Here is a 72,089-nt window from a genome sequence, read left to right as displayed (position 1 = left end):
AGATGGACGCAGGTTAAGATCTCTCCTGGTAAGCGAGCATGTCGTGGTGCTACACAGATTACTAAATATGGGTTAAAGGAAGATATGAGAACTAACCAATAAGAGGCTGAAACTAATGGGTCAGGCAGTGTTTAAAAGAATACAGTTTCCGTGTAATTATTTTGGGTAAAACTAGCTGGGTGGCAGGACACAGCCGGCAGCTCCATCTACAGTGTTGCCAATCTGTGTCCCCAGTATTGAGTGACTGAGATCTGTGGATCTCTGGAGCTTACTCCTCAGCTAGCCTGGTCTCCTGGATGAGTTTGGGAACGATTAAGACCTTGTCACAACCACAAACAAACGAACAAACAAGGTAGATCTCACCTGAAGAACTGAGGATGTGGTTGTCTTGTGATTTCCATATATGTGTATAAATGTGTGTGTGTGTGTGTGTATGTATAGCTAAAGCTGAATATCAGACAGAATGTGTTCTCAAAAGCTGCATCTTTGAACAGATCTGAAAAGTAAAATAATAAAGTTGTCTCAGAATTTCTATTGCTGTGATAAAATAACATGACCAAAAGCAACGTGGGAAGGAAAGGGTTAATTCACTTTACAGCTTGTGGTCCATCATCCAGGGATGTCAGTGCAGTAACTCAAGGCACGGTCCTGGAGGTAGGTGGTACAGAGGCCATGGAGGAGTGTTGCTTCACGACTTGTTTCTCATGGCTTGCTCAGCCTGCTTTTTTATAGCACCCAGGACCAGCTTCCCAGGGATGAGCTTTCCCACATTAGTTATCAATCAAGAAAACGCACCACAAGCTTGCTCCCAGGCCAATCTGATGGGAGCATTTTCTTAGTTGAGGTTTCCGCTTTCCAAAATGACTCCAACTTGTGTCTAGTTGCCACAAAACAAGCATGCACAAAATGCAAAGCCATTAGGGGAAGAAAAAGAATATGAATATAAGAATTAGAAATGAGGTAGAAGACAGGATTGTGGGCACAAAAGATGAAGCTCATGCTGAAAAGGGCCGCAAAGAACTCCCTGGTGATGAGTAGGAAAGGTGTGAGTTCCTTATATCAGTCTATTGTGCAATGCTTGACAGGTTATTAATAACTGTCATCTAATGTCACTACTACCATTATTATATTGTTATTGCAACTAGTAAACAACTGTCAAATACTTCTGACAGCTCAGCAAAAGATAAGTCCTAAACTTCCTCTCTAAAAAAAATCAAATGACAAGAAATTATCAAAATGTTAGCATTATCTCTATTCTCATCTAAAACATTGCTTGAATGTACTATATGTTCAAAGCTCATTCAGATTCAGTGAGATACTGGATATGACCTCTGCCTTCCCCAAATGGAAAATCTTTAGGCTCTGATAAGCACAAAAATCACCAGTATGAGCTCTAGATATTAGGTGCCAGAAGAAAGAGGAAATACTCCACAAGGAGGCCATGGTAAGAAACTTTTGGTAGGTTAAAGATTTGAGAAAGGGAGAAGGGAAGGTTGAACAACTGGACTTCTAAGAGAAAGGGGGAACTAACTAGTAAATGAGCCTGTTTGGCTGAACAAAGGAAGCTAGCAGGCAAAGAAGAGAAGAGAGCATGGGCCAGATGATGGCCAGCCCTGAGTCTCAGCCTGCAGAATGCAGCTCTCATTCTCTTGGCCTCAAAGAGTCAGTGGAGAGATTTGAGTATGTGGGTGATTTCGTAGACAGTGTTCTTCAGAAGGATTAAGACAACAGTGTGCTTGGTGGACTTGGGGGTGAGGAGGTGGAGACCTGGCCTGGAGAAGTCACACAAGTTCAAAGCAGCGAGACCACTGTCATTGTTTTATGCTTTGCTCCCTGCATCCCCAACACCCCAATCTAGAGACATCATTTTCTCCTCGCCGCAAATGAACAAAACACCAAGTGACTTGAGAGACAAATAGAATCTGAAACAAAGCCGCCTAAACCTTGACTGGTGTGGTCCCTAATCCGTCACACTCCAGCTCTGCACTGCCCTGAGTTGACCCTAGAGTGACTCTTGGTGTTGGGCGCTATCTCTCAGTTCCTTCAGAGAAGCAGCCCCAGAAAAGAACCCCTCTCGGAAGAGAGAACCTTTTCAGCCTAGGTCTACCTGGACTGATCCCCGCGGAATGGGGCCGCGGATCTCCCGAGGTTGAACCTGGCTTTGCTTCTTGGCGAAGCACGGCTTCCTCTCACCCTTCCACTCCCCTCCTCTTTGCTTGTGTCGGCTCCAGGAACACAGAGAGTTAACCTTTGCAACTGGATTTGCTCCTCGTAACACGGTGTCGCCCACGAATCGGGTGTATAAGGCGCGTCTGGGAAACGAATGAAAAGAAGTCCAGGAATTCAGTTAATTAACCACATCAGTTTCTTAACGTGATCAATTTTAATTAAACTGAATTTTAATAGAGATCTGTGTAGTCTGTGGAGACCAATTGCTAATTCTACAAAGCATGTGCTGCTTTTCAGTTCAGGTTTGCTCCCATCTAATTAATATGGATAGAGCATTAAGCCTTTTTGGACTCTGGTGGTTTTCATTTCATGACTATTAATGATTTTAATGAACTGGACTAATTCAGTAGTTTTCATCCTAGTGTTTCGGGGCTTTGTTCATCACAAATTTCAGGTTTATAATTGGTTTCCAGGTCTTAACAGTGGTCATTGATCAGCTTCAGCAGTTCCTTTAACAACTCAGTAGGCGCTGGGGACGGTTAACCCTTTGCTAACCGGAGCGGAGACGCACAGTGCCTTGATTGCTTCAGAGCAAACCGACCTGGGGTGGCCATGGGGCAGTTGGGCGATGTTCGCACAGGTCAGAACGGGAAAGGTCATGGTAGCAATATGGCAGCTGTAAGTTTAAAGCAGTTACTAGAATCAAGTAGATCGGTGACTGCTTTATTCTCGAATATTCCGGGTGCGAAACGCACACACCAGGCTTTCTATCTACTCGTTGGCCCCTGCCAATCCCTGGCAGGCATCTTTATCAACAACCAAACAGCCAGGACTAAAGAATAAGAAAATTAAGTGCTGATGAGAAACAGAAACTGGGAGATGGCTGCAGGGGACGCAGACTGGTAGAAGCTAACAGAGATACAGAAATAGTCAGGGGTGGCTGAGTGCTCCTGTCTTTTTCCCCCACAGGGCAGGGATCTGGGCTCACCAGTGGAACCTGGCCGGTGGTTTTCTGCCTCCCAGAAAACAAGTAATATTGCTGCCTTTCATTTAAAACAAAAGGCATAACTTTAAGCGTTGTGTGCCTCCTTAGAATGGTTAATAGACCTTTTGTGCATGATCTTCCTCCGCTTTGGAAATTGGCAGGCAAAGCCGACATGCAGAGGAGTCCGGAAAGCAGAGAGTGGCAGAGTCTCCGATTCCGGCATCTTATGTCTTCCAGTGCTTCTCCGCCTTTCTAATGTTGCGACCCTTTAATATGGTCCCTCATGTTGTGGCGACCTCCAGCCATAAATTTTTTTTGTTGCTACTTCATAACTGTAAATTTCCTGCTGTTATAAATGGTAATATATACCTCTTTGAAGACAGATGCTTGTTAAGGGGGTCGCAGCTCATAGGTTGAGAACTGCTCAAACACTCTGAGAAAGTGCCACGCAAACTCTCGAGTGCCAGCTTCCAGAAGTGATGAGTGACATTGTAGGAAGCTCTTCGAAGGCTCCTTTCCATAGGTCTACACCAGCTGTTTCCCCTTTCCCGTCCCTGGTCCACTGAGGGAAAGTCATATGCACTTCAGTGCTCCCGGGACTTGTTTCTGATGGAACTGTTTCCATTGGGAACCTAAAACCCAGCTGGAATCTTCACAGGTGCTTCAGTTAAGAGCAAATAAGAAAAATACCTTTCTCACACGGAGATCTTGTCTAGAGAGGGTCTTCTGAAGAGTGACTTTTTAATATTATCTCAGTGTCCTAAGTAGAAACTCAAAAGAATCAATTAAATGGAGGCCACCAATGTGACATTGAAAATAACCCAAGAGAAAAAGGCATAAAGATGAGAAATTGAATTTCTTTTCTACTTCCCCCATCCCCTTTGCTTTAGCTGTTTTCTTTGACAGGTTACGCCTCTGCCAGCTGAATTTTCTCCTGCAGGAGGACTATCTATTTAAGCAAGCTGCCATTGTGATCGAGCTTACTTTACACCTTTAATTCCTGCTTATCTCTCGATTTTTTCCTGCCTTGCTTCAATGCCACAGAGCTGCTGAAATGCTCTGTCATCCATAAAATGGTGATAATGTCTTCCTTATAGGGTCGTTGTGTAGATTAGCATACTTAGCAAGGTGTCTCAGTAAATTATGGTTATTATTGTCACTCAAATAACCAATGCTCCTGTGATTGACAAGTGACTTCAGTCTCTCTCCTTTGAGTTATTGACAGTGCTTCATCCAAAGACCGCACCTCCTCAGACTCTCCTAAGAAACCACTGAGGTATCCTTCTGATCTTTCCACAATAACATATGGAAGGTGTTTGGTTCATCATGCAGAGTTCTAGGCATGAGGGATACCATGCAGTTCAGAAAAGCTGAACCACGTTGGTATGCTTTGGGTTTTAATTTGTTTTTTTTTTTTTTTCAGATGAGAAAAGGAAAATACGAAAGGCTAATTTATTTAAACAAGCAGCTATCATAACAGAGTTAGCATCTTTAATTCTTGCTTGCTTCTCTGTCCTTTCTAGTCTTCTGCCAGGTACTTAAATTGTTCCAAACAGCAGTCGCAAGGTTTTACACATGTCAACCCACACAGGGTGGGCATAAATATCTCCATTTTAGTGATGGATATCAAGCCTCTGCATGTTAAGTTTCTCTGCCAAGGTCACGAAGTTTTTAAGTGATAGAACTTGCATTTAAACAGCAATCTGCCCCAGAGCTCAGCCTTTCAAAACCAACTTTGCTTACAAAGAACAGAGTAAAATTTACGGAGGAGGAAAGAAAAAGATCCGTTTAAGATGAGGCATCCATGAAAGTCCCCTCAGAGAAGGTGGAAAGTTAGCAGAGAGACCCGCTCTGACAATATGTGGGAATGTGTGACATTCTAGAAAACATGGGATATGAACTGAGCTGCACCCCCACCAGAGACATGGCATATTGGACCTTGCCCTCTTGTGTGACCAGAACAAGAACTTTTGTGTGGAAGACTGTTGTGGGTTAGATTAAGACTGAGAAAGGACGCAAGGGCAGTGTCTGCTTCCACAGAAGTTAAAGAGAGGGCAACCTCTCTCCACCACAGGCTTTAAGTAGAGGGCATGTAGGGGCACGGTGGAAGGTGACCGTCTGCCACCCGGAAGGACATCCTTACAAGGAAATGAGCTGACCAGCACTTGATCTTGACTTCTCAGCCCCTACTGCCGTGAGGGAAGAAATCTCTGCAGCGTAAGTAACTGCTCAGTCTGAGGTGTTTGTCTGGACAGCTTGAATAAACTCAAACATCAAACAAAGTCTTGGAGCCTAGGAGGATAGTGCTTCTTAGGGGCTTCATAAAGGAAGACAGAAATATTACCTGAGTGTAGGGAAGGAGAGCCTCTGCAAGAGATGCTGCAGGGGGGGGGGGGGTTGAAGGAGTGAGACAAAGAGTGTCTGACATAGGACTGGCAGGCAGAGTGGAAGAAGCTTCGCTAATAAAATGAGAGGTATCTTTGTACACTGTAAATATGGATTGCTCTCAATGGATAAGAAAAAGTTGAGTGACTGATAGCTAGGCAGCACAGATTAGGGGGAAAGAACCAGACTAAGAGAATGCTGGGAAGAAGAAGGGCGGAGTGTTGGGATTCAGGAGGAGAGGCCATGAGATGTAGAGTGAGCAGGATTGGAAGTGCATACATGAGGTAAATGAACCTTGGGACAGCACACAGATGAATAGAAATGGGTTAGTTTAGATTATAAACACTAGCTAAAACTGAGCCTAAGTTATCAGTTTAGCATTTATAATTAATATTAAGTCTCTGCAGGATTATTTGGGGAATGACTGACTGGACAGAACAGTCCACCTACAAGTATCTCTATGTAGGCAACCAAAGGAGTGAGAAAAAGAACCTAGACTCCAGAGCAATGTTTTTAAGGTAGCAGATATTCTAGAATGTTTGTTGCAATGGTCCAGTGAACAGAACATACAAAGGAGATTGTATAGGGAAGAGATAATTCCAGAAACAAAGTCATTGAATAGAGGAGAGGGGCTATCCTTGGATAGAAGAGACTATCCTTGTACAATTATGGGATACAGAGCTATAGATAAATGTGTGAGTGACAGGTTAAGCAGGTGCAGGCACAGAAGGGAAGTGAGGCCTTTGGGTATACCTGCAGGTAGGATGGACACTTTGGCAATGGAATAAGAGGTATTCATTTCTCTCTGTTATGCTAATAATATTCTATTAATAGGACCTAGATTTTGGCCATCCCTAGCTAGACACTGTTGTTTTTATCTTCCTCCTGGTCCAGACAAGGAATTCGAGTTGCAGAGAAAATTAGCAACTCAGTCAATGGCTCACTGAGATGGTGATGGGAAAGACTGGAATTTAAACTGAAATTGTCTCTGTTGGTTGTTGTTCCTTGTTTTCTGAAAATGAAAGGGGAGGGAAGAATGGAGATCATGATCTTAGCAAAAATAAAAGCAAGTTGAGTAATGAAATGTAGGATTTCCAAGGGGTCCTGTAGACTTTCTTATCATTTGGGACATAAATTTGCAGGGAAACTATTTTATGGTTTTGTTTTATTGATTTTGTTTTGCCTACAGCTCTACTTGAGTGCTTGATTTCTGACTGGGTCTGAGTTTCAAGAAGATGAGAAAAAGAGAAGACAGAAAAGGTATGAGGATGGCTGGCTGGCTGGCTGGCTAGATGGTGGGTGGAAGGATGGATGGATGGATGGATGGATGGATGAATGGATGGATGAATAGATGGACACATAAGTATATACATACATAACCACACAGGCAGATAGGGTAGACAGAGTTTTCATAGTCATCTATTGTTGGCCCAGACTAGATAAAAAGGAAAGAGAGGCCAGAGATTGATGAGGAGTAATGAAGCATCTAGAAAGAAGTGGGTTTGGTAAGATAGACTGGATAATTAAAATCAGTACTCAGATGAAGATTCCAATGAGAGGCACTTGACATTACAACTTTTGGAAAGTGGGAGAGTCATAGTTTCAAGTCCTACAGTCATCTTCTAGAATGGAGTAAATGAGGATGTCGATTAAGAGTTTACTGCCAGCGAGACGGCTCAGTAGTTAAAGGTACCTGCAGCCAAGCCTGGTGACTGAAGTTCAATCCCTGGCACCCATGTGGTGAAGGGAAAAGCCCAACTTTCACAGGTTGTTCTTTGATTGCCACCCTTGTGGCATGCATGCTCCCATCCAAACACAATAGATAAATTAAAATATTAAGAAAATTTACAAAAATTTGTAGGAGGCAATAAGGCAGGACATGAATATTGAAGTTCCCAGGAATAACGGTGGGAGTAACAGGAGAGAGAGACTGTAAGTGGGGTGCTAAAATCTTCTGAGATTGGGAGGTGAGCAGGGGACAGGCGGCTGTGGCAGGAGAGGGAACAGATGGTGTAGACTCATGCCATCTGCTTTCAAATTGCCAGGAGTTCTGAGGATGAAGGAAGGGATAAGTGTCTAGAAATAGCAGCAGAGCAAGTCCAAAGCCCATAGTCTCCCGCTTCCACTCTCCAGCTGAGACGCTGTTTACTGTTGTACCTCACTCACCATTCCCAAACAGCACACATATGCTGTCTCTTCTGATGCCTAAGTTGAGGTAGGGTACATTGACATCAGGCTTTGGAAAATGAGCATCATGTCTCTTACCCATATGCATATGTGCACATGCACACACACATATGTGAGCACATACTTTTACAGAAGCATAGGTGCGCGCACTCGCGCGTGCACACCCACACCCACACCCACAGTTTCCTGAACATTTTTATAAGTTCTGTCTTTTCCTTTCTAAAATCTTGCAAAAAAATAAAAATTAGTCTGTAATGTTTGAAAGTCACTCTTCATGGGACTTAGATTCTCTTAATCTTGAAACATTTTCTGTGTTCTTGGGAATAGGAAACATTTTTTATTTTTGTTCTTTAAGAGTGGATTTTTTCCATTTTCTTCTTGTTCAGTTATTGTTGAAATGTGTGGGAATCTAATTTTCTTATTTACTTTCCTTCTTAGATTGTATTTTTTTTACTCCTTTTACTATAAGACTTTCAGATTCTGGGATAATTTTCAAATTATTATTAGGTTTGGAGCTTTCTTGACACATGGAAAAAATAAATTTATATATTTTTTAAAGAAAACAGTACTGGGGATCAAGCTCGGGCTTTTGCACATGCTAGAGAGACGCTCGACCACTGTGCTACATCTCCAGCCCCATAAATTCAGAAGTTTGAAGTGCAGACAGTGCATCGTGTTCTCATACATCACTGTGCCCACCTCACCCATTCGCGTATGAGGCAGTCATCCTGCTTTCTTGAGTTTTCAGAATAAGGGGTCAGACTTTTCCCCCTTTAAAACTTGGTCTCTTCCAGGCCCTTGGACTTCTAGGTGTGGTTCTACCTACATTCTCTCATGCGGCTTTAAAATACCCATACCAGACCTCAGGTCTATGTATGTCTGGTCCTATGTTCTGGTGCTGGACCCATCTTACAGACCAAACTCTGGTTTCCTACTTCATTCCTGGTACCCAAGCATTTATTTTGAGTTCAACTTGATGACAAAAAAAAAAAAATGTTGTTGGGTCAGCAAGATGGCTCAGTAGGAGAATGGTGCTTGTGGACAAATCAGATGACCTGAATTGGAGCTGCAGGATCTACATAGTAGTGGAGAAGTGACTCTGGCCACCACACGTGTGTTTGGGGGTGGGGATTGTGCATGTACGTGCACACACACACTCTACCAGTTTGTGGAAGGACAAGATCCTGGGCAAGGGCAACACACTACATTTTCTCTAGCTTAGGGCAAACAACGGTTCTCCGTGGTGCGTCCTTCACAGACATCTACCTGTTCTCTGTGTTAAGTTTTGACATTTCCTTCTTCCTAGGTCAATGTTATTGGCCAAACTATCTGATCTTTTCATTGCAGTCCTTAAAAGCCTTTGGTTGGCTGCATTTTTCAAAATCAAGGTCATTATCACACCCAAAGCCCTTTAAAACATGATCTCAATTATCACGGAGTGCTCTGAGCCCACCCCACTCCATACAACACTCCATGGGAGTTTTAACCTCTAGTACCTCCGAATTTGGGCTTAAAGACGGGGCCTTTCCATGGGCGGTGGTGACTTCACTCCATTAATCCCAGCTATTGGGAGGCAGAGGCAGAAGGATCTCTATGTGTTCAAGTCAGCCTGGTCTACAGAGCAAGTTCTAAGACAGCGAAGCCAGGGAAACCCTGTCTTGAGATACCCCTATGCCCAAAAAAGGACAGGACACTTTTAAAAGTGGCTTCAGTTAAATAAGATCACCTGAGTGCTTTATAAGAAAAAGGAGAGACATTGCTGATGGGTACTCATAGACAAGTGGCCATCTAGGGACATGGAGAGAAGGCAGTCAAGGACAGAGACCTGGGAGAAGCAAATTTAGTAACATCTTTGTTGTGGAGTTTGAGCCTCCAGACGGAGGGGAATGCATGTCTGCTGTTTAAGATAGTCATCCATAAGAGTGTGGTCCAGCAGCCCTGGCACACCGGCACACCTCCTGCCTCTCCAGTCATAAATCCACTCTTTCCCTTTCCTATGCCTGGGCCAAGACGTGCTCTTTACGTCCCTCAACTGTACAAACTACCCTTCTCAAGTGGGGACCCCAAAGACTTCTATAGTGCTCACCAGATGTGGAAGGCTGAATAAGGGTTACAATAGCAATAGTAGGAACCAGTGAAGCCATAAATAAGCAAAGGATATGGGAGTGGGAAGACTCTCCTGGATGATCCAAGTGGTCCCTAATTGCAATTATGAGGAGATGGTAGAGGGGGCATTTGATGGCAAAGGAGGAACTGAGTGGATATGGTCATGGGAAAGTATGGTTAATTAAAGTGTGTGTAGGAAGAGTTTGCGAGGGCAAGGTCTGCATTTTGCTCCTGGAGACTCTAAGGAGTACCAGCCTGCTGACGCCTCAGCTCAGCAGTTTTGAATTTTCAGGATGAAGAATTCTCAGGGAATAGATTTGTGTTGTTTAAATCCATCAAGAACACAGAGCAGTGTAACACTGGCCACGGGAAGCTATTTTCCTGGTTGCTTCTTAAGAGTCAAATTGCCTTCTGTTTCCTAATACAGTTTTGCAGCTCCTTATTCAGCTTTCTGGGAAAAATAAAAAAAAAAAGTCTGCTCTATTGTAATTCTTCTAGTTTACTGGATTCCTTTGAAGTTTACGATTGTTGTTGTCTTTTTAACTTGGTGTGAGTGTGTATGTATGTGTATGTGTGCATGCGCCAGGGCTTTAATGTGTCAGGCAATGATTTTGTGCAGTTAGTTCTTTCCTTTCCTTCCACCTTTGCATGGATTTAGATGAGCAAACTCAGGACATCAGGCTCACCCAGCGAATACTTCACCGACTGAGCCATCTCACAAACGCTGAAGCCTTATTCTTTCCCAACTGCTAGAATTGCACAGAAAGTTGCAAAGCATACTTTAGTGTTAGCTATGCTTCTAACCTTTGACAATATTAACACCTTGCATGGCTGTGGTACAATATCAAAAGCAGAAAGCTTACTGTGTTATGTTCCTTCTAATTAGGCTGTAGTCTATATTTGCTTCTCACCAGCCATGCTGAGTTTCAATTATATTTTCCGCTACATTGTGAGTCCTTCAAAGCTTGCAGCTACATATTTACTTTATCTTCAGAACATGTAACGAACACTAGGGTCTCCATAAATGTTTTTTAGGATAAATGAGAGAATCAGAATAAAATGAAGATAAATTTAAGCTTATTTACTCATATTATTTACAATCACAATTATACCTTGGGTAGAAGGCAGGATATACCTGGAACAAAAGTGTTCAATGTCATTGCAGTTTTCGCAGAATTCCAGTCCTATACTCGGACTTTTTAGTACACATTTCCCCATTTCGAAAACTTTACACATGAGTTTGTGTTACACAGTCTTTACATCATGTCAATCATGAATTTATTTTGAGCAACAATCTAATGATTAAAGAAATAAGATTATTTATTAGGAGGCTAAAGAGATGGCTCCACAGTTGGGGCACTAACTGCTTTCCCAGAGGACTGGGATTTGATTCCTAGAGGTCACAAGGAATTCACAGCTGTCTGTAACTCCAGCTCATGTGGAGCCGACACCCTCTTCTGGTCTCTATGGGCACCGCATGCATGTGGTGAATATATATATATATATATATATATTTACACACACAGACAGACACACACATACACATGCAGGTAAAACACCCAGACACATAACCTTAAAAAAATAATATTTATTCTTTTCAGTTAGTATTCTGTTAAGATTTTCTGAAATAGCTGAAAGAGAGAAAGAGAGAGAAAGAGAGAGAGGCAGACAGGAAGGAAGGAAGGAAGGAAGGAAGGAAGGAAGGAAGGAAGGAAGGAAGGAAGGCAGGAAGGCAGGAAGGAAAGCAAGCAGATAGGTAAACAGGAAGAAAGAAAGAGAAAACGAGAGAGGAAGAAAGACAGAGAAAGAAAGAAAGAACGAAAGAAAGAAAGAAAGAAAGAGAGAAAGAAAGAAAGAGAAAGGAAAAAGAAAGAAAGAATAAAAGAAAGAAAGGGAAATAGGGAAATCAAATTCACTGGAGCAGTACATGGTCTTCCATGGACACCATTGGGAAATGAAACATTCCTTTTCTATTTGGCAATTTAAAGTCAATTATCAGTCTTAGTTCCCTGCTAGTCTGCATTTGTGGATTTAAACTATGTACAAATCACTCTGCGGTGCAGGAGATCTCAGCCACAGGTCAGCACAGGTGAGGCTCTCCGAGCCTTGGAGGAAGAGCAGGAAGAGAGCTCACTGTCACCTGTGCCCTGCAGCCATGACTGACCTTGATCTATATATATAGGTCCTCTCAGGGGACTTCTGGAAGAAATGGGAGAAAAATGACTTTGGCCACGTTTCCCGGGGTAATGTTCCTTTCTTTACTCCTCAGTGCTTTTATTCCTATCCTGATCCTCAGTTTCTGGATGACAATGACCCTAGCTTATACATAAGACTGATGCTCACAGATTCGGCCATGTCCCCAATCTACAAGCTACTTCAAGGCATAAGCAGAATCTATCCTAGTTCAACACTGAATCTTCTGCTCTTCCTGGAGTTTGTGTTAAACAGAGACTTCCCTTTTGGCTGCACATTAGAATCACCCGGCTAACTCCCAAACTCCCCAAATCCAGCCTTTAAGGAGCATTGAGTCTCTACCTACACACCTAAAGGTTCTCAACGTACTTCCAGTATGCAGGAAAGTTTGAGAATGAGGGAGTGACTTGAAAATAGACGGACAAAAACAAACGTGAAAAAAAATCTCTCTGAAGAGTCACAGAAGGGACCCATGTCATAAAAATCCCACAAGAATCCTTCAAATGATGTCCGATAGTCCTACCACCTGCATTTTGTCTTTGAGTCTAGGTACCAGTTTTGCGGAAGTCTACTGCTAAAGTATGAATAATCGCTTACTGGTATATATAGTATGTCACTATATGATTTTCCAAATCCAGATTAAATCCTGTCCTGATTAACAGTTGCACAACCTTTGTTCATCAAATTTGCAGTGGAAACCTGGAATAGATAACTCCTCCGGGGGCACCTTAGATCAGACTACTCGACCCTGTCACCTGGCAGCCTCAAGAGGCAGAAGCACAGGGTTTATATGAAGCAATAATGAAAAGTATCCAATGCAGATTCCAAGTTTAAGAGCACAAAAGCCTGACTTCAAAATCACGTGGAAAAAAGATTATAGCTATTTTAATGCTCTTTAAAAATATAGATACTTTGTGTTCCTCGGGGCTGTGGGATGCTGCCCAGGTGATTCTGACATGCAGCCAACAAGGAAGTCAGTGCTTCGCTCAGACTCCAGAGCGGATGCATCCAGTCCTGTCTCCTGGCTGATGAAGATGCTGATGGAATCTTAGTTCTCATGAATACAAACCTCTTGTTCTGGTCAGAGGATGTGGCTGTCTCTTCATCCGCAGACTATTTAAATAATACTGAAAGAATTATGGTTCACCGGAGACTAAAAGCCTGGACAGTGTCCAGATGCGGGATTATAGTCCAAATGTGGGAAGAATTTAGAAAGCTCAACTAAAGAAAGCAAACTACCTATTACTTTGTAAGATTTCCCAGAAGTCCCTCTTCCCCATCCTACTCTATATTCTTCTAGAATTGTTCCTTCTGCATTGGGATATAGCTCTTTGTTTATATGTTTTTATCTCCTAGTCACAGGCTACTTAGTTGTATGTTTATCCCTGACAAACTATGATGCTCTTGATGGTAATAACTATGCCTTATTCTTTATTTCCTGCTACTTAGTTCATGGTAAACATCATTCTTCTGGCATCTTTTGCTAACTAGTGTGTGTGTGTGTGTGTGTGTGTGTGTGTGTGTGTATCTTAAAATTTCAGTTGACTTCCTTGCTCATGTTCTCCCTCCTTCTGCTCCTCCTTTGGACCTTGGGAGCTCAGTCCGGTGCTCCAATATGGGGCTCTGTCTCTATCTCCATCCATCGCCAGATGAAGGTTCTATGGTGATATGCAAGATATTCATCAGTATGGCTATAGGATCGGGACTTTTCCGTCTCCCTCTCCTCAGCTGCTCAAGGACTTAGCTGGGGTTATCTCCCTGAACACCTGGGGAAGTCAGGACTGCGAGGAGTGCACCCACCCACTGAGATGGTGGGGCTGATCTAATCAGAGCTCACCAATGCCAGCTGGACTGGGACTGAAAAAGCACGGGATAAAACCAGACTCCCAGAACATGGTGGACAATGAGAGCTGCTGAGAAGCCAAGGACAATGGCATTGGGTTTTGATGCTACTGCATATACTGGCTTTGGAGGGGCCTAGCCTGTGTGGATGATCACCTTCCTAGACCTAGATGGAGGGGGGAGGACCGTGGACTTCCTACAGTGCAGGGAACCCTTACTGCTCTTCGGGCTGGAGAGGGAGAGGGAGGGGAGTGGGGGGAGAGGGAGGGAAATGTGAGGCAGGGAGGAGGCAGAAATTTTTAATTAAAAAAAATAAACAAAACACGAACAGAAAAAAAAAGTTTCAGTTGACTGTTCCACAACACAGATCGGAAGATTTCTTGAAGTACTGAGAGCCAACATCAGCAGATTATTTTATAGGAGGTAAAAAAAAAATCACTTGTAAGAACTGAAACCCGAATATTTCTGAACAAATCCAAGCAGATTTATCGGTAGCTGACCCTACACTAGAACAAACAGCCAAGGACAGGTGGAGAAACAGAAGAAGGAGGAGAGGGAAGTCAAGTTATGTTCGCCGAGAAAGGTAAATGAATCCTGAACCAGGAAACAATAACCACTGGTGCCCTGAGCATGTCATCTCCGAGTTCATAAAGCTGAGGCAGGAGTATTGCAGTTCATGGCCAGCCCAGGGTGTAGAATGAGATTCTTAAAGCATTACAAAACAACAAAGAAGCAAACTGCAAAATCCCCAAACACGAAATAATAATCATGCTTTGGGAAAAGGTGAGCAAAATATGTAAAAATAAAATGGATATTATTATTAATCAGAAAAGAAAAGGCTATGCATAGCATAGGGGTGTGTCCAGAATAAAAGGAGTTTCAGACTCTCACAGCTTCTCAGGTGAGACATTTCATGCCAGGTAAGTTAACGGGGCTTGCCTACGTGCCAAGAGACAGGGGCACTAGCACAGTAGACTGTAAATCCTTCCTGTACTCCTTAGGTAGGGGCTGGGCTTGTTTTTTGTCCTAGGCCTGAGAATTCTAACCAGTTAGAGCAAGAGCCTGGAGGTTCTTTGTTCCTAGGGGTTGGCTGCAAGGGGGTGTGGCTGATTCCTCCTGTAACATCTGGTCTCTTAAAACTGTAGCATCTTAAAGGGATAGGCTCATGAGCTAACAAATAGTTCAGAACTGTAATTATAAAAATGGGAGCACCAAAGGCGAGTATATGGAGTTAAAGTACTCCAATGTCCTGGCGTTTCCTGTGACATGCTAAAAGTCTACATTTATTTTAACTTGTAATAAATCAAGATTGTATGTTATTAAAAGAACCAAAAAAGAGTGTATAATGAGCAAAGACACAGACTCAGAATATTGGATTTATACAAAAGAGGTCAAGAAAGAAATTATTCAGTTGAGACTAACAGAAAACCAGTGGATATTCACCCAAGAATTATACGCTCTTCAAATATGCTGATTTAAAAATTAAAATGATCAAACTCAATAAAATCAACTACGGTAGATACTGCTAGCCCTTAAATCAAAGAACACGGGAAAAATACAAACAACGTGCCAATCTGGTCACAAAACAGCCTGAAAGGACTTAAAAGTCACAGTCCAGGATGTCCCTTACATCACAGACCTGGATGCTGATGCTCAGCCTGGAGACTGGTCTATGGGATAAGTGCCTTTCTGGGGTTTCTCTCATTTAGGGCTAACACAGTAAGTGGAAACTCCCCGTCCCTCATTTCTCACTGACTCCCAATTCAGAGTGCTCTATTGCACAGAGCATGCTGTCCTGTGGAGCTGTGCCCAGGCTAACAGAGCTTCTGAAGCGATTTCTCTCGGCAAACTGAGAGACATCAGAGTCTGTGATTTGACATCTGCCTGCCGCCCAGCCCCAGAGACGGAGGTACAGGCCCTCAGAGGTCTTCCTCTATTTCCCTTCCTGGGCCCTTTCACCTCTCCCTAATCAAAGATTTACGACTGGAGAACGGAGAAAAGAAAATATATGCAAATTCTAAGTCCAGAGGGTCTTCTGGACTATATTTCCACCCTTCTAACAAAGTGCATGATCAAATTCACCTGCCTGAGTCAACGAATCTGGTGGGAAACTTTTAACTCCTTGCTTACCAAATTTCAAGGGCGGGCAGAGAAGATGCATTTATATAACACTGTCTATAACACTAAAGTGAGAAACATTTAAACTAATCACGGAAAGGTCAGCTTTGGAGGGCTACCCATGTGGAACAACCAAAGCAAAGCTGCCCCAACGTCAAAGCATCATGGCCCTCACAGAGTTCACCGACATGTTCCCTGCGGTCGCACTGCCTAGGCAGCGTTCTCTGACAGACCTGAGCTGGTGGTGGATTTGACCTCCAGGTAAAGCAGAAGTGAGTAAGGCAGGAGGTATACATGTCCCGAGGCATTAGAATTAGATTGCAGGGCCTGTCACGTCACAGCAAAGATAACCCAAGACATCTTCAAAGCCTCTGGGCTATGCTTTCCTCCCTCAAGTGTACAGACTTTGACGTCTACAATCGCAGCCCATTCCAGCATCTTCCCCAGCCACTGACCTTCCACCAACAGTGCCTACTGAACACTAACCGCCCTTGTGGCTGACAGGAGACTTCCTCATTTCGCTCTCGGCAGAGCTCTGTGACATCGGCATTATTGTTGTTACCACTCTGTGATGACGACACTGATTCTTAAGACGGGTTGAGGTGGACAGGGACCAGTTATCAAACTCCTACCAGACACAGGGTTGGACACTGGTTGCAAGACAACAGCACCGCTTTTTCAGGCTTGGGTCTTACTGGCTCCTTGGTACCCACTGGCTTATCCTTCCCAGGCCAGTCTGGTGTTGGAGTCTTTTTACAGTCTCTGTAATCTCCAGAACCAGGACAGACTCCCGTCTTTGCCAGCAGTTACGACTTCATGTCCGACGTGCACGACTCTGGCTGCTTCCCTGTATCGAAGTTTACCCCCACCCTCGGCCCCCGTGTTACAAACTGCAAGGTGGCACACATTGCCATGCTAGACAGCCTGCCCTGGCTATTAGAACATGGAGCTTTTGCCACCCTCACAGAAACTCCACCCCAGCACACCTCACTCCTGAGTGTATCCCCATTGCAGCAGTATGTAGATACCTGGAGATGGCACAGAATCACTTCCTAGTGAACTCCTCACAGGCACTTCCAAGAGTGCCCACGCTAGGGCAGCTCATCAGGCCAATATGTGAGACTACTGCAGGCTGGAAGATAGGAACCTCTGTTCTTCCCTTTGGATTTCTGGTGGTGATTTTTTTAAAAAAATTTTAAGTCATTTAAATAATTTGCAGATTTTATTTCAGATGATTTCCTTGATGAGATACCCTTTTTTGTTTTTATTATGTTAGAATAGAATATTATTATGCTTGAATTAGATAAAATTTCTCAGACTTAGCAAGAAATGTCAGTACTCGAAATGGAAGAGCCCACAAAACAGAGCGGAGAGGGAGCCTAGATTTCCCTCCAAACGCTGCTTGCCGTTCCCTGTTCATTATGCTTGATAACTTTGCGCTAATGCTCAGAGGACTGTCTTGTGGACTGAAGTCCAAAGGGTAAAAAGAATGTGACATCCTATTTGCAGCTGATAACAGGAGCCACCTCATAAAAGAGGACCATGTGACATGTTGGCTTGGATGGTCACCAGGGTCCCTTACAGTTGTAAAACTCTTAAGTGGTCAACTGGGAGCAGCCCAGTGTGATGGGGTGAAAGGTGAAGGTACTAAGAAACATCATCCATGGCCCTGATCATTTATCTACTGCTTATTGATCTAAAGAGATATATTACTGCTAATATCCCAGGAATAATTCCAGGGTCCCTTGAAACTCTGCTATAGATTTTAGTACCATGCTAGGACTTATTTTCTGGCCCATATCCATAAAAACTCACCTCCCTTGAGATTCTTGGTTGCAAACCACAGAAATCAATGCTGGCTACTTCAAAAAAAAAAAAAAAAAAAAATATGAGCAAAAAGGGTAAGTTCGCAGAAGCAAGAGGAATCTGGAAGACCAAGCATAGCAGAACCTAAAAAGGGGCTCTAGGGATTATGAAGAGGAAACTCTGATGCAGGAAATATCTGATCTTTAAGCCACACCCACACTGGTGATGACAACCCTTTTGGTGATGACAACCCTTTTGGTGTTGCCTTTGCCAGAGTCATTGAAGAGTTCTGAGACTCAGCATCCCAGAGTTTCCTGCTGAGTTCTGTCTCCTGCTCCACCAAGGACATAATATGCTCTCTTCAACTTACACAGTGGGAGACAATGAGAACTCCCTCTACCCTCCCCCATCAAGCTACATGCAAAGAGGACTCCACCCAAAAGGAAACTACAGAGGAGGACCAAATAACAGCATTCTGTAAAATGGCTGCATCCGGGAGTGCTACCATGTGGTTCACAAGGATACATGAGCTTCAAAGTCAGATAGACATGGCCCTGTCCCTTCCTGACTTTGGGACCTAGGGATGGTTCTTTGTACTTTCTGCCTCAGATCAAGGGATTACAGGGCAGATGTCTGTGCAAATCTGGCCTCTAAGTAGGTTTTATGCGTTTACTTTTCTTGAAAAGAAGACACTTCATTTTGTCTCTCAAATAATTTGTACCTCGGCAACTTTTCTGGAAGCCTTTGACAAAGAGTCTTTGAAATTAGGGAAGGGCATGAAAAACAGCAATTAGTATCTGCAACTTGAACCACGTTCCACAAACAGGAAGCCAGTGGTCTGAGAGATACTTCTCTTCAGCAGGTGTGCTGAAGAAGGGGGATACGTATCCTTGGACTATCTAACTGAATGTCCTTCCTCTCATAGAAAAACCTACTCCACATCTTTCAGTCCTGCTTAGGATGCTGGGATATCTCTGAATTTTTTACTCTGAAACAAGTATTTGCTTAGAATGAATACTGTGTGAGAAAGGATCAATGTGGTAACTTCTTTTCATGCTGAGCTTGCAGGGAAGATCAAAGCACCTGTTTCTTCAGGCTGAACTGCTCAGGCATCTAAAGGGGCCTTTAGGACTTCAGATAGAAGCTACCATAGTATGAGACACTTTCTCTTTATAGTTTTTCGGGTCTTTTGAAAATAATGTAATACAGATTGCTCCTGCACAGTAGAGCGAATGGAATAAAGAAGTGTGCTTGCGCCCAGCCATACTTCCTTAAATGAAAACGTTCAGTCTACACACTGTGTGTAGTTTGGGGTTTTGTTTTTGTTTGATGTAGTGATACTTCTAAGCATCTTTTTTTCTTTTTATTCATCATTATTGTATTTATTTTTGATATTATAATATAATTACATTTCTCTCTCCTCTTTCCTCCCTCCAAACCTTCCATATACTCTCTCCCTCTTCTTTAAATCTGTGGTGTCTTTTCTCACTGATTATTATTGTATGAATATATATGTGTGTGTATGTGTGTGTGTATGTGTGTACATGTATATTCTTAAATATAGCCTGTTCAGTCCATGTGATGTTACTTGTATGCATGTTTTCATGACTGAGTCTTGGCACTGGGATACCAACTGGTGTGTTCTCCCCTGGGGAAGACCACCTCTCCCACTCCCATCTTTCCTCAGTGCTTTGTGTAATGTTAAGACCTTGTGGGCTCTTCCCCATCCACTTTGGTATGTCATCTTTGTTCGGCTCATGTTTTGGCAGTCCTGCTGCTGAGACTTTATCAGTATAGACTCTTTTGGTCCAGAAGGATGATTCAGTGGACAAAGGTGCCAAGTCCCATCCCTGGTAGAAGGAAAGAATTGACCCCTGAAAGGTGTCCTCTGACTTCCATACATTCGTCATGGATTGCACATTCCACCCCATAAAATGCTCTGTCTGTGTGTGTGTGTGTGTGTGTGTGTGTGTCTGTGCACTTAAAAATGGGTCTTTTGAAAAACTATCCAGTATTACCCTTCAGTTAAACCATGATGAAGTCAATGTTTTGACGTCTTAATGAGTGTTAAGACACGTGTCAACATCTCTGGATGTATTAGCAAGCTGTGCCAATTTTATTAATTCTCAAAGACCTGTCATCCTTCAAACCTAACTGTGGCAAAGCATTGAAATATTAACAGAGAATCTCTGACTTGGCTAGTGGCATCAGGAATATTCAAATAGGTAAAAAAATGATGCAACACTCATAAGCATCCATGGGCAACAGTTCTGCTATGAATAAGTTGTGTATAATAAAGAATGAAAGCAACCTAAATGCCCAGAACCTGGGAATTCAGAAATAAAGTATGCACTCTTCCTATTTTATTAATTAAAACACAAACTTACAATAGCCAATAAAATGAGGGAAAAAGTCAGTTCCATGGAAATTTGCTTGTGTTACACTTTAGAAAAAAATGAAGATTAAAACAATATGTTCAATATGACTTCAGCTTTGTAAATAATTCACATATATAAACAGAAACAAGACCAGGATAACGAATCAACTGAAGGATTTTTGTTTTTAGTTGTTTGTTTGCTTCTTCTTTTCTAGTTTGTACAAGATTTTGCAAATCCCTATTTTCTAAATACCACAGCAAGAAGAACTAAAACCAGTAAATGACTACACAAAGTTCACACTTGGTTTTTTCTCAAACTCATGTGAGGTATTAGCAGCTGTTTCTAGGGGGAGTGCCAAGTCCTCTAGGGAGGGACAAACGTGAACCTTACAAAAGCCCCAGGGGTCTCACCTCATCCTTGAAAGTCCTTAATGGCATCTACAAGTTAATGTTTGTCTAGATAGCATCAACACGCTTGCAAATGTTTCCTTTTCTTAGTTAGGCTTCAGGTCCATCCTTAGCCAGCTTACCCTAGCAAGGCTCACACATTTGATCACCGTAACAGTGATTTTCAAAGTACTACTTTTGTAGGCTGAGATAGTATTTCTGCTCGGTCTCCTCTCGTATTGTCTGTACTGGGGGTTCATTCTGAGCAAGTAGACTGAAAACCTGAAAACCTCCCCTGCTACCTACCTACCTACCTACACACACACACAGACACACACACACACACACACACACACACACACACACACTTTATAGCTCTTCTTAAGTCCAAGACCCTGAAAACGAATGACTCCGAGGTCACGGTGCCTGGCTTTGAATTTTAGTTCCAAGACCAACAAAGAAGCTGTGTGACTTTGGGCAAAATACTTAACCTCTTTATGTTTTGTTTTCTTCTTCTGTGGTGGGAAAAATATTAGCCCTTACCCAATGGGCTTGTTAGGATGGCAGGAGTTAAGACCCAATGACCTTGAAATGGTGACGCAGTGTATGAACTCTACAGAAAACAAACTGACAGCTATTGTCTACCCCTCCAACATCCGTTATCAATATTTCTTTCCATTGCTCTGGCTCCTGAGAAGTTGACCCTTATGGGATGATGCCACAAGTCCAAGCCACTTGCTTCAGGCAGCTTGCCTCTAGGAAATCTAGTGTAGGATTTATGTTCTAGGCTTTGATCCTCCTGGAATCCACCTTCCCCTGAGGGATCTGGCCACAGCTGGGTTCTTCCTTACACAGCCAGGATGAGCAGCTGCAGTGCTTGAACAGCAGAGCATCCTTCTGGTGCACGTCTCCTCTGGTTACTTCAGCATCCTTGTCTTCCCCTGTTTCTTAAGCGTTGAAGCTGATAACAACCCCCCAACCGTTACTAACCCCTAGTTCCTCACAGAACTTTGCTAGTTCCATGATTCTTGCCTCCCACCACTATAAATTGCTTCTTCGCTAAATGCATTTTAGTTCATCGCTTTTGAGTGAGCCAAGTGTTTCCTGCTGGGACCCCGGCCGACACGGCTGAACATTATTAATATATGTGTCCTTCTGCTCATAACAGTACTGCAGTCAGAAGAGGTTGTCAAGCATAAAGGTGATCATTTTATTGAGCATGGAAGGCACCAGACAGCTCTCAGATTCTTCTGAATTATGAATGCCCCAGGTTTGCTAAGCCGTCAGACAATCACAGTGGTAGACTCTAAAGGATGGAATTTCTACTTACCATTTTATGGATGTGATCTGATGTCTGCTGCTTGGAGATCATACTAGTCTGTGCATTGTGGTGCATCATTTGTTTGATTACCTTTTGAAGATTCTTGTCAGTTTGAACCTTTCCTCTGTCCAAGGCATGTATGAGAAATGCCTGTCTGCTTTTACTGAATTTTCTACCAGGCTATCTCTAGGAGTCCACCATCTACTCCTTCATTTTAGTGTGTGCCTGAAGCTCTGCCTCGAGTCAGGAAAATACTTTTCAGGAAAAGACACTATCAGCAAAACAACAGAGACATCGCAATTTTAAGGAAACTTAACTGTGTAATTGGGAGAAGTAAAATATGATCCTCTAATTACACACGTGTATGGTGGAGGGAGGCACATTGTACCAAAAGAATCTTTGAAAAAGAAAATTTAAGTAGCCAGGAGGTAAAGGAAGGTATCTCAAAGATTGTGAAAGAAACAAGGACTGCAAGAATAAGGGTGGAAAAGTGGGGAAAAAAATCGGGATGGCTGTCAGATAAGGGTAGGAGAGGGGTGAAGAGGGTCACGGGTTCTGTCAGAGAAGAGTGGGAGAGAAGAAGGTCAAGTGCAGCGAGGCTGGGAAGAAGCTAAAGTGAGGGACAAGATGGGTTCTTACAAGGCATGGCCGGCGGTGGCTGCAAACAGGAAATCGTTGGAGGATTTCAAACCTGATTGGGTTTGAGTTCTGTAAAATTCATTTGCTCTGTATAGAAACTGTTCTTCTAGACTCTAGGATTCCAGAAGCCCCAACCTTCAACCGGTCCCCACCCACTGACTGAAAGAAGAACAAAAAATGTTCACTGGTTTCCTTGCAGGTGATTAGACCGAAACTGAATTAATTCCTGCTAATCAAAAGGATTCCTCTCAAGGCCCTGGCAGTGACAGGTAATTTTAAGATGAAATCGTTGCTCGTGTCTGTGTCTAATCCATCCCCGCTACCGCACTTCAGCAAATCAACGCGGCTCCATATTTTTTGTAACTTTCCAGTCATTTTCATGTTACATGTTACAGCTGTCACTAGACTCCCCGCTGGACCCAAGTACACACAACTAATTTATCAATCAATCAAGGAGAGAGAGTCATGCCTGATGCTACAATGAGAATCACAAGCTTGCTAAACTCAATGACTGGTTTCCACAAGAATTAAAGAAAAGGATACCTTCTTAGTAGGAAGCAGAATTTGCAGTTTAACGATAAGGCCCAAGACTTACGGGCTTGTCATTTAGGGTGTGGGTGTTGTGGTCGCTGGGTTGGAAGGAAGCGGATCTATGGCTGGAATCAAGCTACTTTGTGCCTTCCTGTGAAGGGAGGGGGGAGCCCAGAAGCAAGGACAGCAGGGGAAGGAAAGGAGCCCTGGGTCAGGAGTTAGATCTTCCAGGACTTGCTAAGACACGGACCCACTACATGAGTAATTTGGGGCAAGTGATGTCGTGCTATAGGACCTCTGTCTGTGGCAAACATTCATGACAATAGACAACTCTTGCAGGGAAGCATGCTAGCTAGCCAGTTTCCTGTCACTGTCACAGAATTCCTGAGATGATGGATTTTTTTTTTGAAACTGATTCTGGAGTAACGTAAGAATGAAATGGAAATTAAGCAGCTAACATGTGGGCCTTCTGAGGGAATCTAATCAGCTTCCAGACTGTGACTCTGCAGAAGCCTGTGAAAGAGAAAGTGCCAGGTGGTTGTCATCACACCGGAAGCTAAGGGTACTACATAGAGAGAAGAGCAAGTGCTTCCTGCCTAGTATCTAGCCCTGCTGACCCTTATCCCCCTCCCAACTTCCTGGCATTCCCCTCCTCTGCATGCCTGCCTTCAGGCCTAATTGACTCAAGGTGGCCATGTTTTCAGGGCCACCTACACATCACATAGCTATCTGGCCTATCGATCACAGACCTTCCATGACTTTTGCTTCCATCTGGTGTCATCCCAGGACACAAGAGAAGCCCTCTAGCCCTGACATCAGGGCTATGTCCATAGACATCAACTTTCTACATTATAAAATCAGTTCATTGCACCAGTATAGAATTTCTCAGGTTTGTTGCTGTTGTTTTGGTTTGATTTAGTTTTTTGTTTGTTTTTTTTTTCAAGACAGTGTTTCTCTATGTAGTCCTGGATGTCCTGGAACTTGCTCTGTAGACCAGGTTGGCCTCTCACAGAGACCCACTTGCCTCTACCTCTCGAGTGCTGGGATTAAATATGCATACCACCATCACCTGGCTAATTTCTCGGGTTTTTAATACTCATTATTAAATCTGAGTATTTCAATCTAAGTCATAGGGAGCACCATCTGTAATTCCACCAAAAAAAGAGAAAGAGGAAAAATAGGTGCTCAAAGAGAAAAGGATTCCAGATAAACGAAGCTCTGTTGAAAATATACATAGAAGGAACAGGGAGACGGCTCTGTCAGTAATGTGCTCTTCTTGCGAGCAAGACTCCTCTTTTAAAAAGACAAGGCAGAGAAAAGATTTCTAGGGCTTTCTGGCCAGCCAGCCTAGTTAGGTGAGCTCCAAGTCAATCAGTCCCTATCTCAAAGAAAGTGAACTGTGTTCCTAAGGTTGCGCTCTGGCATCCACATGGATATGAACACATGTGCATACACACATACACACACACACACACACACACACACACACCACAATTTTCCAATTGCTTCAGACGATTTCGGTCTGCTAAAGAAAATGCTGAAAGCTTGTCAGAACGGAAAGCTCTCTTGGAATCACAAAGAATGAATTCCCCCCTCCCCCTTCTGCTGCAAATTTATCTCAAGAGAAAAGAAAAAGCTGAATGAAGCGAGTTTAATAGCAAAATGAAAGGCAGTTCTTTTGAAACCCCGGGTTGTACCACTCTAGTATTCCAAGCCAATGAGAAATGTGATCTATGTCGTGCTTGTGGGATACTCGGCCTAAGTGCCTACAAATTAATTGAAAAATATCCCAGATAGCCTGCATGGCAGTGAGAGCCCTAGGTTGCTGCAGAACAAAGGCAGGAGAGCTCTTTTGTTTGGTTGCAGGTGTGGGTGACCTTGTGAGAAGCACACTATAAATTGCTGAAACTGTAGGATGATAAGCCAGGATGACAGATTCCTGTCACTCTCCCTCAGTAACAGATGGGCTCACCTTCCTCGGGTCTACAGAGGCGCATACATCATGAAGCCCATTGCTATTGCCGAGCTTCGGAGGCGCGGACATTTTACAAACACCCGGAAGAGAGATGTGGACCCACACTGCGCCTGCCCACAAGAGTTCACCTTTCTTTCCACGTTCTCTCTGTGCTTTTCTCTTGACATTTTCTTCTGTTTCTCTTTCCTTCTTGTCCATGGAAGTGGCATATAATGATGATGTCTGAGAACGAGGATACAGCGTAGGTAGAGAAAACCCACGGTACGGTTCTTAAAGCCTTTCTTTGTTTCCCAGAGCGAGCAAGTACAAGCTAGAGGGGCAGGAAGACAGACCGTGAGTGGTGATAGATTACGTTATAGAAGAAAAAAACAGGGCCACAAAAGGAGTTTGGCCATGGAACGTCTGTTGCTATGACATACAGCAGAGGGTCGGAAAGGTAACTCTAGATCCTGTCAAGAGAAAAACCGTGCCGGGGCCCCTTGCAATCATTCTATACTTTCTCTGGGAGGCATTTGAATTTTTTTCTTCATCCTCTTTATGTTTCACGCAAGAAATAATGGCCTACATTTCCTTCCGCCTCCTTCCTGAGCTAGTAAGAAGGAAGCCTAACAGCAGGGAAGCTCTGGCCTCTGAAAACTAAGAGTAACAATTTGTGGCAACACAGTGACAGATTTCTGAGGAAATGCATGTGAAGTTTGGTGGAGGAATTGCGAGAATAGACTTTGGAGTCAGACGAATGGGGCATAGCTTCACCGTCACCATGTTAGTTTCCGTTCTGCAAGCCTGTTGCCCTGGGTAGCAAATGGGAACACTAGAACCTGCCCAACTCAGTTAAAATGGGGATGAGACAGATATACACAGGAAAAGCCCACCCTCATGCTCAGTGTCCGCTGCTTAGGAAGCATCAAAGAATTGTAGCTTTCATTCACAAAGGAGCCCTGAAGGGTATTCCCGCAACTTCTAGTAAAGTCTGTGGCGTCACATGAGAAAGCCTCAAGAGGGGTAGAAAAAGCCTGGTTTAAATAAGTACAGTGTGTTTGAGTTCTGGAGACAAACAGCTTCACAGAGGCACCTCACTGGCTGCGTAGTTTCTAGAAAGTGCTCACCACCTGGATCAGAAGACAAAAGATGACCTGTCCTCACAGACATTGTGAGGAGTGCCTGGTGTTTATGAACATAGATAAAGACTGTTCAGATTCTCCAGACAGTGGAATGGGAAGGAATATGTGCTTCTGTGTAGGGAGGTTTGTTTGAGGAAATTGGCTCTCTTGTGACTAGGGACAGGGGCTGACAAGTCAAAATGCGGAAGTGGAAGCCGTCAGTTGGAGACCCAAGGAGACACGATATTGCAGTTCAAGTCCAAGGTCTGTAACAGTAGATACCTGGAAGTTCTGGAGCTGCAGCCCAAGTTTAAAGGCCACCTGCCCTAAAGTTCCTCTTACTCCGGGGAGATCTATCTGTTGTTCCATTGGGGCCTTCAATGCCCCTTGTGAGACACTATGTTCGAGAGGGCAGTCTGCTTCACAGATTGTCCTGTGCACAATAACCTGCGAGCGGTGGTGTTTCCTACCCACTGTGGACTTCAGACTATCACTCCATCGTGCCACAGGCAAAGCATGACAGAAGAGCAGACTGAACCTTGACTCTGCCATTTAGCTCAGATCTGTCAATGTAAGTGTCTTCAAACCAACCAACCAACCAAACTCTCACAGAAACATCCATAATCGTGCTTGAACATGGTGAGCACTGTGACCCAGCCAACTTGAAAGGGAAAATTAACCATCTTAAGTCATTTCAAAAAGGCTCACCCTTTTAAAGCGATGCAAGCAACTGATTAAACTGGCTTTGAGAAAGCAGAGATGGATATCCTGATGGGGAAATGTCTTTCTTCAGTTAGGTCTGAATCCTCAGGATGAGGACAAAGACTCACTGGGGTGATGAGGTACTCTAAATGTTATGATGCAAGCTTCCAGCATTCTGACTCCCATCACAGTGAACGCCTGGCTTTGGATCAAATATGGATGTGTCCACTACCAAAGGAGAGTGCCCATCATGGCTTCACTCGATAGCTCTTATTGCCCTTTCAATGTGATTCCTAAACCAAGTGGTAAGGAGGAACTGTTACCTAACTCTAGCTTAACAATTAACGGTGAGTCTAACTTTCATGTGGTGTGACACACTCTAAAAGTGAGAGGAGGAACAGATGACATTTTCTGGTGCATTTTCAGTGAGTGTACTGCCTTTTTCACATGTGCCCGTCATTTTGAAACTGCCTATAAAATACCAGTGTGGGTTGCTTCTGCAGGCTGTATACCGAGCACCCTTCTGAATGCTCTGCCTAATTTCCCCCCACATTGTAATTCATTGTTGGCCTTTTCTACAGTGAATTGTTGGAATTAACCCATAAATCAGCTGGAAAAGACATGCCAATTTCCTTCCCATTTGATGAATTACAGTGTGAGGTTGGCATAACGTGTTTTATTGTATGTGTGTGTGGGGGGGGGGGGTGTGCGTGTGTTTGTGCACTCAATCTCACACCTGCACATGCACGTTTGCTGTACATCCTACTCCCAAACTCACTTTTCAAGAAATGCCGAACTCTTAAAGTTTCTCTACTACACATGAGTTTTCATGGAAGATATATAGTATTATATTTCTATCTTGTTATATAAATATCTACTTGATCAATCAATGAGTGACAGTTATTGACAACTGGAACATAATATTATTCTACTCACTCCAAAGCATTTACTATAAAAATTAATTTGCTTTTAGCTCTTAGACTTAATGTGGTTCTGGGCCTCAGGATTTTTTACTTCTCGGGTCTTAATATTCTTAGTAATTACCACATTAACCCTTTTAAAGATCAATGCTCCCCAGTAATGCATAGTTTAGCAACTTACAAATTGTGTTGCAATATTCTTCCTTTAACAAAATATTATTGCAATAAAAAAGTAAGAATTTTTTTAGGGTTGAAATATTTAACTATCCTAGATATTTAGCTATTTAAATATTTAAATTTAAATGTTCTACACTAGAATTTAGCTATATTAGAAGTATAGTTAAAAGAATATAAGAAATAGAATTGATGCCTAATTACTTACTTAGGCCCTTAGACAAGGCAAGACTATGCAGGTCAGTGATAATGATGAAGATAGTTTTGTGTCCTCTGGGGAGGTCTCTGCGCCATCCATACGCAGCCATCATGCCTCCTTCAGAGTCATCATATTAATACATTACAGCGAAGGCAGAGAGGTCATCCAAGGTCATCAGGGAGAACTAAAGGAGAAGGAAAGGAAATGTAGTTAAGGAAAACCAGGATAGCCAAATTAAGACAGTTAGAACCAGGACAAGCCAAACTTAATGCTCATAAACATTTTGTGACCCTGTGTCTTAGAGCACATGGAGTCTAGGACAAGATAAACCAAAATAATCTTCTCTCAAAGTGTTCTTAAAGATAATTTGCCCTCTGATCTGTCACCATTTACCACCAGCATATAACTACCAGGCCTACTGCCAGTCTCCTGACCAAGAGGGAAATACACAAAAAAGACCTGGTTTATAGAAAAATCACATGAAAAACCATTTAGGAATTGAACTGAATAAAAGCTGCACGTAAGACCCTAGTATAAACTAACTGAGAGCTGGGGAGATGTGAGAAGTCAGTTCCTCAGAACCCACCTAAACGGTGGTCATAGTCTCACACACACCTGTACCTCAGGTGCTCTCTGGGGTGGAGACAGGGATCTCTGGAGCTCTGAGGAGAAAACACAGGCCCACCCAGCATCTAATGGCGTCAGGCAGATGGAGCACTACTACGGTGAGCAAATGTACCGTGTGGTATGGGACCGAGAGACAGGATGGTTCACAGGACAGGGGCATATCTGAATGGGAGAAAGAGGTTAGGAGCAGGCTGAGGTGGGCGGCTTCATTGCCACCCCAGACCACAGTGATATCTGAGCCTGGACTGCTGCTGGGACCCATGTCTAGGTTCATGATTCTGGTGAGGCTGAGATCTCTGTTGATGTCTGTGCCTCCTGATATCACCAAAGGGGAGGTAGTTGGGACTATACAGACTTCACCCCGCCCCTCACTGGCTGCAACACTAGGGAGAGCTAATCCTGCCCCTCACCGGCTGAAGCACTCAGGAGAGAGGATCCTACACTTCACCTGTACAGTACAACAGAGCTGACCCTGTTCTCAGGGGCATGGGCAATCTGGCCCTGAGGGTGTGAGATTCGGAGAGCAGGATGTTCTCCTCTCTCACATGGGTGAGGGAAAGATGCCCTCCTTCCCTTACCCCTCCACACCTGCAGCAGGTGTGGGACAACCCAACCCTTCACTCTCAGGGTTTGAAAAAACGCTGCACCCCCCAAACAACACAATAGAGTTGACTCTGTAGACAGGGATCCAGGTGAGCCAGGCCTGAGAGTGTGAGGGGGGCATGGTTGGTACTGCCTTCCTCATCTGTGGTATGGCCATGGGAGCAAGGAAACGATGCCCTCACCCTCCCCCTACTGCCTCCAGCTGACAAGGGAACTGACCCTCTGGTGTGGGAGGTCCTTCTGTCTATGTGTTGCTTTTATTGGTTAATGAATAAAGCTGCTTTGGTCAGAGGCTTAGCAGAATAGATCTAGGTGGGAAAATTAAACTGAATGCTGGGGGAAAGAAGGCGGAGTCAGTGAGAAGCCAGGTAGCTGCCCGCAGGAGACAGATGCCTCCTCTGGAGGCCACCAAAATTTTGCCATCAGGCCAAAAACGTGCGCTGATGCACATATTAATGGAGATGAGTTCATTAAGGATATGAGAGCTAGCTAGTAATATACTTAAGTGACTGACCAAGCAGTATTGCAAATAATATAGTTTCCGTGTGATTATTTTGGGTCTAGGCAGCCAGGAGCAAATGAGCGGCCTTCCCCAACAACCCTGCCCTTTACCAGCCACAACAGTCAGGAGAATGGACCCTGCATCTCCTCTGGGCAGCACAGCAGAGCTGCCCCAGCTGGCAGAGGTGTGAGTGAACCAGCCCTGAGGTTGTAAGCCTGGGAGGACGGTCCCTGTCCCACTATCCTGTCATGCGACAACATAGGCAGGGGAGAGATGTCCCTCTTTACCCCTCACCCCTCACCCCTCATCAGGTGACAGATGAGGGAGCCAACCGTTCCCATTACCAGCTCCAACACTCAGGAAAGTTCGCCCTTCTTTTCACTTGGGCGGCACATCAGAGCTGGGCCTGTTGGCAGAGGTGCAGGTGAGCTGGCCCTAGGGCTGTGAGAGTGGGATAGCTGGCCACATCCCCACCATCTGCCATGGGGTGGAGAGGGTCAGAAAAAGATGCCCTTCCCACCTTGCCCCTGCCACCCATGGTAGATGAGGGAACTTTTCCTCCCTCTTAGCAGCTGTAGCACTTTTAGAAAGTGCATCCTGCCTCGCCTGGGCAGCACAGCACTGACCCTATAGACATGGGTACAGCTGAACCAGCTACATACGACTTAAGCTTGAGAGAGCTGGCCCTGCCCCCTCATCTGTCATATGGTGGTGTGGGAGGGGAAGAGACGCCTTTCCCCTCACCACCTGGGGCAGGTAAGAGACCTGGCCCTGCCTCTCACCAGCACTTGTGAGAGTGGCAACCACACCTCCCCTGGGTGATATAGTAGAGCCTGCCCTGCTGGCGTAGACATGGGAGAGACGACCCTGAGAGCATGAAAGCGGGAGAACTGGCTCTGCCCCTTGCTCATCTCTGCAAGGGGTGAACTAGCCCCCCAGTGTTGGAGAGCTCACCGTAGTGGTAAGGACAGAGGAGAGTTGGCGGACTGACCCACCATCCAACTACCCAGGCCCAGAACCGGGGTTATGAATTGGCCTACCCCTGCCTACATCAACCCTGTCCGTGATCTGTGGCAGCACATGAAACGGACCAGTCCTGCCAACCCAAAACAACAGGATCGCCATTACACAGGGCAACAGTAAGTTAACCAAGAGGAGTTCCAGTGAGGACCCAGCATCGATACTGTAGCTGCAACCAGAAACCTCAAACCAGACCAATGACTCTCTGCAATGAACACTTGCAACTAAAGATAGATAAAGATTTAGTGCGTGACTCACTGTGTCACACGACAGCTTCCATGGCGAGATTTTTCCTTTTTTTCTTCCTTTCTTTTTTTCCTTTTTACTCTTATTTGTGAGGGGGTTTGTAAGGGCAGAGGGCAAATATGAAGGGAAGGGGAAATGAATGGGATTGCGATGCATGTGAAAGACAGAAAGAATAAATTTTAAAAAGTTACAAAGAATAAATTTTAAAACATTAAAAAAATATTAGTTTGGATGTCTGTGGTTCCTGATACCAAATGAAGCCCCTGTCAGTGCCACGGATCTGGTATAACATCTGGGGTTATGCTGGTGTCTAAGGGCCGTGCTCATACTGATCTGAGTGACTTATACTGTCACCTCTGGCCATGGTGACATCCGACCCCAGGCTGCTGCTGAGGACCATGTCTGAGTCCTTGTTAATACCACAGCTGAGGTCTGTGTTGATGTCCCTGGTCTGTGGTACCCCAAGGGCCACATGAATTCCCAGGACATAGGCTGTATCCTGTGGCCATGCAGGTGTCTGAGGGCTGTTGCTACCATGGGGGCCATGCCAATTTGGGTGTCCTGCACTGCCACACCGGGCCATGGTGTTGTTCAGTCCAGGACTGTTGCCTAGGGCCGTGTCTGGGTCTGTGGCCCAGCAGCATCCAGGGTCTGAGCTGATATCCGTGGTTCCTGTTACCACCAGGACTATGTGGATGCCTGGGGTCTGGACATCCACCTGAGACCATGCTTGTGATGGTGTCCAAGGGCCTTGCTTCCTCCTGGGCCATGCTGGTCTGGGTGGCCTGTGCTGCCACTGGGAACTATGATGATATCCGTGGCCCATGTTGCCACAGAAAGTCATATGCTTGTTGAAATCTGAGGACAGTGTTGAGCCACCCCTCCTTCACTGGCCCTGGGATAGCTGGCCCTGCCCCTAGCTGGACTGAATGACAGCAGCAGAAGAGCTGGCCCTACCTCCCTTGGGAGAGCTGCACACACACGCACAAACGCATGCACATACGCGCATGTACGTGAGAGATGGCCCCTCCCCTCACTATGGATGTGTCAGAGCTGGCCCTGAAGTAAGGCCTGGACCTAGGAGAACTGGTTCTGCCTCTCTCTCTGAGACGAACAATCCCAGTTGCCCTGAATGACAAACTCAGATACCACCAGACCCACATCTTGGGTCTTGTCTTGGCCCACCCTAACATCTATCCCATCTATGACCTGCTAGAGTGTATGAAGTGACTGCTCCCGTGGAACCATAGTCACAGGACACAAATGAATTGAGGATACCTCAAAGGAGTGTCAGGGTCCAGGGATAATGGTGTTCCAGAGGCCAGAGTTCTCGACCCAGACTTATGACTCAGCAGTGAGCATTGTGGGTGGGGCCGACTGGACAAAAGTTGATACTGTGTGACACCTCGGCTCCCGATGCCACTAGGATGAATGAAGAGGTATTGGAAAGATGGAGGAGTAAGGTGGGTTTTCTTTAATTGATTTTTGGGGTCTTTTGAGGGGGATGTTGCAGGGGTGAGGGAAGGATATGGAGGGATTGGGAGGTGAGCGGGATTGGGGAGCATCCCAATTCCCAAAGAATCAGTAAGGAATTATGCTATAAAATAGATAGATAGATAGATGATAGATAGATGATGGATAGATAGATAGATAGATAGATAGATAGATATGGATGGATAGATAGATAGATAGATAGATAGATAGATAGATAGATAGATAGATGATAGATAGATAGATGATGGATAGATAGATAGAGATGGATGGATAGATAGATAGATAGATAGATAGATAGATAGATAGATAGATAGATAGATAGATAGATAGATGATGGATAGATAGATAGATAGATAGATCTCCTGCAAATTATGGTAACCTTTATTTTAAACTGAGCTGAAGGTCACCCATTTCACAAAGTGAGCTGCTCGTCTTTGCCATCCGATGGCACCAGGAAGAGAAAGAGTAAAACCAGATGCTCAGACTGGGGAGATGGCTCAGTAGGAAAAGCGTGTACCTCACAAGAATGAGGACCTGAGTCCAGACCCTCAGACTCTACATAAAGTCAGATGTGGTAGCCTGCATCTGTATTCCCAGCATTCCAGTAGTGAGATGGGACATGGAGACAGGAGAATTCCCAGGAGCTCACAAGCCAGCTAACCTGGCATATGCAGTAGTGAGCCACGAAAGGCCAACACCCAAGTCTCTTCCCTAGTCTCAGTACTTGCTATAGCACACAGGAGCCTGCGCTCACACACCAATGTGCACAGATCACTCAAGATAGAGACCTTGTCAATGGGAGTGAGGACTTGTCCTGACAAATTGAGAGCAGAGTTCATTTGAGCAGCTGGAGCTAAGGAGCCCATCTCTCCTGACCGTCACCAAACACAAGCTGCAGTCCACAGCGGCAGCCTGCCTGGGATTTTAATTATTCCCCTTTGCCTCCCAGTTCTGTTACAGAGTTCCGCACACACTTGGGGTCCTCCATGGCTATCAGAGAACTGCACTAATAAGTCACACCTGTGAGCTTAATTAATGCTTAGACAATTCTTCCAAATAAAAGGCTCTAGATGCTCAAACAGGAGACTCTAACTATTGTTAGTGCTCTTTTCTTTTCCACTTACTCCGGGATTCAGTCACAGGGCATTGGTGATCGGCACGCTCTGAGGTTCATTAATTTCAGCTGACTCTTAGGAGGACATTTTGAGCCTGGCTAAATGATCCTGGGAACACCTCATTTCAATCTCTGTACAGCACATTATCTTTACTCATTAAAAAATTATCACAGTGATGAATTCTGCTTAATTTAAATTGACTTCTGTGTGGGGGGAAAGGCAATTAAAGTTAAGAATATTTAAAGGGACTCCTAGGGTGGGGGAGATTATTTCATTGGGAAAAGAAAATAGCACCTTGACACACAATAAGATTCTTGTTTTCTCTGTAGGTTCTTCTCTCCGAAGCCTTTGTGCCCAAACTGGCGGTGAACTTGTGACACAGGGAAGCAGTTTCGAACTGACTGTCTGTTCACAAAGACATCAACACATGGCTCAAACTGATAACTTAAGGACAAATGGGAGTCTTTTTTGTTTGTTTTTCTGTTTTTGTTTCTTTGAGACAGGGTTTCACTGTAGCTATAAAGCCTATCCTAGAACTAGCTCCTGTAGACCAGGCTGGCCTCGAACTCACAGAGATCCTCCTGCCTCTGCCTCCTAAGTGCTGAGAGTAAAGAGATGAAAATACTTCTGGCATAAGAAGGATGGTGACCAATGAATGACCCCAGTTTCTAACACTCAAACTCTCTTTCCCTCCAAGTCTCTTATTCTGGCCAAATGTGGAGGGGGACAGTTTTAAATATATTCCAAGTTCAAAAGCAGTCCCTCACAATTCAGGGTGTGAGCCTGGAGGGGTGGAAAGGGAGTAGGGTTTGCCTTACTAAGACTGCTCACACTTTTTGAGTTTGAAATCATCTAAATTCAGAGCTTTGATTTAAAATTTTTAAATTCTCATTATTTGATCATAGTAATTAAACAGTGTATAGAAAGAAAGAGTGGAGAACAAGAAGAGCCCATATGAATGTGCACTGGGCAAAGTTAGGTATTAATTCATGGTGTTTCTGCTGATAGCCAGAGACTTTTACTTCCCAAAGGACTGTTCTCCCTTGTTTGCCTCTTTGCATTTTCCTTGTTCTTCCGAACTCCATATAGCTCTTTTCTAGTCAGTGCTTATTTTCAACTTTAGTGAATAAGGGTTTATGTTCTCACTGTCTATTTAAGCTTTTCTGTTTGTTGGTTTGTTGTTTGGTTGGTTTTGTTGTTCTTGCTGTTTAGGCTTTAATTTTTTTTGGTTGATTGTTTTGCTTTGTTTTTTGGAGGAGTTGTTGTTTGTTTGTTTGTTTGAAATGTAGAAGCCAGTATGATTTCTTTGGCTTAGGATAAGTTTGCAAGATAAAAATATAACGTGTTCAGGACAATTTGAAATTCAGATAAAGAATAATTAGTTCATCTAAGCAGGCTACATGCAACATGAGTTTGTTTTTTAATTGTCACTTACTTGAGATTTAATTTGAAGGAGTAAAATTCTGTGTTTTATTTCTTAAATCTAGAAATCCTTCTGTTTAAATTTGGAATTCCCTTCCCAATTCCTCACCTCAAATTATAGGTGGCATGGGGAGTGGATCAAGGAATGGCGCTGAATCAGGCTGTGTTTGTTATTGGAGCTGGTGTGCTAGCTGCCCTGGCCTCAGTTTTCTCCTTTGCAATACGAGCATGTGGGGCCAGGAATCCTTTCCACTCATAACCAGCTCAGAAATCCATAAATTAAATGTGTCTCATTTGGGAACGTCCTTAACCTAACCAAAGATACATCATGAGCCAAAGTTGGGAGCTGTAGATCTATCTGAGCTGAGTAAAGAAAGTGTGTGTGTGGTGGGGGAGGGGCAGGGAGCAGTTTCCACCAGGAGATTCCTGAGAGGTTAAGAGTACAGGTCACATTTTATGGCTGTTTTGGAATTTGGCAACAAGAAAGTCTGAACTAGACTCCGGAGGTCAAGAGCATTTCCCATCGTGTCTGTGTGCAGAGGAAAGAGAAACAGAGGATCCTGTAGCAACGTGAGCCATGGGGCATGCTGGATGCATCATGCTGACTGCCAGAAACATGTGCCCGGGTTCCAGGTCCCAACAGACATGACTCATCCCGCAGGGCTGGCTTTGCAAGCTTCACATTTTACTGGGTAAGCAATTTCCATGCTTGAGCCGAGTGCACCACTTTGCCTTTGTAGCTGGGACTTGATGCCATGAGAAAAGCTTCCAGTTCTGTCAGGTTGGGTTGCAAATCCTGCTTTCATCCCATATTGGGTGTGACCTTCAGCGAGCTACTTCATTAGATAGGATGTCTCCAACCTGATGAATACTTACCACGTTATAGAAAGGCATGTTTTCTCATCCCATCGATAAACTTCCACATTTCGAAGACATCTTTAATACCAATTACAATTAATATAATTTTTGTCATATAATTTTGTGATTTTTTTCTGTTATAAGTGAGGAAGCTCACATTAAAAATGGTATGAAGTCTGGTCACAGCCACGTGGGATGTAGCACGGAAGACTTGAAATCAAGTCAATCTGTCCACAGACTTGGGGCTTTCCCCTCGCTGCCTCCGGTATACACATTTTCTCTTTCCCTTTGGCTCTCTCTGTCTCTAAACACTTGTCTTTCCGAGAGTACAAGTGAGGACCACAGGCTTCCATGTAAAGAAGATGCCGTGTTACCTGGCACATTTTAACTATCGTGAAATTATTGCTTCCTGCTTTCTTCTTAGACAGTGGTTAAAGTGAGAAGATGAATTAGGGGCTCTGGGAACACAGGCATGGATGTGTTGGCACAGCTGCCTTCTAGGGTGGCTGGATACAAGGTGTGCAACGATATTCATTGCAACAACCTGTGGCTCTTTGCTTTGCCTCCCATGGTTGGTTCCATATCAGGGTGTGTGATGCTTGCTCTCACTTCTCAGAGCTTTGATGTGACCATAGACCCAGTCTCAGGACCACATCTGTGTAATCACAACAGAAGCGATGGAAGCGTTTTCTCTAGAAACTTCAGCTGGCTTCTCACATTGGTTCATCCAGTGTGTCTGGGACAAGGCAATCCAGACATACTCTTAGAACAAAGAGCATTGGGTCAGTTCCACCCAAACCATGTTGACTGGACCCGAAGAGATGGGCTACCCAGAGGAGCTAGATAATGTGTAATACAAAGTAAGAAGAGAAAGCACCTGGTTTCTGAATCGAGTTATCTATAACTCTGAAGCAGATTTCAGGCTCCCCGCATCAGCTGAAATATGGATCTACACAGAGCTTCATAGTCTAAGGTGTGTTTTGGAATCAGACCCCGAGAATGAAGTCCCAACTTGTGTCCCTTGTTAGATGTGTGATCACTGGCAAGATCTTTCATCTCTCTGTTTAGCCTTCCCTTTCTGTGAAACAAAGATAAAAATATCACTTTACAGGGCTGTTGTGGACGTGGAAGGAGTTAATATTTGTAAAGATTTCAAACAATAGCTTTTAGTAAACCTTACATATGATGTGATTAGATTAACAATTAAAAACAAGTCAAATATGGACGGAGCTGCACATACATGCCTCTCTCCAGCCTGAGGGCAACTAGCTCATTTTCTGTTGCAGTGGATGACAGCGCTTAGCATAAGTCCTTTTCCTGTTAATCAGGATAGATTAGGATCCACAGCAATAAACCAACAATCCCCGCACCCTGGTGTGCTCACACAGTAAACTAGCACATCTAATTAACACCACTCGGCCACAGCAGGTCACCTGAGCTACGTGGTTAGTTTCACTTTGAAATCGCAGATGGCAGGAGTGTCAGAATCTGGGCTACTCTTGCTTTTTAGTGGCAGAGAGCAAGGAAATGCAATGGAGAGAGAGTTATAGACTCTTTTCGTACTTTATTTATACGTAATAAAGGATTTCATTATGAAATTTTCATACATGTCCATAATGTATTTCGGTCATATTTCCACACTCCACTACCCTCTCTTGCCCCTCTCACTCCTCCTGTCCTCTTTTTCTTCTCACTAGAGCCCCACTTTCACTTTCAAATAAGTTTTTTAAGAGACCCAGTAAATCCCATGATGAGTGCTTGCTTGCGGGAATGAGGGTGTAGCGTCTTAAAGCTTCTCCCCGTGAACAACACACATCGCTTCTTAAAGTTCCACTGAGTAAGGCAATGTTTACCGTTCTCAGCAGTGAGAAAGTTACTTCATGGGCCGGATGGAAGGAAAGGAAACTGTGGACATTCCTAACCATCACAGTATTGCTTGTTGATTCTCCTACAGTGAAGTTCTGTGTCTTTAAGAGGCTTCTTCATGTATTTAATTCCTGTGGCTCTTCTGCTGGATCTAGTCTTCATCTTTATTCAAAATTGTACCACACTGACTTATCGTGTTTTGAACCAATGGATTATTTTGAATTTGTTTTTCTATTTAGAAAGGTGAATGGGAGAATGGAAACTAAGCAGAACTATGCTGAGAAAAAGAAAAACCTTGTAGACTCATACTATCAATTGTTCTATCTTTAATAAGAATAAACCTGTCGGGAGGTGGTACAGGCACGCCTTTAATCCCAGCAATCAGAAGGCAGAGGCAGGTGGATCTCTATGAGTTCAAGGCCAACTTGGTCTACAAGAGCTAGTTCCAGGACAGGCTCCAAAGCAACACAGAGAAACCCTGCCTCGAAAAACATAAAACAAAACAACAACAAAAAGAAAAGAAAAGAAATAAACTTTAATACTCCTAATACTTGTTGGATGAGTTAACGTGTCCACAGCTTTTAGTTTTATTTCTGATGCATAGTCAATGCATAGCTGGAGCCTAACCCTCAAGCCACACTCAATGTGTAGAATAGTTAAGTCCTCACTGAGGCCAAGGGTAGGTGCTTTGGCGTCACGGCAGGTGGGAGGGTGTGGCTGGCTGCAGGCAGAGTCCATCACTAATGAAGCTTTCCTAGCTTTGACCACCTGGGAAATGTGAACCCATCTTGGAGAAAATTGCAGTGCGGCTGCTGGCAGGCAGGGAGGCACACAGATGTGTATGCTACATAGTACAAAGCTCTAACACTTGGGGCCTGAAGCAATTAGTTTTTTGCTATAAGTTGCTCATCTGGGACTGGATCTGCAAGATGAGTTTCTCTCTGTCACAGAGAAAAACTATTACAGGACTCTGCAAAGCAGAATGGAGCAGAACCAACTTCAGGCTTGCAACTCAGAGTTTTCAGCACGGTGTCAGATGGGACATACAGGCCGAAGAGCAGATGGAAGAATCCACCCACAGTTTCCAGGTCTGGCTGTTAGCTACAGAGCCTTGGGCAGGCCGCTGGACAGTCAGCATCATAAGGCTTGTCACACTAGGGACCTCAGAGAGAAGCAGAGGACATGCCTGAATTCCTAATCTTTATGAAATAGGAAAAGCATTTAGAAACATGAAGAGTAGGATCAAACGACCACTTTTGTGCCTAGACAGACTTAATGCATTCCCACCTATTAGCTTTAGGTGTTTTCCTTAAACATTTCTAATCGGTACAAATCCTCCCACAGCTTCATTAGCCTCGTCTCCTTCCTTCTTTCCCGAGAGAAAGTGGTGGGGTTGCATCGCCCACTGCTGTACAAGGCAGCTGTTCATGAAGGACATGTAACAGGACCGTTGGTGCTGGTATCAAGGGGCCATCCTGCTCAGTTTTCCAGTGTGCACTAGATGCATCTGTGCTGATAGTGACCCATTATTTTATTCATTCATTTCTCTGAATGAACATACATAGAATAATTTAGATTTCTGTGTGAATATACAGTTTGCAGGTGTCAAATATATATATACATAAATGTATATGTCTCTGATATATATATACATATATGTATATGTCTCTGATATAGATAGATAGATAGATATAGATAGATAGATAGATAGATATAGATAGATAGATAGATAGATAGATAGATAGATAGATAGATAGATAGATAGATAGATCAGAGACAAACTGTGTATTTGGTTCCCCCCTCACTTTAAACAAACCATTTCAAGAGATTCCGCTCTACATTCCATCTCTTCTGGCAGATTTTCTGTATGCTCTTAATTGTGTTAAGAAGAATTATCTGAAAAGTAAAAAGAAAGTTTACTAACAACTTTTATTGTTTACTAATTACCTTTTTGTTGGATCTAATGAGATGACCGTTTCAATGCTCTCTCTGTTGCCATAGTAAAGTTCTTAGGGTCATAGGCCAGGCAGATGTTACATGTTGAGTAATAACTCATTGCTCTTTGCGGATGAAATCCTGATCCCGTCAGCGGCATCAATGATGAGAGGTGTATGATTACCCTCTTTTTTGTTTGTTTGTTTTTATTTTTTTTCATACTCCCCTTCAGCTCAAGGTGACATCCTAACTAGCGGGTTTGATGGTTTGAAAATGGAACTCTGTTGTGAAGGTGGCAGAGGAAAGGGGGTTAGAACGCGTGGCAAGTAAAAGCTTTACTTCTGCTTCCTTGAGCTTGAGCTCTGTGCCGGAGCAGACAGCAGCGTTACATGAGAAAGCTCTAAACTCTTCTCATTAAATTAAACTTGTGTTTTGTTTGGAACGGCCTATGGCAGAGTAACATTTCTCTTCGAGCTCTGACCTTTGGAAAAGTTCATAGGAAGTGATTCTTACAAGCTGATGTCAAAGACACCTGTCTTGGTCTGACATCTTCAGTGAATGAAGTTCTCATCATTAGTTTAGTTTTTTAAATGGCTGTGTATGAATATATGTGTTTGCGAGTACATATATTCAGAATACATAAAATATAATAATAATGTAAAAAAGGTTTTAGCACTCCTAGAATAAAATTTTTGTCACCTTTTCTTAGGGCATTAATTTGTTCAAAGTGCCTAAAGGTGTCCTGTGTCATATTTTTAATATTTTATGTGCTTTTCCTCCCATAAGCCTTGTCAACTTTTATACTACATTAATCTTTGAAAATTTCCTTTTTCCTGAATTATTTTCTGCACTAATTATCTTGCCTTTAAGTCGTTCTCTTTGTCCTGGTAGTTCAACTAAATAGTGATTTCCCACTCAGCTCCAGAGAGTCATCAAAGTCTCTTCCGATTTCTTCATTAACCCGCAAGTTGCTTTGAAGCACCTCTTTTGATTTTTAAGCTGATTTCTTTTCCTCATCTTTTAAATGTATTTATAATTTTATTGCATTATGTCCTGTGGACGGTAGCTGCTTCATTAGTCACTGTTGAAATTCCTTTGCCAAGGATACGGATCAGTTTTGCATATGCAAATGACCTTGAGAAGACTCATTCTTTGTTGGGCGGATGCATGCCAATGGGATCAAAGCTTTTGGCCACGGTTAACTCTCCTGTAGGCTCAACTGGTTTTTGTGGATCTCACCAATTTTCCGGGAGTATGCTTCAAGCACATTCTCTATGCTAGTATACAATCTGTCTCATTTTCTTATATATTTTGAAAGTGAATTTTGGGGGACACTCAGATACAGGATGATTGCATCTCTACTGTTACACAGAATGAAATTAGAAGCTGGGGAGATGGCTGGACACAAGCTTGACAACCTGAGTCTTCCCCAGAATCATAGTAAAGTCTACCTAGATGTCAGCACAGATAGATGTCAGTATCCTCAGCACCTACACAGGGAGAATGGCAAGTGGAGACAGGAAACCCTGTGGAGCCTCATGGGTCAGCTTGCCTGGCATATGAAGCAGTAAACAAACTGGATAGCAAGCAAGGACCAACATTCGAGTTGTCCAGTGACTTCCACATGCATGCCCACAGTCACATAAAGACACACATGCCATGCATATATATTATATATTTGTATTTTATACATGTTTATCATGCACATATACCATACACAAACATACAGATGAAACATGAAGCAAAAAAGTCATCTTTTTTGTTCCTGACAGTTTTCTTAATCTAATGATAGTGTTGGTACACCAGCTTGCTTTGCAAAACGCATGTTTGAAACATTTGCTATAGAATTTCAAACACTATTAAAAGATACTGTGCATAAAATTCCTGACCATTCTTTTACTTTCCCTTCCAAAAGCAAATTCATGCTTCTTGCAAATACTCTATTAGCCATTATTTTCAACATATGTATATATAGTATGTGTATACATATTTGTATACATATATATTATTTATGCTTGTTTGTGTGTATGCAAGTACACGTGTGTGTAATCAGGAAGACAACTGAGTATAGTTTCTTTGGTGTAGTTCATCTTTTTTTTATATGTAGAATTTCTCACTAGCTTCATACTTGCAAAGAAAACTCAGCTATCTGGCTATATATGATTCTGGGGAATTGAACTCAGGTCATTATGTTTGTCTATAAACCTTTACTGACTGAGCTAAGTTCTAGTCCCCTGTGTTGATAAGTTTTATGTGTGACATTATTTTTGTTTTCAGAAGTATAAATTATTTTGTTTGTTACATATACTGCCTCTATTCATTTCATTAAAAAGTTTTATTAATCCTTTGTATACCTTAGATGTTTTATTTTGATAGTTGAGAGTTGTATTAAGATTTACACACTCATATTTTTAAAATAACATAGGGAATATTAAAAACATAAAACATAGCACATTATTTAAGAAGAATATTAGAAAATAAACAAATAGCACCTTGGGAAGAGGGACCAGAGACTTCAGAGAAATTTGGAACAGCTCTCTGCCCTGATTCTGTAATATAAATATATTTTATAAATTACAGGCAAACCCATTGTTGATAAACAATTTGTTGCATGAAAGGATGAACACTAATATTAAAGCTATCTTGAGAGTGGGCATTTTAGTTAAGGGAATTATTGCTGATTGTGTGAGTTCCTTTTTATTTTTTGCAGGAACTGTTAGCGTGTGGTTCTGTAGCTGGAACTGTGAACGCTGTGTTGAAAAGTGTCCCTAAAGAACTCATCACAGTGACAGCAGAGATTTGTGACCACCACGATGTCAGGAGCTCCCTTACAAATCTGTCTCCAAGCTGCCCTCAGTTCAGCTGACGTATGCATCTCAGAGCCATTTCTCATTTGAATCTTTCTCTTCTCAGCTTCTATCCCTATACCTGCCTCTGTGAGCCTTCCAAAAAGTTGAGGCCCTAGATCCAAGTAAATCATAAGTGAACTAGGGAAACAGTTCTGGGTGTCAGTTATTTCATTTTAGCTCCTTGGATAAACTCATTATATTAGATGATCTCTTACAGAATTTGTTTCTGACCAAACCTAATTCTTACCATCCTGTGTTACTGTTCACAAATCACTGTGTTGCAGGAAGTCTCTCTAAACCTGTTTGATGAAACTACTCGGACCTAATGTACAGAACTCAGATATCTAAAGCACAGACTTGGGAGACAACATAGCACACCAGTCCTATGTCGTTAAAAAAGAAATAACAATGGTGCTAACATTTTGTTCCTTTTCCAGAAGTTACAGGTTGTAGACAGCAAAGGCTCTTGTCAGCTATCCAGGGAAGAAGGATCCACAGATAGGATCATTATTTTATGAGTGTCATAAATATCATCATAGGGTAGGAATAGATGACAGCTTCTAAGCCTTTTCTAAACAATGCCATGGTTCCTGGAGGATGCTCATAAACTCTTATTTGCTAAGAAGCTTATTTATTTGACTGGCGTCGATCCCATGATTCGAGCTCATAAAGCTCCAACTCAGAACTGTGACAGAATTAGTTTTATATGCCATCCCCATTACCTAACAATAAATATTATTTTGAGCAGATCATAAGACTTATTTATAATCAGTTTATAGTAAAATGAGGGCAGTCACACTTATTTAAAAGATTTTCATGGGTAAAATATTTTAAAGTGTTATTAAAATAAAAACAAAATCTTGATATTTTTTAAATGGAGTTTTATGGATTCCCAAACCCCAGCCCTGCCAACCATTTCTGTCAAACAACGCCACACTGCATATGCAATAGCATGATTTCTCCCCTATAGTTAATGTCAGTTACACCACAAAGTCAAGCAAGGCAACACCTTTATCAATTGTTGCATATTTTTGCTATTTTGCTTCTAGTTCAGTTCCCCTATAGCTATCATATTCATACAATTTCAATGCTAAAATAAAACACAGCTGTATAAAACCAATCATGGAACAAGACAGTTTGTGGAGGCCAGTATATGGCATTTCCAGATGTTCTAAGTCAAACTCTGGGAAGAGCTCATCAAGGTCCACCACAAGTAAAGGAAAGATGCCCTCGGAGCTCTGCCCCTGGACCCCCAGACTCTGTGAGCTATAAGGAGTACAGCTCTCACATGCTTGAGAACAGGAACAAAATGAAACAGCCTCAAACATTGCCGCCAACGCAGTGGGTTCATGTATGCAAGGTATTCTTCTGTAGCACATGCCTGGCACACGGACTGTTCAACAAACAGAGTTACTGCAATAATTTCCCCATTGTGTCTTTCCATTATTCCAGTCAAGTTTTATAGTTCATTCTAGAAAAGATAAAACCTAGGTTTTTTTTTTAACCTTGTCATTTATAATTGATTTCCTGCTTAAATAGCTCTTACTCTGCCTTTCTAAAGAAATTTAGATTTAATTCGCATCTCCTCTACACAGTCCCGTTCCCATATCCCTACAAAATGAACCTATTTGTAGAGATATATAATTGGCTGTTGGCTTCGGCAGAAGCCAATATGTTATTAAGTATTCATATTTCCAAAAGAAGATAAATTGGTATGTTAAAAATGTTGTATGATATAAAAGTTTGATAGCCAAATCATTTCCTGTCTTGAATTCTTCGCTAAAGAAAAAGTAGTCAAAACTCATTATATTTCCAACACATCCATACTTGTTGCTATATTCAAATTGCTCCCTACATTTTCTTTAACATGATTTTCTCTTGTTTAAATGACCTTTGTCCCAAATCTCTGAGCTGGTGTATAATGAGCAGGAAACGTGTTGTCTGTGGAAACTGCGAAGAAGTAGCATCAGAGATTTTAATGAGAGAATGGCAAGAGGAAAAAAAGATTGCTGGGAGAGTCCAATATTCATTTAGACTGAGTGAAGGATAAATATTTACTTTTGGAGCAGAGCAGGATCAAGTCTTTGCCCTCCTGGTCCTGAAGCTGCCCTTGAAGCGTGCATCTGTCAAGTATCAGAGAGATGCGAACAATAACTCTTTGTATTCTTCTACCTCTTGCTGCCGCCAAAGGGGAAACTAAGATGCTGCCAAATGTGCCCGCCAGCCAGGGCTTCTCCTCCTTGACATACAGGCTCCATTTTTCTTACACAGAGCAAATGGGTCATGACTTCCTGTGAAGTCACCTGGCGATGATTTGGGCTCTGCATGTTTCATGATGGCCTGTGGGTGCTGCCACCCAGCACACCCTGTCTGCTGGCCGAGCAGTCACCGGTGTCAAACTGAGGAAGCCACATGCATCTGTGGCTTATGAGGCATGACTGCAGGATTTCACTTTGCCACTCTTCTTGTGCTTAAAGGTGAATCCGCAGGCTCTTGTAGCCTTCTGAAAGGATGTTCAGAATTTAACACGCCACCTGGAGATTTTGGCATGAATGTCAAAAGGGAGTGGTAGGCGTGAAGAAATTCAGATTTGCAGAAAAAAGATATGTTCTCAATTCCACAGCCCCTCAATTTTTAGAAAGAGGCATAGATCATCCCGAGCCATGCCAAACATATGAACACTCCCTTAAAAGTCAACCTTCAACTCAAAATTAAGAAATAATATATATTTTATTACAGTGTTCAGGTGTTTGCGTTAAAATGATATTTGAAATTGTGCTTTAAAAAGTTACTGGTGATTTCAACAAAATATGTGCAAAATGGTAAAATTTGTCGTGTGAATATTAGTATCCCAAAGCCATCCAGCTGTGTTTCAGACACAGTCATTGGCTCAGCTGGCTTATCAGTGGTTAGCTGATAACATGTTATAGAAGGTGGGTACTGTCACCTGATAGCAGCTGCAGAAGAGGTAAACGTGAACCTGGTGTTCCAGCCTTGTGAGTTTCACTCACAGTCAGAGCAGCGTCCAATAAACACGGAAAGCAAGATTACAGCACAGCCCCAGGGTGGGGGCGGGTTTTTACATCTCATGACGTAAGACTGCGAGAGTTGTTTGGCTTCCTTCTGGATAAGCAGTTCACTAAGTGTGAGAATAAAATAATAAAGCCACATTGAGTTTTAATTTCTTTGGAATGTGAAAACAACCTAGGAGAGACTTACCTAAAATTTTCCTTCTGTCATTTTGTGAATATTTACCATCACAGAATCCGTTTATGTCTATCACCTGGGCAGCTGCCCTCCCCATAACCCTGGTAGGGGGGATTGCCAAGGATTATTATTGTTCCCACTTCATAAATGCATGGAAAAAATGCTTCAAGGGCTGAGGTGATATCTCTGAGATCAATTATCTCTGTTTTAACCAAGATGCTGACTTGGCCTTCTACCTGCAGAAGCCAGGCTATTTTGTCCACAAGCACACAGTCTTTGCTTTCTCTACTGGTCTTTCGACTCGGTCACCAAGGCTCCCGTCAAACTGTATATCCCGACACGATTTTCACTGCAAAGGATGCAGAGAGCATTCATCCAGTGTAACAGGTGTCAGCTTGGTTTAAAACTTACATTAATGCCAGGTGGTGGCATGGCACATGCCCTTTATCCCAGGACTTGGGAGGCAGAGGCAGGTGGATCTCAGTGGGTCCGAGGCCAGTCTGGTCTTCCTTCTAAGAGAGTACCAGGACAGTGAGGACTGTTAGAGAGAAACCCTGCCTCAAAAAACAACAACAAAGGATTTGCATTAAAGGGATGGTGAAAACTTCTGTCCTGGGCCTATTTTTTTTTTTTTTTTTTTGTCTAGGACAAGCACTTATTTAATGTATGTGACCGTCTGTGGTATGCATATGATCCAGCAAGAAAAGAATTTAATGTGCTGTCATTTCTGCACATAGAAGTGTCCTGAAGCCAACTCAAGATAGTCCTTTGCAGAAAGGGACACATTCGGGCTCCCACTGTGGCTTCTTCTGGGTAAAATCCAGACTGTAGTCTTCAGGAGCATAGGGACAAAGTCAAGGGCAAGGAGCCGGACTTCTCTGAATTTCTCGCCAATTTCCCCATCGTGCTGGGAAATGAACGGCAGTTGCTTTTTTCGTCTTGTTTTCTTTTATTTGTTTTAGTTTAACAATGTGTTTAAATGGAAATAACCCAGCAAACAGGCCAATTTTCATTGCAGGAATAATAGCATTTTTTCAGCAGAGTTCATGATCCCATTAGTCAAGATGCACAGGGTTACTCTTTTTAAAATCAGAGGAATATCCAGCGGAGACGTAAGTGCAAATGATGGCACCTCTCAGGATGTAATTGTGGGAAAAGTTGAAGGCAATTTGTTCCTACAGGTTTTGACAAGCAAACCCCAGTTCTTATGCAAACAGGAGACAAGGTGAGTGCCTGTGATACAGAGAAAAGTCCCCAACCACAGCCCGACTCAAAGGCTCCTCAGTGGTCCAGCACCAGGTGATTAGAACTGATAAGCAGAGTCCTGCCAGGGAGCTTGCAAAGAAGGTTTAGGGCATTTTTGTTTGTCGCAGAGAATGATGATGATAATGAATAGACCTGAAGGGACAGCCACATACCATGGGTCTGGCTCTGCTCCTTTTGTAGGACATCTGCATGAACTGTAATTACTTGCTTCCTAGATGAGGATACTCAAGCTAGGCAAGGGACCTGCTGGGGAGTCCCTACCCCAGAAATAAATAGTACGACCATGTCTCAGCTCAGCTAAGAGAGCTGTAGTAGAAAACTCAGACATTCTGACTCCAGGTGTGGCTTCGTGCTAACTCTTTGCTTTGGACTTTAGTTTGCTTATCAGTAAAATTACAAGCTTGGTGTTTTCTAATCTGTATCAACTGCTAGAGATGGAGAGAGGGCAAGAGTCAGGCTTGAGGTTCATTGTGAAAGATCCATATATTGCTATAAAAAGACAGCGCAGTGCATCTTGTTCACACATGCACGTCCGTGGTAGAAGTATGAAGATACAGCGCTGGAAAAATGGCCTACAAAGTTCCGAATTCATAAACACTTCAGCTTGAAACATCATCTCAAACAGCAAACTAAACAACAGTATTACTATCAGGCCGGGGCTCCTGGAAAATACTTTAACATTAAAATTAGGCCTTCGTATTATATGAGAAACTGAAAACAATATAAATGGGCAAAAGAGGTTTAGTTAAATAAGCTGTATTGTATCCATATGGAAATGCAAGTTTATTAAAGACTGGATAAACAAATTTAATGAGAGCGAAAGGTATCAAGTCCAGAAGAAGAAATAAGGACCAGGAGTTGCCTCAGCTGGTAAAGTGACTGCCAGGCAGTCACAACAAGTTTGGATTCCCCAGCACCAGAGTCAAGGTCAGATACAGCAGCTTAATTTAAGCCCAACACTGTAGACAGGCCTGCCAGACCAGCTAATCCTCCATATCTCAAGAGCTCAGCATTGCAAATGAACCACGTGAAAAATAAGCATGTAAACCATTCTCGTCTTTTCTGGTGAGGCTTAGGGGTTCTTTAAGGCTAGTTTTGGGAGAAAATATGAGTATCTTTATATTTATCGGAAATAATTCTACCAGTAATTGTCAACAAATACTCTCACCATCTTTTACTGTCTCTGTACATTAAATAATCATTAATCAAATTTCTACAATGTACCATAGACTGTGCCAAATGGATATATTTTTTAAAAGACTTAGATTTGATGTTTGTTTCCCAGAAACTATTAATCCCAAAGATTTGAGAAGAAAGACCACAGACCCAAATAATCGTGGCCAAATTACTTAAAGCAAGCAATTAATTAAAGCAAACTGTTTTTATTCATGTACATAGACTACCTCCCTCTGAAGCTGAGTTCAAGAGGTCAACATTAAACATGGGAAAGACAAGATTTTTATAGCTTAGGGGTGGAGGTTTCCAAATAGGGTAAGAGTAGGGGGTTGCCAAATGGGGGATTTGGCAGGCAGAAACTTGAACATAACAAGGTAGTCATAATAACACTTTGAAACTTGAACATAACAAGGTAGTCATAATAACACTTTGAAACGAAGGTAAGGTTGCAAGATTGGTCATAACAACCTTGTAAAACATAGTTGCTGTTTGCTGGAGCAGCAGTAGAGAGCCATTTATTTGTAGTTAAGGTTACAATTGGGACAGAGCCCAATCTTGGAGAAGCAGAGCTTTAATCATAATAGGAATGAACCTAGTTTGATTCTATTATAAGATGGCTTTCAAGCATAAGATGAAGGCAGGCTGGTTTATCAAGGCACAGGGTTGATAGGCTATCTAAGCAAGCATGTAGCATGAGGTAGGATTCATCATTAGTACCCAATGGGATGAGAAGAAGAAAAGAAAATTAGGAAGGAAGGAAGGGAGGAAAGAAGGGAGGGAGGGAGGGAGGGAGGGAGGGAGGGAGGAAAGGAGGGAAGGAGGAAAGGAGGGAGGGAGGGTAACTGTAGGTCAATAATAAGAGGCACTAAAGTACAGCTGTTCTATGAAGGTAACCTGGAGAGTCATGCTAGGCAGAGGCAAAGGGGTGTGCATTCCAGGAGCACCACGTCCCCAGAAAGACACTGTCCTCGCTGCGACTAGATGTTAGTGAAGACTTGAGAACTCTTTAGACAAGAGGCAGATTTGGGACTCACTTTGTGTCTTGTTAGGTAGTATCACCTTTTAACTGAGACAATAAGAAATGGCAACAAATTCTAAGTTTGAAGATCCTACAACGGATTAAGTTCATATTTAAAATGAGTTGATATTCCAATTACTTGAAGAAGATTAGCTTGGATTCTGCATCCATTGTTCTAAATGTGAGATCTAACACACATTTGCTATAACTTTCCTGCTTCCTTTGCTCTTCACCCTTAATCCAGGCAAACATCATTCTGGATAAATCTCATAAGAGTCTCATAACTGATGCTTTCATTTAGTTCTTGCTTCTTCTTCCATCTATTGTCCATTCCTGGTGTCCAGAACCATCTTCTAGAATCACAAATAAAACATGCAACTTGCCCAGTTTAAGCCCTTTGATATAATCCTAAATCCCTCTGCAAACCCAGGAAATGTATAGAGCTTCTGATCTCCCCACTCCTCCCACTCCCTCTCTCTTCTTCCCTGCCCCCTCAGTCCTCTAGTGGAAAGCAGTCTGCTATAGCTATAGTGAAGATCTCTCCTTGGCTTCTTAAGATTTTGTAGGGTGCTCACGATCTGTGACACTATTTGACTGATAGCTGCATCTCTGTATCTTTGCATCACCTTGCCATGTCTCCCTTTCACGCAGCTTTTGACCTGGGGTGTTTGTCTATCTCTGAATGATCTCTTCTCTCCCTCTCCTTCTCCTTCTTCTCAAAAATGGTTTCTTTTATTTTTGAGATTATATTATAATCACATTGTTTCCCCTTTCCTTCCTTCTCTCCAAACCTTCCCATAGACCCTTCCTTTCTATCTTTCTAATTCATAACCTCTTTTTCATTAATAATTGTTACCCACAAGTATTCCTAAATATATAAGTACATCTGCTCTGTATATATATATATATGTATACATATATATATATGAATATATATACATATATATATATATAACTTGTATGTATATTTTCAAGACTGTTTGGTGTTGAATAACCAATTGGTGTGCTTGTCCCTGGAAAAGATTATTTCTCTTGCTCTCGGCATTCTTTAGTTGCCTGTAGTTGTTTGGGTAGGATTGAGGTTTTGTGGGCTTTTCCCAGATCATATCACCATGTCTGTTGTTGTTGCCCTTGTCCAGCTCATGTTTAGCCATGTGTGTTGATAATACTTTATTTTTCTGACTATAATTCTAGATACACAATCTCACAGGTCTGTTCCTCTGGCTCTTACTGCTCTTGTTTCTGAAGTGATCCAAGCTTTAGGTGCAGGAGTTGCATTGTGGAACTGGGCTCCATAACTCTGTGTTTCAGTTGGTTGTGATTTCCTGTAATGGTCTCTGTCTGTTGCAAAGCAAAGTTTCCTTGATGAAGGTGAGGACTACACTTATTTGTGTCTATAAAGACAAATATTCAGAATGTGCTTTGGTATCAAGCTGGTTTTAGTGAAGAAGCATTTTCATGTTTTCTTTTAAGATCCATGGCTTTCCTAGCCCTAGGTAGTTGGTTAGGTTTCCATTACAGGCATGAATTTTTTTCTTGTTGAGCAGATCAAATATTTTCTTCTTAAAGGGATACTAGTCACTTAGTATAATTTCATTTTAACTTGGGTAATACCTGCAGAGTCTCTATTTCCAGTTAAAGTGATTTATATTCAGATGCTAGCATTAGAATATCAATGAATCTTTTTCAGGGTCATAGCCGACGTTCATTGTCTCTTTCTATACTGGTTAAGCATAATCAGTGCAACTAAGAGGATATGGGTGAACACTGGCACGTGATTGGTGAGTTTATGCATCCACCCTGCCATTTTGCAGATCTTTACTCAAAGAGAATGGAAGTTATATTGAGAATCCCATGGAGAGGTCCATGTGCAGGATAGACTGGGACCTCCTCACAACGAATGCTGGTCACATCAGTGAGCCACCAAGCAGACTGCCTGTTTCTGATTAAGTTTTCAGATGTTAGCAGCTTTCTTTGATGATTTTACTACAGATTCCTAAGAGATCATTAACTATACAAGTTCTGAATTCTTGATCCATGGACAATTTGAGATAATAAATGTTATTCAGTTTAAACATTTAAGTTTACTTAAATTTAAGTAAGATTTAAGTTTACTTAAATTTAAGTAACATTTAAGTTTACTTAAATTATCATTTATTAGCAAAAATAATCAATATGTTTCTGCTTTTGTTATAAAGTACATGTTTAATATTATTAGTTATTAATGATAAACTCTTTTTTACTTTTATTTATTTAAAAATGGTTCACTCTGTATATTCATTGTACGTGATACATAAGGATATATAAGGACATTTTCACAAGTAAATACTGTATACTGATCACAATTTTCCCCACAAAATCTTATCCTTTCTCATTCTACCCCTCTCCACTCCTGTTTGCCTCTTTTCTCTCTCTAGGCAGCTTGACTTCTATGGTCTTTGTGGTTGGAGAAAACCATTGTATGTATACCAAATGTCTTCATCCATTCCCCAGTTGTTAGGCACCTAGTTTGGTTCTATAACTTAGCTATTCTTTGAAGTGTTACAATGCTAACTGATGTGCCAGTATCTTGCTGGTGTGTTGACATAGGATTCTTAGAGTCAGGACCAGGAATAGTATGGCTCGGGGTCAGGTGGCAGATCTACTTTTAGTTTTTAAGAAGTTTTCATGCTGGTTTCTGTACTTCACACTCCCACTCCCACTGTATAAGGACTCCCTGTAGTTCACATCCTCATCATTATTGGCTGTTATTTATTTTCTTAAAGGTCGCAGTTCTGCACTCTGAGAGGAAAGCTTAGTTCTGTGTCCTCTTAGATGATCTGTTTTAGAGAAAGTTCCATCGGCTGCTGAAGAGAGCATGGAATAGTTTGCTCTGTAGATGTCTAAAAATGATGATGATATCGTTCAATTTCTCTTCTTAAGTTTTGTCAGGCTGACCTGTCTATTAGTGCGGTTGGGTGTTGAAGTCCTCTGCTAACGTTGTGTTAGGCTTAACCTGTATCTTTACATTCAGTGGCATTTGTTTCATGAAGTGGAGGTTCCTGTGCTTGCTATGTATATGTTTAAAACTATAATGTCTTCTGGGCATGTTAGTCATTTAGTTAGTATGAAATGACTTCCATTGTCTGTGACTAATTTTGATTTTAAGACTAATTTGTTTTGTCATTTAATAGCACAATACCTGATCCCAGTTTCTTGGAATTCCTTCTTCTATGCGATCATCCTAAGGTTGAATCTGTCTTTCATAGTGAGGTACATTCTTAAAGATAACAGGTACATGGATTATGTTTTCTAATCCATCTACTAGCCTGTGTTTTTAGATTAAAAATTTGAGATCTTTTAGTCATAAATTATTTAGAAAAGTATTTAAATATAATCATCTTAGATATCATTTAAATTTATATTTATAATTTATCCATCCACAGTTATATATGCAAAATATTATGACCTCCAAAGGCCCCTGTAAAGGAAAAACATTCTTTATAGATTGGCAAAAAAAAGACCTCTCAGTAAGTACCAAGAAACAAATCACAGATACATACAGAAATGAGATCTTAACTCAAAAACATGCTGTTCAGAGGAAGCCAGATGCAACAGAGCATATAGGATATTGTTCTGCTTGAAATCTACAAAACTATACCTTTGTATTTCATAAGGTCCCTCCAGGACAGGCTTTCTGAGAGCCACTCTCAGCTGGAATCAGAGAAGTCTCTGTTTGCTGTGAATTCAGAAACTCAGCACTGCCCAAATAACTGAATGACTGTTGAAGGTTCCGTTCTAAACAGGATATTTGCACCGTCTCTTCTGAAGCTGGGGAGGATTGTGTAAGAAGCTGAAATCGGGAGTCTGCATCCATTGCTCACCACATTATGCAATGGGACAAGGGTTCTCAAAGGAACCTGGTTTTTTAAGTGACTCATTTGCCAATTTTTTCTACCCAAAGAATTTATTGAGCCCCCACCCCTGCATTCAGAGCACTATGCTTGGAGGTATTAGTTGGCATTTTCTAAATGAACAGATCAACAAATGGGGTTTATTAGATTGTCCTACACAACACGAGCTGAGTTGTTCAACAATGGCCCTCTGCAGGCTGAGATACTGACAGCCTGGTTGCTGCTCAGTCCAGAAAACCAGATTTCTCCCGCAGTTCTAGTGAGGGCTAGGAGGATTCCTGGAGAGCCATGAGTCGTTAATTAACATAAGAAAGCTTAAGAAGCAGGGGTTATGATGTCAGTGAAGGAGTGGAGCAGAAGTGTCTGCAATGGGACAGATGTGCTTACTACCATCAGGGAACAAAAAACCCGGCTGTCTCCTCAGCAGATCTCCTTTTATCTGATAACCACTGGAAGGTGCTGTTCATACTCTGAGAGACTCTTCCCCATCAGGTGATCCTCTGGAAATGCCCTACAGTCACCCAGAGTCCCATCTCTCCGTTGATTTCAGTTCCACACAACAATAGCTATTACCTGTTTCAGACACTATAAACTGTCCTCTCTGAATCTTTCCATCACAGCTTCATTAGCCTCACATAATTAGTACCTTCTAGGACCTCGTCCCCACTACACAGATAGAATCTCGCTTTCTTACCTTGTTTCTGATAATATGTAACACATACCTGAGACTTTCTTGTAGTCCCCGAATAACAAATATCTGGTCTGATATTTGCTTAAACATGTGTCTTAACTTCCAAGGTAATTTACGTGGGATTTCTCTGTACTGTTAGCATGAAAATCAATAGTTCCATAGTTCATGGCACTAGGTTAGGCACCCAGAAGATTCATCCATCAATTCTCAAGCACTGATAATCCTACAGTCCTGAGATTGCAGCATGTTTTAGGTTGGGTCCCTAGAATCCGAATCTGAGCTAAGAATTCAAGGACAAATAGTTTACGCAGGGTCTGAGTCCTGGAAACACAGATACAGATGTTTAGAAGTCAGTGAGACAAGGACACGAGGACAAAGAATGTTTCTGATCAGATGGCTGTGTCATGGTCATGGCTCAGTCCCTCTGGGTACCTCTGAAGATGTCACTAGGGTACACCTTTGATTTGTACAACCCAGGGAAAGCTGATCAGTGGATATTCACTTCAAGGGCTATCTCAGCCGGCCTTCAAAGCAAATGGAACACATTCTAGTGGCCAAGGGATGCCTCTGTGGTCAGTAGCAGGTGCCTCCATCAATGGCACACTAGTTCTAAGAGGGGGACCTAACAAAATGTGTCAGGGCACTAAGAATTTATCCCTCACAATCTGTGGAAGGCTTTATCCTGGCAAGTGTATTTTGTGTCAACCATTTGATTCACTTCTGTTGCCTCCAAAAATGACTAAAACATGTGTTACATTACCGAGGAGTAAAGAGCCTATTTCCATTAACCTCAGATGGAGCAGGTAAGAAGAAACCAAAAACTGATTCTGTGGAAGCCCAGGTTAGTGCACCTGTGAGTGTATGTGAGTCGCTGTTGGACACGTGGGTGACTCCAGAAGTTGTGTCACTACCAAGTCTACTCCAGCATGTGTGACAACTCACAAAAGCTGCAAACTGAAGTCCCCTACACAACTGGCAAGTAATGACATCACCACCTCTCCAAGCAGTATTTTATTGTTTACGTAACTTGGAGGAAGGAGCAACTTCAGAGATCCTTGTGATCTTCATGGGCTCCCAGAGGCTTGTAAGCCTCTCTTAGTGTCATGATTCCATGAGCCTCCTTCCTCCCTCCATAGTGGAATGCTTCAATGGAAAGGAAAGACAACACACTTCCTACTTACTAGGAACTGTAGTGATGAGGTGTGCAGGCCTGATTTTTGTCCCGCTTGGCTCCCACATGGCTAGCTTTACACCCGAAATAACAACACACAAATTGTATTCATTTAAATACTGCCTGGCCCATTAGTTCCAGCCTCTTATTGGCTAATTCTCACATCTTGATTAACCCATTTCTAATAATCTGTGTAGCACCACAAAGTGGTGGCTTACCGGGAAGCTTCTAACCTACATCCATCTTGGGCTGAAGCTTCATGAGACTGCCTCATTGCCTTCTTCTCAGCATTCTGTTCTGTCTACTCCGCCTACCTAATATTCTGTCCTATTAAAGGGCCAAGGCAGTCTCTTTATTGACCAATGAAAGTAACACATAGACAGATGACCCTCCTACATCAAGGAACTTAGTCCTGCTATTTATTCAAGAATGGGAAAAACAGAAACAAGATGAAAATGAGAAAATAGCCCAGTGTCCAACCTATTTAGTCTATACTGATAAACGCCTAATATTGTGGGACCTAGGAACTCGTTATAGTTACCATAACCAAACAGCCCTCACATTGGATGGCTCACAGTCATTATCTGAGTGGAATAGCTTTGCCCTGAAGTTTGAGGAAGCAGGAGAAGAAATAAGGGTGCCGGCCAACAACAGCTTACTCTGCTCTGCAGTGTATCTAGGACCTACTTCTCTAAAATGTGCACATCACTGTTTTATTAATGCATACCAAATATGTAATGTGATTTTGTATTTTAAATTAAACTAATATTTGAAGTGAAGGAAAAAGTCGAAGAAATGGAAGTCACCCTGGGGACTCTGCAAAGAAGTTATGCGGAAAGGCAGTGATACTTTTGTGCTTCTGCCATCAAGTGAGCAGACAGCCTGTCCCCTAAGTACTATAATTATACAGCAATTTGCCACCCTTAATAAGAGGACTTTTCTTTCATAAAATATTCACTAGATATAATATCAGAGTAATATCTTAGAAGTGACTTAGTTTCTCCATAAAAAGTCAGTTAGTAAGCACAGTGAAGATCTTTAGGATGATGTGATGCCCAAACAGCCCATAGTCACTCGGCCTTGAATTAAACAGCTCATTTCTCCTCTCCAGGTGATTTGAGGCTAACTGTTTCTCCCCATAAACATGTTAATCTGCTATGCTCCTTTCTCTTCTCTCTGAATGCTTCTCTACTGAACGCTCCACAGTTGTACAAAGAGTTTTACTGTAATGATGGTGGCTCTGAAAAAAAATTTAAAAAGCTGTCCAGGAAAGAAATTCAAATGTAAGTTAGGGACATAGTTTGCAAACCCCCAACCTCATTGGACTATGGGATTGCTTGTGCCAAGTGACAGAAAGGGATGATCTGTCTGTGAGATGAAGGGCCGAGCATGAGCGATGTCTATAGGGTAAATGCATTTGAGGCGGCCCAGAGTCTCCAATTCAGATTCTAGAGCAGGCTGCAAGTCGGGAAGATCTGCCGCTGCCACCACCACCGCTGCTGCTGCTGCTGTTGCTCTTCCCCTTCCTCCTCTGTTCTCTTCCTCTCTTTCCAATTCTTTCTATTTGTTTTCTTCCTCCACCTTTCCCTCTTCCTTATCTTCCTCCTCTCCTTCCTGTTCTTCCTCCTCCTCTTTTCTGTTGTCCCTTCCTCCTTCTATACACTTTTCTTATATGTTACATCCTTACATAAAATTTTGAGCATTTTTTTCTGTGTTTCTTTTTGCTGTCGACGCTGTGAAACTTGCCTAATGAATTCAGTAGCTGATCTTGCCATGCATCTTGGTTATTATCTTTTCCCGTATGAAGGCAGCAACCAGTTCTAACTACCCTAAATGATTCGTTTTCCTAAGGAAAAGCAGCAATCCAGAGTAGAGACGGGAGCTGTTTATCTCTTGGCGTTATTTCAAACTTGATGCCATTTCTTACTGCCTCCTCAAGTTAAAAAGAGAGACAGAGGGAAGAAGCACCAAGACAGCGGAAACACCAACAAAGCCTCCAAAGGGATCTGTTTGAAAAAATCGTCATCAGCAGCAACATGTAGAAAATCCACAGCTGGAATTTGGAAATTGCCCAGTGTTACTCGCATGTTCACATATTCCTTTGTTAATTAGCACCTCCTAAATAGCCCATCAAACTCTCTTAATCTTAGTCAGAAACATCCCTTAAGTTTTCAAGATCTTAGCAATCTCTGTACTGTTCAGGAAGGTTTCAAGAAGGGCAAGGACCTAGGAACACAGATTTTATTAGCCATAGTCTGAATGCCAGCTGGAAGCAGATCCCTGGCCCTTGACTCCCTTCAAGGATGTCTAGATTTTGCTTTATGTTAGCACACAACAGATTGTCTGAACGAGTTAATACATTCTTAAGTTGAAACAAATATTCACATGTAAATATTGGAACAGTTTCAGCCAAGTCATTAATCAGTATTATAATAGGTTCAAGTATTTAAATACATGCCACATCCTGAATTATTATATGGTTTATATTCTTTTTCATTATTACGTATAACACCAATCTTTACTTATGGTGTATGCATGTAAATGCAGCCACAGAAAATAACTGAAAAGGTTACAAACAAATATACATCATAGAAGTGATTCTGAAAGATGAGATTCTCTGGGGGACTTCATTTTAGTCGGGGAAAATCTTTAGTTGTGAACTCCTTAAACAGCCAGAGCTACAGACTAGTATAGGAAATACCTCCCAGTTTATCTAAACCACCAAGCATGATACCATATTTGACTCCATGTCATTTTTAAAAGAAATTAAATGCCAAGCATAATTTTTCTGTGCCAGATTTCTATCACTTTTGAATTTTATACAATAAAAATATTTATGTCAACTTAAAAATTAATAACAATTTTAAAGTTTCAATATTATCCAAGCCAAACTGAAGGTGACAAAGCTTTATTCCCTTTATTTCTGGACTCTGTTACCAACAAGAAGGAGGTGATCCTACCTCCCCTCCTGTCTTCTCTGGATTTCTGACTGCATAGCCATTGGGTTGTCAGAGTTGAGGTTGAAGAAACCCAATGTCAACTTAGACGCTGGTGGGTTGGGCAAACCACATGTTCCTATTTATCCCTGTCAGCCACAGGCCCCATTAACTATTTTTAATGAATCACCGCTGCTTTTACTTTTGCCATCAGCCATGACCTTCACCATCTAGAAACACATGGTCTCTCATAAACGATAGCCTGCGACATATAAACCCGAGAAGGATTCTATCACAGCTCAAACTACAATATCTATCACTAAAACAAACGGCTCATTCTAGCTGAAGAGACACTCGTATATATCACGGAACCAACCTTCCATATTTTGAAATTTACTGCCCCGTGTTGGCTGATTTTTTTTTTAAGGAGGCCAGGCAACCTTGCTCACTTAATACTTTTGATAAACTTCTGCTGACAAGGAATGTGATTAATGGTAGTTAAAAGAATTGAATCAAGACTGGGAAAGACAGAGCCAAAAACTGCAGCCTGCTGGCCCTGATGGAAACTAACGTCTCTCCAGAAATATATGATGGACCCTCCTTTTTTACCATGCCAAGTAATTACTTGCACAGGCCTGTTGTAATAATTCCTATTACAGCCAAAACGGAAAAGTCAGTAACTCACCGCCCTGGGACAAGGTGAAGGCAAGGCCAGAGTAGCATGGATCAATATTTCATTTACTCACTGAGGGTAGCTCCTATCCCTGTATCAAATTCTTTTACAGAAAGCCATGAAAGAAATGAGGTTTGCTGCAAAACACCAGTACAGAGACCTTGCTTCCTTGGGGTGCTTATGAAAGAAGCAGCGCAACAGAGCCTTTCAGGGAAACAATATGCACTCAAGGTCACTCATTACTCGCTACTGTTGGAAAATAAAGTGCCATTAGCCTGATGTGGGGATGGACATCAATCAACTGCACACCAGAAAAAGTGTGTTTTCAACTTGCTGGTGCTGCTGGGAATGAATGCGCCATTTGAACATCGTCTACACAATCTGACAATTGTGAAAAAAATTTGCTCTTGACAGGGAATCATTGGTTTAAAAAAATACTAATCCCATTAACATTTATTTCTGATTGCCTCCTGTGTCCATAAAAAAAAAAAAAACAAGATGAGGGAGAGAGAGGATAAGGCCATGATCATAGTTCCTGGGCATCAAGAAGTTTCTAGTCTGGGACTTTTTCCTAAAGGAAATGGTACTTGCCCAACTGTAAAGTGCCCCCCCCCCTGAAAACAATACATGAAATACACCTCGTTCCTCAACAGGTTTCTCTTTGGAGAGATGAAAAAATGTGTGTTTCTTAGCTTACCTTTTCTGCCATGCTTTCTAGGGAAAGGACTTGGTATTAACTGATTTTTCAACTCTGTGTAGAAACTACTGAAGTAACTTATCCTCTACATCAAAATTTTTGCAGTGTCAACCCAAAGTCAGACATAGATAGTGCTAACATTCATGAAATATATATTGGATGCAAACCACAAATGCTTCTTTTCCTCCCAACACACACTGCTCCGTGTTATCACAGACCCCAGTATTGCACATTCCCTTAATAATTCATGAGAACTGTTTGTGTGGCGGACATTTTCACGATGTCACACACTAGCCTGAGGTTGCTTCTGAAAACGTCACCTCTTTTTCTCCCGTAGCTTTGTAGCTCTCTGCTTTCCTTCCTTATGATCCCAGGGAGGAGTGCGTTGGAGGGCGGATGGACTCGCTGAATGCAAGCTACTGGCAGTCATGTCTGGTCACCTTGAATGCTTTCTCGCAGTTTGCTTTCTGACTGAAATAAATCCAGCTTTCTTCCCTGGAGCTTCAAAGTCACTCTCTAGCAGACCTCCCTATCTTCAGTGCCACGGAACGCAGTTCAGATCAAGGGTGGGAAGTCCTTGGCTGTCACACAGGTCTCAGATCCAGTCTCATCTAAAGAAAGCAAAGGTCAACTGGACCCAGCATTGATCCAGGTCAGCAGGATTTGCAGCGTTGCCGGTCGACAGTTTAGAAGTATTTTATACGTTCTGAGGCTGCAGATTTTTCTAAGATTTCTTTTACCCCTCCTCCACTCCGCCCCTTAAAGCTCAGACCCCAGGAGTATTTCAAGGGAAATTCAATCCATATGTGCCTGATTCGTGTTCACTTAACTCATTGACATGTTGTTTTCCAGGAGCTGATTGATGTACAAGGAGTCTCCTGACCTCTTTTCCTGAGCCTTGCAGCACTGCCTTTCTTTGAGCTGGAAAATCGCCTTTTACTTGAGGTAAGTAGCGCTTCTCAGAGTTGAAAGTTTGGAGCTCAGCTTGATGCACAGTTCCCAAATCTGCGTGGGATTCAAGGCTTGACAAATGTGGCCTCGATATATAAAACCCTTTCTTGCTTCATTTCTTTTTTTTTCTTTTTCATGTGTGACACCCGTAGCTAGACAAGAAAGGACACAGAGGCCATGCTTACTCTCAGAGCATCCAACCAGGTATCTTTGGAAGTCTTAGTATCACTTGGAGGGTTTAAGACACGCGAGTTCATCTGTTCTCCTCAACCACCCTTCTTCTGCCTTGACTTCTTTCATGTGCTCCCAACCCAAAGAACTTCCTTTGCCAAGTTTCAAATGTGCAATAAAGGCAGCAGCTGGCTTTAAACCCTGCTTTGATTCTGTTGGGCAACATCGCAGCTTGGGTTAAGTTCCCTGACAGAGTATTTCAGTAGTCTTCCATATTTGCTGCCCCTTGGAATGCATCCTAAATTATATCACTGAATAGACAGGTTATAAAAGCAAGGTACTTTCTCCATCACTTCTGCTGAGTGAAGTGGATCTGACCAGGGCTGTGCCTCACCCCTTAGACAGCTGAGAGTTGGTCAAGAATAGCTAGAATAACATCATGGGACAGTAGTCTTAGCTCCTCTTATAATAGCCTGGGTGGAAAAGCAGGAATAGAGCCTACAAAACCCAAGACAGCCACAATGGTTTGGGAGGCCGTCTCAACACTCACTACTCCTTTAGATGCAAATTCTCTATTTGTGATACCCCATGCATTTATCTCATTTATATTTATGTATGCATTGAGGTTTTCCAGAGAAGCCAAAAGTTAGTTTCAATTAAATATTCCTGTCTAATTCAAGCATGCTGAAGTTCTACCAGCTACAGACGTGTGCCATACAGACTGGCAAAGAGAAAGCTGAGTCATTGCTAATATATACTGGACACACATTATATGCCTGAAGCCATGCTGAGTGCTTTGCAGATATTCCTGCCCCTCACCAGCTTTCCTCCTTGTGGATGTTGCCACTTTTCTCAGTTATGATAATAGAGAGTCAAGATTTTGAGGCGGTGTAAAACTTCCAGATGCTTGGAGCTCTCATGGGGTTGCTGCATTGCACGCTATGGACCGGCATGCCCCCCAAGATACATGGAAGGTATGCTAATATAGAGACTCACAGGATTGAGTGGCACCACAGAACACATGTGTGAGCTTTAGGAAGACTATAGCACCCCAACTCAGATTATAAATGAGGGTCTCAGAGGCAGCTGATGTGTATAAGCTTAGACAACAGAACCAGGCATCGAATTCAAGCCTCCTGGAAATGACAGCAACACTCATAGGAATCTCAGGTACCCTACACTAAAAAGCTACATTACCCAGGCCGGAGATACCAATGACATGAATTTCCATGTATCACGGAGAGAAACTCCGAAGCCGACATAGCTGTCTTCATCTCACAGGCAAGGAAATAGATTCAGGAGGGAGAAAGTAACATGCAAGGTCTCACAAAGTAAGAAGTCCAGTCTGTTTTGAAGTCCAAGTGTGTCTGTTTACAAATCCAAGACCTTCTTCAATAGACAGAGACAACTATTCCTAGGTCTGTCTCACTGAATGGCAGTTAATAAGCAGAAAATGCCATCTGTACATTCAAAGAATCTCAAGAAGGTAGCGGTAATTAGGAAGAGAAGAAAGAGGAAGAGGGGAAAATGAGAACGTTCAAATTCCCAAGAGGGAGGCCATATGGCAGAATCGGCAACCTCCTAAGTGTCTGAGCTTCAGGACTGGCTTGCTCATTTGTCAAGAGAAACAGTTTCTGATAGGCAATGTTTCCAATGTTTTCCAATTTGAAGATTTGGTGGCTAACTTGATTGAGTTGAACCATAAACATGTCTGCAACTTAAAGATGGTGGTATCTTGTCGCCGGTCTTATTTATTAGGCAGACTGCCTGTGCCCTAGAATCAGCCCCTTGGGGGGTCTGCCATTGCCACTGTGAGAGGACTCTAGGGGTTTGAGAGTCCTCCACCAAACCTCTCACCACAAAGCTGCCAATGAGGGACGTTTATGAGGTGCCTTTACAGGGAGACAGCCTCACAGACTCTTTAGCATGTCTCCCGAACTGTGTCTGGGGAGTGGCTTCTAAGTGCTGTCTGCAGCCTCCCTTCTTCCAGCCGCTCCACTGTCCTTCCCTCAAGCCCAGGAAGCACATGCCTTCCATGATGGAGTAAACATTCCACTTGAGGTCAAGGCACTTGGACCTCTGCTGTATGCAGTTCAAGTTCCAGCCAAAGGCCAGAATCAATACCACAAATCACTGCCAACTGCACAAGAAGCCACTTGTCTCTCCCCCCTCTTGGAGATGCTATTTCTAATGCTTAGCAATTTCATTAAGTAGGCCTCATTAGTTAGTGTCTCCTTAAGAGGTTGCCCTCCTTAAAGCTACTTTTGGTGTCAGACAGACACTGTCACCTAAGGAATGACATAGCACCTCAGGACTGTCAGCAAGCTCTCTGTGACAGTGCCTTTGGATGGATGGCCCTCAATATGCAAAAGCTTTCTGCAACAAAAAAAGAGCAAACGCATTATGGGGCGGGGGGTGGTATCTATCCCTGCTGAATGCATCAGCTGAATGAATCTATAAGAAGATAATATCAAAGCTGTCCGATAGACATGCAGCTTGTCACACAGTTAGCTTTTGTGGAGAAGAAATGCTGCCATTCACAGACACATAAGTTGCTTCAAATGGTGGTGTGTGTCTTCGGTTAACACAGCTAAATCAAATGGACCTAAGGCAGAAAGACTAAAAGTTTAATTTTGACACCTTCCTTGAGTATAACAAGCGTAGAGAGCGCTTTAATATGCTAAAGCTTCTGGGTTTAAAGGGTAAATGAGGGTTGTTTGTTCTTTCCAAGTTTTCAACAGGCTATTTCAGGTTTTGTTTTTATTATCTGTGTTGCGCAACATACTCACTTAGATAATGTAAGAACCCAGGAAGCAATTTCTGATCTCAGGCTTATTGATTTAAAATAAATGAATGATTTCTTCAGACTCATTTGGCCATCCTAGCTATTGCGGTGTGTACAGAGATATTCCTTGAATCGCTGTGGACCATACTGGAAAACCGAAACCATCGAACCATCAACTGAGGATCTAGTAGACAGCTCCAGCAAACTCATGTTATCTAAATACGGCAAGTGGGAGGCTGTCCACCGTGCAGCCTCATAAGGTGTCCCATGTGAACGGTGACCCTGCAGTGATCACCGTAGCAGCATTCGTAAAAGAATGAACTAGATTGAGAACAATAGAGGCAGATTTCTAAGGCATAGTGTTCAGGGACATTTTTAGAATAGTACATGTCTATAGTATTATTTTAATTAATACACACTTGAAAATAATGAGTATATGTGCACTTGTACCTGCGTATGTACATGCTACAAAAATCTCTGGAAATATTTAAAGTGTTACCCTAATATAATTTGTAGGGAAGAACCAGGAGTGGGTAATTATTAAAATACTTTTTACCATGTAGGTAATGTTATAGTTTTTAAACAGAATTTTGAACAAAAGTTAAGAAGATTTTAAAGAATTTAAGCAAAACTTGTGGAGCAGCCTGAATTCACATTTGTGATTATTTTCCAATCAGAGTTGGTAAGCATAGGATCAGAGGAGCCAGACATTACTTTAGTATATATTTGCGTCTTTGCATCCCAGAAAGCTGGAGCAGTTTCGACAGCGTTTTCTTTGCGTCTCGCATACAACAGCATAGGAAACTGAGGGCTGATTTCATCAGTTCCTCATTTAGTTCATGCAGCAAACATGTAGTGTCTACTGGGTTCCTGGAGAATGAACCAGAAAATACAACCAGCAGGTTTTAAAGTCTATGAGTAAAGAACGCATAGGCTGTGAGAGGAACCGTCCAGAGAGCACAAAACCCACACCAAAAGTGCCCCCCAATACACAATCTTTTTATTAATTGCCTGACTTAAAAATTCCACACCTCACCCGCCATTCTAGAGCTAGGGCAGCTTTTCTGTTTTGTGTGCATTTTGGTCCATTCTTTTCATCTTAGTGTGGATACTCTTGGCATCAATAGCTGGAAGCAAGAAAAGGATCTATTCGATTTTCTTCTGGGTCACAGTCTCTCCCTGCAAACAAGATTGCTTAAAATGTCTGTCCTTTAATGCCATCTGACACTCTGTGAAACTTGAGCTCGTCACGCTGATAACCTCACATAATCGTATTTCTCTCTTCTTTTACCAAACTCCTCTATGTATTTTTTGTGTGGCCACAAGTAGAAGTTTTTATTTGCTTCTGATAGAAGAACTGGGGAAATATTCGAGGCACTATTTGTTTAATAGATACACAAATCAAGGCCCGGCAAGGATGCTTAGCATTCTTACAAAGCTGTAACAGTGAAGAGCTGCCAGCTGTGGAACTAGAACCCCGGTCTATTGAGTCCAAAGCTGAGGCTCACCCATTACACTCTACTTACAATTAATTCAAGACTCCTATAGCAAAACTTTATGATAATATAAAAGTACATTCATTGGAAAGCTGAGACAAAATACACAGGTTAAATAAGGCTTACAAAGTTGTAAATTTCTATATTTCCTCCGAGCTGGGTTGTGTTAAACATCTAAATTGGAGTTGTGTGTGCTGGGTTAGGATCCATGGCTTCTTGACCCTCGGCATTGAGATTTCAGTTCATGAAGGCAGGCAGGGCAACAGTGAAGACAGTTTCTTACAGCTTTCCCTGCACTCCTGTGCCCTCTAATTGGTCGTCGGCCAGGATGGTGAGTCCTGCCAAGTTAAACAGCATGCCGCATCTCCGCTAGGCTCCGCTGGGAGCTGAGGAATTCCATACTTGGAAAACAGGGTGGGGGGGGGTATAGAAACAGCAGGCCTGTGGTCTTTGAAGAATGTGGATGCAGTGTTAACCTTATTCTTTTGGAGTTTCTGGTGGTAAAGCGGTTGTTGAACAGCCCTTCACTTGTCTGTGCTTTCTAGCCAGGTTATCTGCATTAGCATCAATTAGCATTTACAACCTAAAAGGAGAAAGGCTGGAAGACATCAGCTTTTGTGCCTTCTCCAATAAAACTTAAACAAACAAACAAACAAACAAACAAATAAATAATCTTTGAATAGGGGTGGTACTGTGCAAGGACAATATCAGGTCCTGACTTCTGACATTGTCTGGGGCAGTGTCCCTTGGTTGCCAGCCTTGCTGTGCCAGGAGTCCCAGCTCCCATGAATTCCCCTGTGCCCGTCACCCATCTCTTGTTAGGAACACTGGGGTCACCACAGCCCACCAGCATCACCTGGGATCTGAGGAGTCCCAACTCGAGTCTTCATGCTTGGGTGGCAAATGCTTACTGAGCCATCTCCCACCTCTGTCCCCTAAGGAGAACACTGTGAGTGGGTGCCATGGGAACCAATGACAGCTCCACAACAACCCTATTTATCTAAGAGAAACGAAAGAGAAAGGTTCCTCATTGTACTCCCATCTCTAAGGGTCTTTCCCTGGCCTCACTGCTAGGCAAACTGTATTAACATGTTAAATGTGTTGTTATGTTATAAAAAATATTGAATGGTTAGTCAAAGAAATTGTATTTGAATTTTCTCTTCCAGGCTACTCCTTTTTCTCACTCTTTAAGCTACAAAATGTCTCCTTGGCCTCACTCTGTAAGCTAAGCCAGTGGTCTAAATCTTCTTGTTCTGAAGAAAATTAGTGAAAGCTGTGCAAATTTTTGATGATGCTAGAGGAGTATGGGGCTACCTATCAATACAGATACACTTTCATGTAGTTAAACAGTAGCCCAAAGCCGACATACTGATGGATTTTGTCATCGACACTTTGTTGTTTCCTTTCAGAAACATGCTTTATATTAGAGTTCCTTAGTGAGAACTTTCCATTTAAAAAGTATTACTCCTCACCATAAACATCCAAAGAATATTTTTAAATGTCTGAAATCTTATGTGATGCTCAAATTAGGATGACTGGGGCTTAACCTCATATTAAGCAACAGGACAGACCAGGTGCTCACCAAGCCCCTCCCTCTGCTTGAGTGAACTTGCAATTCTGCCTCCCTCCTACTAAGGACACATGACATCATCAGCAGGACAAAGGCTTAGATACTGTGTCACTGTCACTCTCAGAAGTGCCAGCCACTTCCTCCATGCCATGGTGTTGACAGAGGTTTCTGTCCCTCCCGGTCCCACAGCCTTTCAGTCCCAAAGAGACACACAGAAACCTGCTTTAATTATAAACTGGTTGGCTTATTAGCTCAGGCTTCTTATTAATTAACTCTTACATCTTATATTAACCCATAATTCTTGTCTGTGTTAGCCATGTGGCTTGGTACCTTTTATCAGTGAAGCATTCTCATCTTGTGTCCTCTATGTCTGGGTGATGACTGCAGACTGAGCCTTTCCTCTTCCCAGCATTCTCCTATTCTGGTCACCCCACCTATACTTCCTGCCTGGCTACTGACCAATCAGAGTTTTATTAAACCAATAAAAGTGACAAATCTTTACAGGGTACAAGACCATTGTCCCACAGTAACGTGGTTCCAGATGCAGGTGGGACTCTGATGTTCAGGGACAGAGGACACTGAGATTGACAGAGCTTCTGCCAGCTTTGGTCACTGGATGACACCACAGAACACAAACAGCTAACACCATATGTATCTCAGGCCATTTTTCCCCCACTTCAGTCTGCCAAGTGCTGGGATTATGGGTATGTGCCACCACATGGGGTCTGAAAGATAAATTTGCATTGTACTTAACTCCTGAGATTCAACTGTTATAATAATTAATTACCCAGGTTAATTCATGATCAGCATCTGGAATATGTCTCCCTTTAATTTAGTGTTACAGATGTTTGATATCTACCTTTAAGAAAAGTGAAATGGCATATGGTAAAAACCTTCCAAATGCCCTGAAGCCTTTGAGCCAAGAAAACAAAGAGAAATTATAAAAAACTAGGAAGCTAATTAAATATTAATTATTTACAAATAAACATGAACACTATGATCCAAATTCCCTATTAAACAGTGAGAGGACGCTAATTTATTTCTATCAAATCATTAAAAGAACAGTCGTAATCTATTGTGATAACTAATCTTGATTGCCAGTCTGACTATATATGCAATCAGGTAAACCCAAGCACCTGCTCAGGCCTTGGTGGGATTTGCTTGATTGGATCATTTGAGGTGAGAAGACCCACCCTAAATCTGGGTCACACCTGGTATCAGTCCACATCACAGGTCATGGGAGAAGGAAGCTCTTGCTTATCTGCCAGCTTGTCCTCACGCTCACTGGCCAATTCATCTGCTCTTTTACTGAGGCATTCCTTCACAGTCTTAGAACTTACTTTGGGATTCCAATATAGACTGAAGACCAGCAGCAGCTCTCTGGGAATTCCCAGAAATCCGGCACCAGATTGGGACTGAGACATCCAGCCTTGTGCACTGCGTATCTTCTGTCTTTCTCTCCTGAGACAGCTGTTGTTGGACTAACCAGACCACTGTCTACAAGTCACTCTAATAAATCCTTTTTTAATATTTATTTTAATATATTTTTTATCCTGTAAGTTCTAATCCTTTAGAGAACCCTGGCTAACACACCTGTGGTGGTAAATACGTGGCAAAACAAGGACTTTGCTGTTCATTAAAGAGACTGAAGAGAGAAGTACACTTTTGATATTTGGTGATAGTCTTTTTTTTTTCTTTTTGGTTTTTCAATACAGCATTTCTCTGTAGCTTTGGAACTTGTCCTGGAACTAGCTCTTTTAGATCAAGCTGATCCCTAACTCATCACAGAAATCTGTTTGCCTCTGCCTCCTGAGCGCTGGGATTAAAGGTGTGTGCCACCACCACCCTGCTGATATTTGGAGATACTTTTAACAATGTTTACCAGGGTCATTAAAAATGCTCAGCTCTTTACACTCAACATTCTATTTGTATGGATTCTTGTTACTAGAACGATGTTTATCTCAGTATTTTCTTTTAAATTTGGCTTTATTCTATTCTAGTTTTTGCATTGCTTAGACCAAACCCAAGAACTGTACCTGTTAGGCAAGTAATCAACCACTGAGCTACATCCCAGCCACCAGGGTTGGCAATTTCGGAGGGGAGAAAGCCTTAATTTGGAAGATGTGGCCGACCTGCCAGCTGTATCTGTAACTTGTTATTGAAAGGGAGCTATGTTTACGTTCTGCCTATGGTTATGTTTGTCACAGGAAAAAATGAATAGTTGGCACGGAAACCTTCGGGAGCACAAAAGACAAAATGATTTGCATTCAGATCCTTTAAAACAAAACTTCCTTTTTAATGAACATAGCAAGTATCTGCAGGGCACAATCTTACTTTTCGACACATGTCGACAGTGAAGTTATTTCTCCCTTCTCTGTATCTATTGACTGTCTCTCTGTCTCTCACTCTGCATCTTTCTAATTCGTTGATAGCACCAGTCTAGTTTCTGCTTCTTGGAGACCAAGCATTTAAATGTGTGTTCTCTGTGTGATTATCTTGGGTGTAAGCTTCATGCTGTGACACCCGAAGGTAAATCAGAGTCATCTTGTCCTAGCTGGTTCTCTGCGTCCTCCATGTGGTCTCAGGAAGCAAACTCAAGTCTTCTGCGTGGTGATAAGCACAGTTAGCCACTGAGCCATTTCACCAGCCCACATTCACCTTTCAAACTTTCAGACATGAATGAGAGCGTGAAGTTTTTATGTGTGTGTCCTTTGGCTCTTTAATTAAAAAAACTTATTGCCATCCTCTTTTTTATCAACCCTGACATACAATAATAAAAATATTAAATGTACTGAATGGCAAATAATATAGCAAAGTTTATGTTATAGTCTTATAATCAATTATGATAGAGATATTAAAATACTTTTCATGAACTATTTAGAGAGACAGGAACAGGTTGCTTATATAATTCTAAGTGTGAAAAAAGCAGAATTCAAAATGATTTATATAATTCCTATTTGATTTAAAAATACTCACTCATACATACACAAATAGATGAGAGAAGCCAGACACCAAATGTTAGTGGTGCTTATTTGTAGGGGTGAAGTTGCTATCAATGTTTTTGTTCTTCAAACTTGGATATGTTTTTAAGTGTCCTAAGTGGTGTTTTTATAATCGAGTAAATATTAATTTTATTTTAATGTCTGAAGCAATGAATTAAGTGGTGTAATTACTATGTCACAGACTTCTTCCTCATATTCCCACTTAACTAATAGTAGGGAATGCACGTACACTTAAGGAGGCCGCATTCATGGCTGGGACTCAAACTGGCCGACAACAGCCAGCACTTCCACATGTTTGCCCATGGAGCTGAGCCCCAGCAGCACAGTGCTAAACTGACGACGGGTTCATCATTTTCTACCTGTTCTTACAGGAGAGATAGGCTCCAGGAATCTGAAAAGTCAGGGATGGATGTTCTGAACTTGTTATTCCTCCTTTGTTCACAGGAAGCTCCATGCAGACAATTGTCTCTTTAACGGCTTATCAGAGTTGGGGACTTTAGACAGACATTTTCACGCCAGCCACCAGTTCCTAGAGGACATTTCTGCTGCCCTGGACATTCTTCAGAGAATCCAGATGTGTTTTAGAGTAAGTTTATGTCCTCCTTGGACTCCTGTATCCACAACCATTTATGTCTTCCTACTTAGCTGAGTTACGTTTCCAAAGACACCGTTTTGATTCATCTGCCCTCGGATCACCGGTAAGTACCTGTCAATGGGAAAACTTTATTACTCTGGATATGCGTCTCCAATTCAACAAGAAGGTTATGTAACCTCCATGTAATTGCTGAGGAGGGGAGATGCATGCTCAATGTCATGGACCCAGAGAGAGGAAGGCTGTTTGTGGGTGAACGTCCTGCAGCTGCCTACACAGAGGGAAGCAATTAAGAATCTCAGGTATGGAGCCAAGACCCTAGAAATGGAGTTTATGGGGAAGAGATTAAGGATGGGAACCAATGCTTGAAAGTGAGATAGAAGGCAAGACAAGAACATAAATACTACAGAATAATGATCTCTAACGAGACGTGTTTGCTATCTGCATCTTACAAGTGAGAAAGCAGAGCTAGACCAGAGGTGAGTTCATTCCATGCAAGCTCACATTGCTTAACAGTTGAACCAGGGAATAAACTCAGATCTTTTGCGCACCAGTGACCACGATCCATGTTACAGTTACCGCACATATGACAATCATAATGCAATCACTGCTCAGGAGGAATTCTATGTCCTCACTCTCAAACATAAAGACTAGGACAAATTCATCACAGACATTACCTTCTTTTAGAAGCAGCTCTTATCTCAAGATAAGCAGGTCAGGCAATGAATGGCCACTACAGTGCCTTTCACACCATAAAATGGTAAAGGCAACAAGGAATGAGTTTAAAACCCGATGCCCCATTTTGATAATAGCCATGGGTATATTCCCTTGCATTCTTAAACAGTTTTATATAATAAACGTCACTTGGGTGTTATGAGACTATATGAAACAGCCTATGAAAAACATTATAAAGAGTTTCTTTCAAAATGAGTATTTTATTACTAACTTTGAAAGCTAAAACTGAGCTGGGGAGATGGCTCAGGGGTTAAGAACACCTGCTACTCTTGCAGAGGACCCTGGTTTGGTTCCCAGCACCCACATCAGATCCCACCACCACCTCTAACTCCAGCCACTGGAGATCCAGCACCCCCTTTTGTCTTCCACATGCACATACGCCACATGCATACACACAAATGAATAATGAAATATATATATTAAAAGTAAAAGCAAGAGACTGGTACTGTATGTGCAGAGCCTGCCCCCAGCACTGTAAATAAACATGCAAACAAAATCTCAAAACAAAAGGCATGGACCTCTTACATACATTTTTCATGCTTTCTCTATTTTCCACAGACTTTGGGGGGGGGTACTATTCTTACCAAAAATGTTTTGCACTGTCTTCTTACCTGTGAAGGGAGAGCGTGGTATGAGAAGACCCTAAATTAGCCAAGTTCTCTACTGAATAGTGCAACTGAACTGCCTCATCAAGCCTCCGTGCCAGGCACCACTTGGAAATAGTTTAGAAAATTGGAACACAACTATGGGAATGCGTGGAGTGAAATCCTAGCCTTCAAGGGGATGATGGTGTTAGGAGGTAAGGACTTTGGGAGATGATTAGATCCTAAGAATGGTCCCCTCAGGCATGCTCCTTTTTAACAATGTTCTTATGAAAATGTCCAAGAGGAACTTCCTGGTCCATCTGCCACACAAGGACAGAGAAGAAGGGGTCTTCTCACAAACTCAGTTGACCTGTGCCAAACTTAATATTGGACTTCTTGTTCCCCACAACTATGAGAAATGAACTTTGTTAGAGCAACCCAGAACATCTTTCAGAGGGTGACCTGCCCCTCCTGGGAACTAGCTAAAAACAGAAAACCATAGGTGACAGTCTGGTCTCGCTGAGCTGGAATCTGCATGTGATCAAGTCCAGTTTGTTCACCGTAAGCACTGTCGAGTTTTGAGAACTCTGCCTGATGCCTGTCAGGAAAGGTGGGTCTACCAGGACATAAGTCAAAGGCCAGATTAGTTATGCTGTTGTTCTCGCGGTCAGCAGGTGGGAAGAGTGTGGCATGATTCTTGACACAGCCATTTGCTTGCCACCTGGGCATGAGTACCCGCTATGTGCCAGTCAGGAGCACTCTGGGTACTGAGAAAGCAAACTTCAAGAACAATTTGGTCATGCTCTTACTGTTCACGTCCTC

Source organism: Arvicola amphibius, chromosome 5 (assembly GCF_903992535.2).
Source record: "Arvicola amphibius chromosome 5, mArvAmp1.2, whole genome shotgun sequence".
Taxonomy (NCBI): Eukaryota; Metazoa; Chordata; class Mammalia; order Rodentia; family Cricetidae; genus Arvicola; species Arvicola amphibius.
The sequence above is the reverse complement of the archived record's forward strand: the minus strand, read 5'-3'. Positions refer to the sequence as shown.